General features: G+C 43.4%; 2 protein-coding genes across 2 annotated transcripts; one reads left to right on the top strand and one right to left on the bottom strand.

The window, feature by feature from the left end:
• The first annotated feature begins 10046 nt into the window (after positions 1-10046).
• LOC109784580 (large ribosomal subunit protein mL102 (rPPR5)) lies at positions 10047-12757 on the top strand. The gene has a single exon (XM_020343182.4). The coding sequence runs from the start codon at positions 10105-10107 to the stop codon at positions 12394-12396; it is 2292 nt and encodes a 763-aa protein (XP_020198771.1). The 5' UTR covers positions 10047-10104; the 3' UTR covers positions 12397-12757.
• A 7009-nt stretch (positions 12758-19766) lies between these two features.
• LOC109784582 (linolenate hydroperoxide lyase, chloroplastic) lies at positions 19767-21706 on the bottom strand. Its single transcript, XM_020343183.4, has one exon. The coding sequence runs from the start codon at positions 21428-21430 to the stop codon at positions 19985-19987; it is 1446 nt and encodes a 481-aa protein (XP_020198772.1). The 5' UTR covers positions 21431-21706; the 3' UTR covers positions 19767-19984.
• Between the last annotated feature and the right edge of the window lie 39242 nt (positions 21707-60948).

Genomic DNA, 60948 nt, shown 5'->3' with positions numbered 1-60948 from the left:
AAGCTTTATGAGTTATATGAATAAAGAGCTCGATGATATGTCTAAAGAATTTGATGGTTTGAGATCCCAAATTGCTCATCTTGAGAAGTTAATAGCTGAAATTTCAGATAAGCAGGCCACCTCAGTTAATAAGATGGCCGCTAAGCCGGAGAACTTTGAAAATAAAGATGAAGATCTAAAAGTTATTGATGTGTCCCCTATTAAATATTTGTTTTGCAATATGAATCTTGATAATGATGGGACTGAATATGATCCACCTTTACCTAGAAGGCGTTCCAGAAATTCAGAGGTTTTAGATCTTGATGCTAAAATTGATAAAAGTGGGATTGAAGAGATCAAAACATTAGATATTAATTAACCCACTATTTTGGATTTCAAGGAATTTAATTATGATAATTGCTCTTTGATAGATTGTATTTCCTTGTTGCAATCCGTGCTAAATTCTCCTCATGCTTATAGTCAAAATAAAGCCTTTACCAAACATATCGTTGATGCTTTGATGCAATCTTACGAAGAAAAACTTGAGTTGGAAGTTTCTATCCCTAGAAAACTTTATGATGAGTGGGACCTACTATTAAAATTAAAATTAAAGATCATGAATGCTATGCTTTGTGTGATTTGGGTGCTAGTGTTTCCACGATTCCAAAAACTTTATGTGATTTATTAGGTTTCCGTGAATTTGATGATTGCTCTTTAAACTTGCACCTTGCGGATTCCACTATTAAGAAACCTATGGGAAGAATTAATGATGTTCTTATTGTTGGAAATAGGAACTATGTGCCCGTAGACTTTATTGTTCTTCACATAGATTGCAATCCTTCATGTCCTATTATTCTTGGTAAACCTTTCCTTAGAACGATTGGTGCAATTATTGATATGAAGGAAGGGAATATTAGATTCCAATTTCCATTAAAGAAAGGCATGGAACACTTCCCTAGAATGAAAATAAAATTACCTTATGAATCTATTGTGAGAGCCACTTATGGATTGCTTACCAAAGATGGCAATACCTAGATCTATCCTTGCTTTTATGCCTAGCTAGGGGCGTTAAACGATAGCGCATGTTGGGAGGCAACCCAATTTTATTTTTAGTTTTTTTGCTTTTCGCTTCTGTTTAGGAATAAATATTTGATCTAGCCTCTGGTTAGATGTGTTTTTATGTTTTAATTTGTGTTTGTGCCAAGTTTAACCTATAGGATCTTCTTGGATGATAGTTATTTGATCTTGCTGGAAAAGACAAAAACTTTCTGTTCACAAAAATAATTGTTAAAAATCACCAGAACGTGATAAAATATTGACTCCAATTGCTTCTGATCAATAAACAAATTGTCTAGGTCGTCCTATTTTGGCTGAATTTTTGGAGTTCCAGAAGTTTGCGTTAGTTACAGATTACTACAGACTATTCTGTTTTTGACAGATTCTGTTTTTCGTGTGTTGTTTGCTTATTTTGATGAATCCATGGCTAGTAAAATAGTTTATAAACCATAGATAAGTTGGAATACAGTAGGTTTAACACAAATATAAATAAAGAATGAGTTCATTACAGTACCTTGAAGTGGTCTTTTGTTTTCTTTCGCTAACGGAGCTTACGAGATTTTCTGCTGAGTTTTGTGTTGTGAAGTTTTCAAGTTTTGGCTGAAAGATTTGATGGATTATGGAACAAGGAGTGGCAAGAGCCTAAGCTTGGGGATGCCCATGGCACCCCAAGATAATCTAAGGACACCTAAAAGCCAAAGCTTGGGGATGCCCCGGAAGGCATCCCCTCTTTCGTCTAGTTCCATCGGTAACTTTACTTGGAGCTATATTTTTATTCACCACATGATATGTGTTTTGCTTGGAGCGTCTTGTATTATTTGAGTCTTTATTTGTTAGTTTACCACAATCATCCTTGCTGTACACACCTTTTGAGAGAGTCACACTTGATTCGGAATTTATTAGAATACTCTATGTGTTTCACTTATATTTTTTGAGCTATATAGTTTTTGCTCTAGTGCTTCACTTATATCTTTTAGAGCACGGTGGTGGATTTGTTTTATAGAAACTATTGATCTCTCATGCTTCACTTATATTATTTTGAGAGTCTTAAAATAGCATGGTAATTTGCTTTAATTAATATCATGAGAAATTTGATGCTTGATAATTGTTTTGAGATATAAAGGTAGTAATATCATAGTTGTGCTAGTTGAGTAATTGTGGAATTGAAAAATACATGTGTTGGAGTTTGTGATTCCCGTAGCATGCACGTATGGTGAACCGTTATGTAACGAAGTCGGAGCATGAAGTATTTGTTGATTGTCTTCCTTTGTGTGGCGGTCGGGATCGCGCGATGGTTAACTCCTACCAACCCTTCCCCTAGGAGCATGCGTAGTAGTACTTTGCTTCGAGGGCTAATAAATTTTTGCAATAAGTATATGAGTTCTTTATGACTAATGTGAGTCCATGGATTATACGCACACTTACCTTTCCGCAATTTTCTAGCCTTTTCGGTACCGCGCATTGCCCTTTCTCACCTTGAGAGTTGGTGCAAACTTCGCCGGTGCATCCAAACCCCGTGATATGATATGCTCTATCACACATAAACCTCCTTATATCTTCCTCAAAACAGCCACCATACCTACCTATCATGGCATTTCCATAGCCATTCCGAGATACATTGCCATGCAACTTTCCACCGTTTCATTTATCATGACATACTCCATTATTGTCATATTGCTTTGCATGATCATGTAGTTGACATTGTATTTGTGGCAAAGCCACCGTTCATAATTCTTTCATACATGTCGCTCTTGATTCATTGCATATCCCGGTACACCGCCGCAGGCATTCATATAGAGTCATATTTTGTTCTAAATATTGAGTTGTAATTCATGAGTTGTAAGTAAATAAAAGTGTGATGATCATCATTATTAGAGCATTGCCCCAAGAGAGGAAAGGATGATGGAGACTATGATTCCCCCACAAGTCGGGATGAGACTCCGGACTAAATAAAAAAAGAGGCCATAAAAAGAAGAAGAGAAAAGGCCCAAATAAAATAAAAAAATGATGAGGGAAAAAGAGAGAAGGGACAATGTTACTATCCTTTTACCACACTTGTGCTTCAAAGTAGCACTGTGATCTTCATGATAGAGAATCTCTCATTTTGTCACTTTCATATACTAGTGGGAAATTTCATTATAGAACTTGGTTTGTATATTCCAATGATGGGCTTCCTCAAATGCCCGAGGTCTTCGTGAGCAAGCAAGTTGGATGCACACCCACTTAGTTTTTTTTTTAGCTTTCATATACTTATAGCTCTAGTGCATCCGTTGCATGGCAATCCCTACTCCTCGCATTAACATCAATTGATGGGCATCTTCATAGCCCGTTGATTAGCCTCGTTTATGTGAGACTTTCTCCTTTTTTGTCTTCCCACATAACCCCTACCATTATACCTTATTCCACCATAGTGCTATATCCATGGCTTGCGCTCATGTATTGCGTAAGAGTTGAAAAGGCTGAAGCGCGTTAAAAGTATGAACCAATTGCTTGGCCAAAACCGGGGTCGTACATGATATGAATATTTTGTGTGGGGAAGATGGAGCATAGCCTGACAATATGATTTTTTAGGGATAACTTGCTTTGGCTATGTTATTTTGATAAGACATAATTGCTTAGTTAGTATGCTTGAAGTGTTATTGTTTTTATGTCAACATTAAACTTTTATCTTGAATCATATCAAATCTGAACATTCATGCCACAATAAGAAGAATTATATTGAAATTATGCCAAGTAGCATTCCACATCAAAAATTCTGTTTTTATCATTTACCTACTCGAGGACGAGCAGGAATTAAGCTTGGGGATGCATGATACGTCTCCAACGTATCTATAATTTTTTATTGTTCCATGCTATATTATATTCTGTTTTGGACATTATTGGGCTTTATTATACACTTTTATATTGTTTTTGGGACTAACCTATTAACCGGATGCCCAGCCCAGAATTGATGTTTTTTGCCTATTTCAGAGTTTCGTGGAAAAAGAATATCAAACGGAGTCCAAACGGAATGAAACCTTCGGGAACGTGATTTTCGGAACGAACATGATCCAGAGGACTTGGACCCTACGTCAAGACATCAACCAGGAGGGCACGAGGTAGGGGGCGCGCCTACCCCCCAGGGCGCGCCCTCCACCCTCGTGGGCCCCCTGTTGCTCCACCGACGTACTCCTTCCTCCTATATATACCCACGTACCCCCAAACTATCAGATACGGAGCCAAAAACCTAATTCCACCGCCGCAACCTTCTGTACCCGTGAGATCCCATCTTGGGGCCTGCTCCGGAGCTCCACCGGAGGGGGCATCGATCACGGAGGGCTTCTACATCAACACCATAGCCTCTCCGATGATGTGTGAGTAGTTTACCTCAGACCTTCGGGTCCATAGTTATTAGCTAGATGGCTTCTTCTCTCTTTTTGGATCTCAATATAATGTTCTCCCCCTCTCTCGTGGAGATCTATTCGATGTAATATTCTTTTGCGGTGTGTTTGTTGAGACCGATGAATTGTGGGTTTATGATCAAGTTTATCTATGAACAATATTTGAATCTTCTCTGAATTCTTTTATGTATGATTGGTTATCTTTGCAAGTCTCTTCGAATTATCAGTTTGGTTTGGCCTACTAGATTGATCTTTCTTGCAATGGGAGAAGTGCTTAGCTTTGGGTTCAATCTTGCGGTGTCCTTTCCCAGTGACAGTAGGGGCAGCAAGGCACGTATTGTATTATTGCCATCGAGGATAACACGATGGGGTTTATATCATATTGCATGAGTTTATCCCTCTACATCATGTCATCTTGCTTAAAGCGTTACTCTGTTCTTATGAACTTAATACTCTAGATGCATGCTGGATAGCGGTCGATGTGTGGAGTAATAGTAGTAGATGCAGGCATGGGTCGGTCTACTTGTCTCGGACGTGATGCCTATATACATGATCATACCTAGATATTCTCATAACTATGCTCAGTTCTGTCAATTGCTCAACAGTAATTTGTTCACCCACCGTAATACTTATGTTCTTGAGAGAAGCCACTAGTGAAACCTATGGCCCCCGGGTCTATTTTCCATCATATTAATCTCCCATCAACAAGCTATTTCCGTTGCCTTTTATTTTGCTTCTATTTTACTTTGCATCTTTAACATAAAAATACCAAAAATATTATCTTATCATATCTATCAGATCTCACTCTCGTAAGTGACCGTGTAGGGATTGACAACCCCTTATCATGTTGGTTGCGAGGATTTATTTGTTTGTGTAGGTGCGAGGGACTCGTGTGTGGCCTCCTACTGGATTGATACCTTGGTTCTCAAAAACTAAGGGAAATACTTACGCTACTTTGCTGCATCACCCTTTCCTCTTCAAGGGAAAACCAACGCAGTGCTCAAGAGGTAGCAAGAAGGATTTCTGGCGCCGTTGCCCGGGAGGCTACGCAAAAGTCAACATACCAAGTACCCATCACAAACCCTTATCTCCCGCATTACATTATTTGCCATTTGCCTCTCGTTTTCCTCTCCCCCACTTCACCCTTGCCGTTTTATTCGCCCTCTCTTTTCATTTCGACTTTTTCGCTTGCTTCTTGTTTGCTTGTGTGTTGGATTGCTTGTTTGTCTCGATGGCTCTACCAAGATTTGGTGATCCCCACCTTAAAAGGCTAGAAGAGATCGAAAGCAACGTTAGGAGTTTCATGGTCTTACAATTTGAACATAACAATTTCTTTAGAAACGAGCTTAAGGAACAAAAAAGCTTTATGAGTTATATGAATAAAGAGCTCGATGATATGTCTAAAGAATTTGATGGTTTGAGATCCCAAATTGCTCATCTTGAGAAGTTAATAGCTGAAATTTCAGATAAGCAGGCCACCTTAGTTAATAAGATGGCCGCTAAGCCGGAGAACTTTGAAAATAAAGATGAAGATCTAAAAGTTATTGATGTGTCCCCTATTAAATATTTGTTTTGCAATATGAATCTTGATAATGATGGGACTGAATATGATCCACCTTTACCTAGAAGGCGTTCCAGAAATTCAGAGTTTTTAGATCTTGATGCTAAAATTGATAAAAGTGGGATTGAAGAGATCAAAACATTAGATATTAATGAACCCATTATTTTGGATTTCAAGGAATTTAATTATGATAATTGCTCTTTAATAGATTGTATTTCCTTGTTGCAATCCGTGCTAAATTCTCCTCATGCTTATAGTCAAATTAAAAGGTAGCTTTATTATTGATATGTTAAAAGTATGTTCATCATAGATTGAACTATTTGTTTATTCTTGCTTAATTTTGTCTCCTCCATACGATAAAGTACTGATAATTTGCATATTTGAGGACCAGCAACATACCCATGGAAGATGAAGTACGAGGATCTCCTTCCATGAGCAAGAACGTTGATGCTGATCCACGGGAGGGCAATTCCTATCGATGGTGATCTATAGTCATGTGATCCACGGGGCTACAATTTCCAATAGAGTAGATAGGTAGGAGAAAGGATGCAACCACGAAGAGATTTTCACGGGGATATGTTGTTACATGGGAGGTAAAAAAATGTTCTTCTGATTTCTGGAGCTTAACTGCAATTAGATACCCTATCCGTATCAAAATATAAGATACTTTTGGACACTATGATAGTGTCAAAAAAAGTTTTATATTTTGATACAGAGGGAGTAGAGAATAATTACGTGTTTTATGTGTTGGTGGCGGTGTTTTATTTCGTGTCTTTGCTGAAGGTGGTGGATTGAAGTTTGGCTTTGGGGATGAGAATCGCAAGATCAACGTTGGCTTGGACTCGTCATCATCGGTGCACATGGAGTGGTTCCTTCTTCAAGGCGTAGTCTAGGAGTTGTGTATTTTTTTTGAGTTTGTCTTTTATCATAGGTTTAGTGGTTGTCTAGTGGAGTTATTGTCGCGAGGCATGCGACCTCATTTTTTTCGGGTCGATGTTGTTCGGCTGCTGGATTTTAAATAATAAATACTAAAATTTGGCTATATGCATCACTCGATGCATAGGCCGGGAGTTATCTTTTTTTTTTGCAAAAAACTTTCGATCTATTCATCTTCAATCATGCCAGTACAATGAACACCAGAAATAATAAAAATTACATCCAGGTCCATAGACCACCTAGCGACGACTACAAGCACTGAAGTGTGCCGAAGGCGCGCCGCTGTCATCGCCCCTCCCTCACCGGAGTCGGGCACAACTTGTTATAGTAGACAGTCGGGAAGTCGTCGTGCTAAGGCCCCATAGGACCAGCCCACCAGAACAGCAACCGCCGCCGATGAAGGATAACATAGATCGAAACGATCCAATCCGACAACACACGAACATAGACGAAAAACAACCAGATCCGAGCAAATCCACCGAGGATAGATGTGCCGGAGACACACCTCCACACGCCCACCAATGATGCTAGACGCACCACTAGAACGGGGGCTAGGCGGGGAGACCTTTATTCCATCTTCAGGGAGCCGCCGCCGTCTCGTCTTCCTGAGCAGGACACAAACCCTAACGAATCTGAAAGGAATGACTAACAACGGTGCCCTCTCGCCGGCCCTTGCCAGGATCCACCTCGCCTCCATGGCCCTAGGGCCACCGGAGACGAGGCAGACCTGCGGCGGAGCCGGCGAGAGGCACAAACCCTAGCTTTTTTGGTGGTGGAGGAGGAGGCGGCTGCGTTGGCCTTGTTCTGCCCGAAATCTGACGTCCTTTTTTTTGGCCGGGAGTTATCCTTCTTTCAAAAAAAAGTTAAACCTATATAGTTTAACAAATGTATCTATATGTTTGTTTTTATAGAAAGAAAAATAAGTGTACGTCTATACATCCATGTACTCAAACAACTCGTCCATAATGCTCCACCTGAGGTTGAATGGTAGGGATTTATTTTACTGTTGGGGATGTCTGAAGCTTTGCATGTGTTTTTCGATGACAAAAGCACCACAAACTCCTCAATATGTGTCATGTCGGCCATGAGGACCGCACCAGGAACAGGGATAGAACAACAAGAATTTTATCCAAACTATGGCTATGTTGCAACGTGGATCTGTTTATATTTTTTTGGGGTAGCAACTAACCAGAGGTTACCCCTTCGGGGGACCTCGTGGGGGGGGGGGGGGGGGGGGGTCACTTTTGATGCCCTAGGAGCCTGCCAAATGGTGTGTCCAGCCACCGCCACATGCTGTGTGATGGGCGCTCTCTCCGGATTCGTTTTTATTTTGTGTATGCCCTTTTGAGTTTTAGATGAGATTTTTTCGGCTTCCGATTTTCACATGGTTATATTTTCTTTGTGAAACACACCTGCGCTTTTCGGAAAAAAATCCATACTTTCACAAGAATCACATATTTGCTTCTCATAGAAGCACGAATTTTCTTTCGCAAACTTTGTTTCTCGGGAAAAAAAGTTGTGCTTCCAAGAGTACATATTTGCTTCTCATGGAAGCATATTTTTCCCCGAGAAGCACATATTTGCTTCCATGAGAAGCACACATGTACTTCTCAGAAAGGGGAAAAGTTGTGCTTACTTGAGAAGCACCGCGAGAAAGCATAGATGTGCTTCTCGAAAAAGGGAAAAATCTGTGCTTCCACGAGAAGCATAGGTTTGTTTTTTTGGAAGCACAACTTTACTTCCTGAGAAGCATAAAAACAATGTGCTTTCTCGAGAAGCGCATATTTGCTTCCGCGAGAAGCACAACTATGCTTCTAAATAAAAGTGAAAACCACAACCATGCTTCTAGGTTTTAGTTTTTTTTCCTTTTTTGGTATTACTTATTTTTTCTTTTTTCCGCTTTCCAGCTTTTTTATTTTTTATGAGAAAATAGTCAAAACTTATTAACATGGATCTAGTTTGAAGAACTCGATGCGGGAAATCCAAATGTCAAAACGAGCCGAAATTTGGACGCATGATTCAGTGGATAAACTGTTTTGAATAAACAAAACCTATGAAAAAAACTCCCAAAATGGACAAGTAAGTGACACATACAATGCGTCATTTCTCAACCCTTAAATCTTTTTGAGGGCTTGTCAAACCTTAACTTTTTTTAGAAGTAACATCGCACTTTATTCAAACTTCAAAGTTCAAAGGAATACAGATGGTTGGGGGAGGATTACATAACCAAACATGCGGGTCAACCTCGAGTGAGGTCGCCATTCTAGCTAATTTGTGAGCCTCCTCAATACATGTGGGCTGCTCATAGCATATTTCACATGCCAAAAACTTTAACTCGTTGTCCTTGATCTCAAGAAAAATTATGCAATAATTTCCTCTGTTGTTTTCCATGTGTAGATCATTTACCAGCTCCAAGCAATCCAAAGCAAATCTAATCCTGGCAAGACCTAGGTCTTCTCTAAGAGCAAAAGCTTCTTCACAAGCATATGCTTCAATCATCAGCAGACTCATTGCCCATTCAAATACAACAGCAGAAGCGCCCAGAAATTTTCCATCTTCATCTCGGGAAACCACCCCGGCCGCTCCCCTATTCGTGGATTTGGCTAAAGCCCCATCTGCATTAAGCTTTGCTTCTCCTTGCGCTGGGGGAAACCATTTGCGAACTCCCCTTTCTGGCCGCTGTCCTGCATGCTTAGCCGGTGTTTTTGGTCCCCTAACTTCGTATAGAAACCTGCTGATAAAGAGGTGTGTGGACAATGAACTCTGATACTCGTTCTCATGAATCGCCTTGCGTCTTGCCCACCAAATCGCCCAGAGCGTCACAAGGACCTCGATAAAACTGATCTTGCTTCAGTGTACTGCACAAGTTAAACAGCCATAACTTTGGAACCGAGGCCTCGTCGCCATACATGGGGACGACCGCATCATCCTCTCGGAAGGCCCACACACACACTTTGCCATGTGTTACACTCAAGGATGACCGCATGTCAATCCTTAACATTTTTTTTTGAGAAACATGTCTGTGATTTCAGGAAGGAGGGCAACAACAAAAAGGCCATATAGCTCTCGGCCCATCGCACGGCCCGGCTAACCCAGCCCGCCATCACACATTTCCGGCCACTCCATCCCACACTTGGCTCCCATTCTAAACCCTCGTCTCCCCTCACCGCCGCTCCAAACCTCCCCGCAGCCATGGCGCGCCGCCACCTCCGCACCCCCCTCCTCCCGCTCCTCTTCCGCACCCCCCACGCCCCCACCCCCACCCCCATCCACCTCCGCCACGCCTTCTGCTCCTCAACCGCAACCGTCGACACCCCCGCCCCGGCGGTCGATGCAGCTCCGCCAGCCGCATCCGCCGTGGAGACCCCGGATGAAGCCCCGGCGGCAGCAGCGGCCACGGAGGCCGGGGATCCGGCCCCGGCCCGCGCCCCGCGGGAGGAGGAGCCCCTGCACGAGACGATCCTCCACATGATCCGGCGCCGCAAGTGGACGACCCGGATGGAGAACTCGGTGCGCCTGCTCTGCCCGGCGCTCTCGGCGCCGGTCGTGCACGGCGTGATCTCCGCCGCGGCCGCCGCGGACCGCGCCGACCTCGCGCTCCAGTTCTTCCGCTTCGCGTACCGCCGGGCCGGGTTCCGCCCGGAGCCGGCCACCTTCGCGCTCCTCGTCCCGGTCCTCGCCTCCAAGGGCATGCTCAACCACGCCCGCTGCATCCTCCTCGAGACCATGCCGTCCTTCTCCGTCGCCCCCGACGAGGCCACCGTGGCCGCCCTCGTCGCCGCCTACGGCAGGGCCGGCATCCCGCAGGAGGCCGTCAAGCTCTTCCGCCTCATGCCCGACCTCGGCATCACCCGCACCGCGCTCTCCTACAACGCCGTGCTCAAGGTCATCCTCTGCCGCGGCCGCGAGGCCATGGCCAGGCGGATCTACAACGCCATGATCGCCGACGGCGTCGCCCCCACCCTGTCCACCTACAACACGCTCATCTGGGGGTTCGGCCTGTGCAAGAAGATGGAGTCCGCCGTGAGGGTGTTTGGGGACATGAAGGGCCACGGGGTGACGCCGGATGTGACCACCTATAACACCCTGCTCAATGCCTGGGTGCGGAAAGGCGATCTGGAGAGTGCACGGAAGGTGTTTGATGAAATGCCGGGCGCTGGGTTTGAACGGAACTCGATCTCATACAATGTCATGATCAAGGGATATGTCGAGGCGAACAAGGTTGAGGAGGCAGTGGGGTTGTTCACTGAGATGGGGGAGAAGGGTCTGAGGTTGAGCGAGAAGACGTTTGCTGCGTTGATGCCAGGGCTTTGCGATGACGAGGGGAAGGCTGCGGAGGCCCGGAAGGCAGTGGCGGAGATGGCGGAGCGACGACTCACGCCAAAGGACAAATCGGTGTTTCTGAGGCTCGTGTCGACATTGTGCAAAGCTGGGGATTTGGATGGTGCGTTGGAGGTGCATAAGAAGAGCGGGCAGTTCAAGCATGTCCTGGTGGATCCGAGGCAGTATGGTGTGTTGATGGAGAGCTTGTGTGCAGGTGGTAAGTGTGATGGTGCTGTGCAGGTGCTCGATGAGCTTCTAGAGAAGGGCACACTGCTTAGCCCAAAGAGTCCAGTGCTGGAAGCACCGGCCTATAATCCAGTGATTGAGTATCTGTGCAACAATGGGAATACCAACAAGGCTGAAACGTTCTTCAGGCAGCTGATGAAGAAAGGTGTGGATGACAAGTCTGCATTCAACAGTCTTATCCGTGGGCATGCAAAGGAAGGTGCGCTGGAGGCTGCAAAGGAGATTCTTGCCATTATGACACGCCGTGGCGTCCCTACTGACCCCCATTCGCACGCACTGCTTATTGATAGCTTCCTCAAGAAGAATGAGTCAGCTGATGCAAAGACAGCATTGGACAGCATGATGGAACATGGTCACTTACCAAGGCCAGCCCTGTTCCAGTCTGTCATGGTGGCGCTTTTCAACGATGGCCGGGTTCAGACCGCAAGCAGGGTCATGAAGAGTATGATCGAGAAGGGGATTACCGAGAACATGGATATGGCAAATAAGATTGTGGAGGCTCTCTTCATGAGGGGTCATGTGGAGGAGGCGATTGGTCGCGTCAATCTGATTGTGGAAAATGGCTGTATGCCTGATCTGGATAAGCTGCTAGCTGCCCTTTGTGAGAAGGACAAAGTGATGGAGGCACAAAAGCTGGCTGATTTTGCGTTGGACCGCGACTTTGAAGTTAGCTTCTCAACCTATGACAGAGTCCTGGAAGCCCTGTACACTGAGGAGAAGACATTGCCAGCCTACTCCATGCTCTGCAAGATCAAGCACAAAGGAGGCGTTGTAGACCAGAAGGGTTGCGATGCTTTGATGGATAGCTTAAAAGCAGGAGGATACTCAAAGCAAGCTGACATTTTGTCTAGGATCTTGGCCGAGAATGGATCATCAACATCCAAGAGGGGCAAGAAGTCTGCCATGGGTGCATAGGGAGGTTTCTGGGTTCATGAAATGGTCCTATTTTCCTTTCTGAATCGAAGAAAACAGCAGTTTGTTTGTTTTATTAATGCTTGTTGGGCCATCTGTCAGATTGGGATTTCATCCTAGAAGACAAGAAGGATAGGTAAATTTACCTTTCTCATGAAATCCCTGATTTAATCATGTGCCATTTTCTTGGAAAAGAAAACATGTTCAATAATTTAGGCAGATGTACTTCTTATGAATTTAGTTGAGAAATTACATCCATAACATGCTGTTACGTCGTCATTTATAAGTGGCTCTACTGAAGAGAAGCCCAGAATTTTGTTTTGTTTTGGCATGTTACTAAAGGAAGAATTTGATCCATGTCTTTTATGCTTTTGTTCTTTCAACATGTTAATTGTGTGGATGTTTATAGCAGATGTTGTGATGTTCATAACAACCTTGTCGTTTGTTTTATGCCATTATAATTTGCTGGATTGGTGAAGTGTCAGATTAAAATTATGCAGTAATATAATATGTATTCTTTGATCCATTTCTGTTTGAAGTGATAATATCTGGTTCTTAATTGCCTCCTTTTGTTAGCATTTTGCTGTGCACTTGTTCTCCAGTCCAGTATACTTGATGCTACCCATTGTTTAGTCATTTAAACTCAGGTTGCAGCCCTATAGCATTTGCTGGATGACTTCTTTGATGCCGCAAAAATAATTATGGGACAAGCACCCTTCTGAACTATTCATGTGTACTGTACCTGCTAGCGTAAGCTAGATACGTGCTGTGCCTTTGAGCAGTGGAGAAATATTCAGTGATGTGCTATGAATACGATGCATCTTTCGTTTCCATACATCTTGGTTTTGTTTTGTTTCTTGATATTTTGCTCGGTTCGTGAATTGTCAGATAGAATTTTATGCAGAAGATAATATGTATATTTTGACCCATTTCTGTTAGAAGCGTAAATATTCTGTTCTTGATTTACCTCCAGATTACTAGTAATAATTTGGCGTATCCCTAATTGCATTTTCCGGCACACTTGTGCTCCAACCTAGCAGTTTTGATTTGACCATTAGCTTGTAGTAGTACATAATATTTGAAGTGGTGGAGAAGCTACTCATTTTTTTGCCATTTAAACTCAGGCCACCAACCCCGTTTAATCCTGTGCTGACTTCTGGGTGACTGATTTGCTGGAAAGAACAATCATTGTGACAAACCATCTCTGCTCAAAACTGTTCTTGCCCATTGTGTTTGCAAGTGTGAACTAGATCCCGTGCGTACGAGCAGCTTTGAATTTTTTTTATTTGTGCGCATGATGAGTATCCTTGATTGATGTGCTTCGAATATGATATGCATCTTCCTCGTTTCCATGCCCATCTTGTGTTGCTGTGTACCAACCCTTTCTCTGTTCGTTTCTCCTTTCCCCCCGTGAAAACTGCTGCATGTCTTCTCTGGCTATCAGTATGAGGCCATTGCGGCAGATTGGTACAAACTAGGTTATGAACCGCATGAAGACTCCATTCCAATTCGGTTTTTGATATCTTTCTTTGCTCTCCAAGCCATATTTTGCTGTTGCTTACTCTTGGTGCCCCATGAGGCCATGACCTTTCCAGTCTTTTTTTTTTCTTTCTCCTCTCATTTTTCTCTTGTATGCAGTAAAAATCCATCAATTTGTTTTCCTTTTTGCTCCACCTGTGCTGTCAACTTGCAGCATCAGCTTCAAACCTCTTGGATTCTTGCTGATCTTTCTGTCCTGTGGTTTGGTTGGATAGCATCTAGTCCCCCGCATTCACATGTGTCATGTTTTGTAGTGGATGGAGATTTCTGGACCTTGCAATTTGCATAACTCTGGTCCACCACAACATCACGAGATATTTCCACAGGAATTTCCATTAGAAGCATATACTACTATCAGTTTTTTGCTTTGGTTGAGCTCTCACCGCTGATCTGCTGTCCCCTTATGTTTGCATGCGAGCAAGCGTGTCGTGTTGTCACGAGAAATTTTGAAGTGCACTTGTGCCCCGGTCTACATATTTTGATGCGACCATTTTTTTTATACAGAGAGAACCATGCTAGTACATTCTCCCTCTGTTCCTAAATATAAGACGTTTTGGCAGTTCATTTTGAACTGCCAAAACGTCTTATATTTATAAACAGAGGTAGTAGTAGGTAGATGGGCTACCCATTGTCTGTCATTTAAACTCTGGTTGCAGCCCTATTTTAGCATTCTCCGGATGACTTCTTTGTAGCTGGGAAAATAATTGTGGGACAAGTATCCCTGCTCAAACTTTTCGTGACTGTTCTTCTGGCAAGCCTAAGCTAGATATGTGCCCCTGAGCAGTGGGGAAATTTTCAGTGATGGACTTCGAATACGATGCACCTTCATTGTCTGTCACTAGCGGTCTGCTCTTCTTTTTTGTGCATATACGCGAGCGTGCGGTGTCGTCGCTGTCGGTGCAGTGTTGCCATGTGGTGCCAATTTTCAAGAGGTGACTCGTGTTTTTTGCCCTTGAATGTGCTCGCTTTATAGGAGTATCTGCTAGACCAACGGTGCACATAATCAAGGTTCTTTGTGGCTTGAAAATATGTCTGAATTATATCTGCAGGTCATTATCAGTCAAAAAGATCATGGCTGCGTGGCCTTGTGAACATGATGCATCTTGGTTTCCAGGTTGGTAAATGCTGCCCGTCTTGTCGCTGCATGACGTGCTTCCTCTGTTCTTCTCTCGCTCACTAGCGGTCTGCTGTGCTTGCTTGAGCTTCAAATGGCAGCCTCAGATTCAGAGTGCCAACCCTTGCTTGGATCTTTGTCACTGGGCGCCATGCAGCGCTGCTACGGTATGGGTCTGATTGGATGCCAGCAGCTCGTCGTCTCCGGCGTCTCCTGTATTCGCATGTGACGTGCCTTGTGCACTTGCGGATACGCCGTCCCCATGGAAGCAAGGCGCGTGGTCCTGTCACTGTCAAATCGCCATGTCGCAACGAGACGACCACGGACATGCAACGCAACGCGATCCACGACGCCGCGCGGGCTCGTGTTTCTCGCCTCCGTCTCTCTCTCTCTTGCCAAATCTACCGCCGTTGGTTTGGTATATGGTATAGGGAAAAAAAAGGCTGCAAAAGACGCCACGTGGCACTAAATCCAAGTATCCAACTGCACCTTACCTTACCTTTCTTTCTTCTTTCTATTCTCTATATATATGCGGCACCTCAACAAAGCAACACATTCAAATTTTCTTCTTTTGATACGGTAACTAAGCTTCCCGGGCAAGATTTTGCAGAGAAATACTACTACTAATTAGTAGTGCATATATTGATCACTACGGTATCAATCAATACACAATGCCGTATATGTTGTACCAAAGATCATAGGTAAGCGGTTTCATCCCATACCAAGTAAAGTTTGGTTGGAACAGCCCCGGCGACAACACATTAGGCGGATCCTTTCTAATACATTCATTCCTCTCACTTGTGTCACCGCACTGAAAAAACATGATGAGATGCCATTCATTGGAGCGAGTGGCATATTCTATTGCCATAGCCACACTAATGTCGCAGAGACACCCATGCATTTTCATTGTCAAAATGAGGGCCTCGCAACGAGACGACGATGTACAACGCGACCGACGACGGCGGGCGGGCTCTTGTTTCCTACCTCCATCTTTTCAAATTACACTTCTGCTTCAGTAGACCCCCCTAAACACATTGACGACTCAGATTACCCTATACCCTTTCATAATAAAAGGCTCGATGGTCCTTTTCGAAAGTACACCCGTATAGAGACCTCCTGTGCCGACTGGGCCGGCCCACCGGAGGCAAGGGCACTTATACTATTTATAAAAGCGCGATATAAAAATCCTGAGAAAAATGAGAGAAAGCATGCACGAGGAATCGAACTCCTAACCCCGTCCTACTAATTATGCTTCTTACCACTCAGCTACACTGCCACTAATGATGTTAATAAGTACGAAACATATAAGACATCGATATGGTTCAGGTAGCGTTGCATCAGACCTGGCCGGGTCTTTTCACCTTCGAATCTGCATCAAGGAATTAATTGGTCCCGTTTATCTGCTTCCTAGAATTAATTGATCCCAAAAAATCACGGTTAGTTGGAATGGAGCGTGGGTCTAGCTTGCTTTCCTTGTCATTCTGTTTCTCAAACTAATCAGACCCACAAATCAAGCTACGACATATTCTCTTATTTTGTACTGGATAGACTTTTCTTTCTTTCCTTCTAAAGTTTGCACCCCGTACATGTTAAATTTGCTTCCATTGAATAAAGTTTTATGTCCAATGTAACTATTTGTTCATTATTATTTGTTCAGAAACAAAATGTTGTATCAATTTTCTACTCCCTCGGTCCCTCCGTTTCAAAATAAGTGACTCAAGTTTGTACTAGCTTTACTTGAGTCACTTATTTTGGGACGGAGGGAGTATTATTTTCCATCAAGAAGCATATTTTACTTTTGGTGTTACTTGGCCTTGTTACTTCTGACGCCACTGAACTTTACTTCGATCTAAAGTGAGTCAATTTGATAGAAAATATGCTTCCCTAATATACATAATCTTTGCTTTAGTCACACTGCTTTCATATATGCTTATGATATTTGCTCCATGTTCATATAATGCGAAACAACGAAAATTTCTGTTTTTTCGTTTATTCATGTCTCTTTCTTTTTTGAACTTTAATATTTCTTTTTTAAACATGTTTAAAATTTTGAAATATTGTTTGAAAACCAAAAAAGTTCCTTTTTCCAAATATTGTTTACAACTTTAAAAAATATTCTAGATTGTCATTTGATGGATGTCGGAAACCAACGTGCTTTCAAATGCTTACCCGAACACCATCCATTGCATATGATCTATTTTTTGGACATCCTTCAAATGACCCTAACTTTTGCAAGCAGGTGGACATGCCCATGATAGGAATCCATGCCCGGTTTGAACAGAGTTCTACATCATATGCAAGTTGCGACATGCCCGGCCATTTATCGGCTTTTATAAGGAGAAAAATCTAGAAAATGCAAAACTTGTCGAATACGTAAACAATTTGGCATGCTGCTTTGAATTGGCCATACAAGGCCATGAAAAAAAATTGAGGCCATTTAAAGGATGTCGAGAAATGAGGTGCTCCAAAACGGACCCTTCTCACCTACCTGATCAACATTCGTGGAAGTCGTGGCAAAAAAAAAGTACTTCAAAATGTTTTATAAAACTAGCATTTCTGTAGCATTGATTTTGTTTGTTTTTTGTCACGGTTTCCACGAATGTTATTTTGTGCTGAACTATGGCAAGCATATAGAGCATTTCTCAGAGTTTACAAAGAAAAATCATAACTTTTTTAGTATTTTTTCGATTTGCTGTTCATCAGGGTGCATTTGAGCTTAGGAGCAGCTACTCCACGTCCCTCGAATAATAATTATTCTCTTATATTTGTATGTGTGAAGCAAATCACAACTTACTAGATTTTTTTATAATAAAGGAAATTTGGCGTGATTTATGGGAAGCAATTTCCGGCTAATGGTCAAGTACTATAAATCTTTTTTTTTTCAAGTACTATAAATCTACCATATGTTGATGCGTACGTTCAATCAGGAAGCACTAAATTAGAAAGCAACGAGAGGGTGCACATGTAGCGGACGTGTTTAGCGGAAGATTAACTAGAGCAATGAATTAAGGATCGAGGATCCAAACCAACAAACCATGTGCGGGCCATATTAAAATATTGGACCTCTATAGTCTGATGGGCAGCCCTGTTTTTAACTAAGAGCAGTGTGTCATATCATAATGATCACAAGAGTTAAGGTGGTATGTTGGTTACCACTTTTCATACGATGGCTAGAGGTTTCGAGTTCGGAAGCAGGTGCTTGCGTATTTTTTGAACTTTAATAGAAGAGAACAAAAGGGTGTTAGTGGGCCGGCCCAGGCCGGAAGGGTACTTGCATGACGTATGTATGGACGGGTTACCCATCATGCATACGAAACTAGATACGATTTGACAAAGGTCTATATTACCCTTTATACGTTTTGTGAGGGGGTCTACCAAAGCGGGGCTCCTCAAATTAATGGGAATAGGGTTAAATTTATCATTAAGGTGTAATGTATATCAAAAAATATACAATATAGCTTTAATTACAAACATGGTTCAAATTTAGCATAGTTCAATCACATTTTAAAGATAGACATGGAAACTTTAGCCTATACTTATCAGTAATGTTTAGTGACATTATTATGCTTCCTCTGTTTTTCTCTCCCTCATTGACCAAACTGTCGTCTGTTCTTCCCTGGCCTTGGGGAATTTTGAAGACTTCAAAATTACAATGGCGTTACGGAGTTATGATAAAAAAAACCATGAGCAGACGACATGCTCTCAATTTAGAAGACTCCATTCTCATAATTTTTTCTTCATGTTCTTGCTGTCATCTCTCTTTTTTTGTGAAAAGATCAGATATATTATAAAGATTCACCGGAAGTAGGAAAAACCTCAAACATAATAAAAATTACGTCGAGGTCCATGGACCACCGAACGACCATTGCCGCCGCCAGAACTAGCCGCCAACGCGCCGCTCTCGCCGCTCCCATACGGAGAGCCGGCCTGACCTTGTCGATGACAGCTGAGAAGTCTTCGTGCGCGTGCCCCTAAAGACCAACGCCCGGAGCTGCAATCGTCGTCGTTGAATCCTTGAATCGATTTGAAGAATTTGACATCAAATATCACCGTTGCGTACGCACGGCGAGAAGCCCTAACCTCGCCGCCCGAGGAGCCGGCAGGAATCTACGTCGGAGCTACGTCTAATCCGTCCCACTGGACGGACTTGAGGAGGATCAGGGCCCGGAAAACTGACTTGAAGAAGAAGCACCGCCATCCGTCCAAGCATTGCCCCTGCGAGAACTAAAACCCTACCTATCTACTAGCCGAAGACAAGGCGCCAGAAATCCTCAGCCCCGCCACTGGCCGCCGGAGCGGCTGACGGACGGGAGGCGAATCCACGGGCTCGCCGGTGAAGATCGAGGGGAGGAAGACTTTTCCTAGTCGCCTTGCGAGTGAGGAAAGAAAAGCTCTTGCTGTCATCTCTGAGTGAGATTATTCCAGCATCATCACAAGATAGTTTGTACAGGAAATGACTGTTCCATTAGTAGTCCCCGTCGGAACTCATGTCCCCGTGTGCATGCAGGCGCGTGCTGTTGTCACTGTAGTGCCAGTGGCCAGCCGCAACGGGACGACGAAGCGCAACGCGATCGACGGGCTCGTGTTTCTCGCCGCTCCCGTCTCATTCAACTTCCAATCCATACACATGCAAATCTACTACTAGTACTGTACACGTTAGAAGAAGATAATCTGAAAATACAGGCGTACTTGGCCGGTACAGTACGTGACGAACAGCCACTGGTACAGCACAAGATATCCTCTGCGATTTTATTTAATTACCACCACGAAATTCTTACAAAGTAACAGTAGAGCAAGAGAACTTGTTTTTCTTTTTTTTCTATTTACCAGCTCATCTGACACTTGAGATCGATCATCAACAGAAGCAGAGCGAGTGAAAAAAAATGGTTGCTAATTAATTAATTTCCTAAATGTACGCACGTACGTACGCGGTGATTTTCAGCTGGGCTGCCGCTTCTGGAGGCTGGTGAAGGAGGTGCCGTCGCACTCGAAGTCGTCGTAGCGGCGGAAGAGCTCGGCGACGAGCATGCAGGCGGTGGCGACGACCACGTCCTTGGCGGCGCACTGCTTGTTGCCCTTCGTCGGCTCCCCGGTCTCCGGCCCGTTGGACCAGTACACGTACCGCAGCAGCGCCTCGCCCTCCGCCCCGACGAACCTGTCCGCCACGAACTCGTCCGGCCGGTCGAACACCGCCGGGTCGCGCATCGCCAGCGGCTGGTACCCGCACAGCATCTCCCCGGCGGCGACGGAGAAGCCCTCCCCGCCGTGGGAGCGCAGCACGAAGTCCCGGCGCGCGCGCCCGAACTGCAGCGGCACGGGCGGGTTCATCCGGAGCACCTCGTACACCGTGGAGCGCACCAGCGGCATCGCCCGCACGGACGCGAACCCGACCTCGCCGGCGTGCCGCTCCAGGGCGGCGCGCACCTCGTCGCGGAGCTTGGCGCGGAGCGCGGCGTCCTTGCCGGCCTGCAGGATGAGGAAGGGGAGGAAGACCGAGAAGCCCCCGAAGGCGTTGAAGCCGAGCAGGAAGAGGATGTTGTTGATGGCGTCCTTGTCGGACATGCCGTGGTCCTTGACGCCGACGGCCACGGACGCGGCGCCGTGCTTCTCCACGAAGCGGTACAGCAGGTCGTACCCCGGCTTGACGAGGATGGAGGGGAAGGGGAAGGAGTGGAGGAGGAGCTCCTCCAGCGGCTGCGGGATGGCGCCGATCTTCTGCGTCGGCACCAGCTGCAGCCCCAGCCAGACGTCCAGGATGAAGAGCCCGTACCGGTCGACGAGGTCCTCGGCGGCCGGGTCGGCGCTGGCCACCGCCCTGCACAGGAACCGGAAGATGCACTTCTGCAGCGGCACCAGGAAGCTGGCGCCGCCCTCCTTGCCGGCGGCGAGGTCGGACTCGATGGCGGCGAGCATGTCGTCGACGCCCTCGAGGAACTCGGGCGCCCACACGCGGGAGCTGCGGCGGAGGAGGTCCATGGCGAAGGCCTTGGTGCGCTCGTGCTCCGGCTCCTCCGTGTCCAGGTACACGCCCACGCGGGTGCCGCCCGTGAAGGAGTCGCTGGGGTTGTACGGCCCGATGAGGCAGTCGCGCTTGTCCACCAGCTCCGGGTCGAACAGCGCCGTGAAGGCGGCGGTGTCCACGATGGCGACCACGCGAGGGTTCACGCCGACGAAGAAGGGGAACGTGGGCGGGATGTTTGCGCGGAACACCGTGCTCCGGTACTGCGCGGCGCGCCGCCGGAAGAACTCCTCGGGGCCCTGGAACCAGAAGTAGTCCAGCCGGTCCCGGAGCGGTCCCAGCACGGGCGCGCCGTAGCCGCCCGGGATCGGCTTCGGCGGCGGCGTCGCCACCGCAGTGGCCGCCGGTGAGAAAGACGGCAGCATGGCCGAGACGTACGGACGCGCGCTCGGTGTGGTGGTGGCTACCGCGAGCTGGATATCCCCAGCCCGTGTGTGGTCTTAAGCTCACTGGACCAGCTGCTCAGCCGCAGCAGCTCGGTGGAGTAGAGTGAACTGAGCTAGTGTGGTTCACGCGGAGGAAGGGCGAGAGGTTGGCGATGCCGCGATGGAGACGCCAGTAGAGGGAGAGGATCACGTGGGTCCCTATTGACAGCGCGCGCTCTGTCACGCAGAAAATCCACTTCTACATTGACCGGATCCCCCAATCAGATGGGAGGGGTGGGAGGTGTTACTTCCGGCCCGTCTTTGATCGGTGATGGTGGCGATGGCGCTCGTGGGCGTCGTTCCCCTCCTTGGAGGCGTCACTGAGGTGTGTCGGCATCTCTCCCCTTGCTCGGGTTGTGTCTCTGGGCAAAGCCTAGGTCTGTGCCGGATTGGCGATGGCGGCATCTTTGATGTCGTTACTCTGTTGGGAGCATCACGTGTCGAGAGTCGGCTTGGAGTATATGTGTGGTGGTTCTCCGGTGCTCGTCGCTGGCCCGAGTTGATCTTCATGGGCGCTATGTATGCAACTTCCGGTGAGTCCAAGACGATGGCTTTTGCGTTGTGTTTGTAATAGTTGTGGTGACTAATCTTTTGATTAGTTTGTGTGTGGAGTTCAAGCTACACTTGTTGTTCGCATTAAGTTGTAGTCTCTTATAGTTATCTTCTATCTTCTATAAAAATATGATACGTTATTGGCGTATTTTCGAAAATAAACATTAACCAGCCATTTGTCTCGATTGAAGAGAGTTTTCTTAATTTTCTTAAAAACAATACAATCGCGCATCGCGGATACTCACATATACACACGAACGTCTCCTCCAGTAAGAACATCTGAAATAAGTCTAAAAACATATGAGCGTTAGTACCAAATTTAGAACTTGCACCTATGGGGCTTTCACCACAAATGAACTCCGGTAAAGAAATGTTTTCCAGGCCGTTTATTCTTCAAACAGATGCTAAAATCTGATAAAAAAAACTAATGAAGGATCGGGGCAGGATAAATCAAGGCTTGGCCAGCTAGTGTCAGAGCTGAGCTCATGTTGAAGAGCGGGAGTTGTTCATCATGAAACTAGAAGAACCTAGACTAGTGTTGCAGATTTTCTAGCCAAATTGTCATGCTCAGAGCATTGTACCGATCAGGATGCACCTGGGAATCTCCAGTCTCTTGGCTATGAATTATAAAACTGTTCACTAAGCAATAAAGCTCTCAAATTTCTCGCAAAAAAACATGCACAAGCGTCTGGCTAACCAATCTGGATTAAATCTCCGTTGAGCATCTCCAATATCCCTCTACAGATAATGAAAATTAACCAGAGGCCAATAAGGTCCCCTCATTAAATATCTACACCTAGTGATTAACCAGATATGATTTGGCTGACCTGAAAATTAATTTTATTTCTACAGATAATGAAAGTTAACAAAGTTTGGTTTTGACCAAATCTTATATGCAGACTAAAAAGAAACGGAGGAAATACCTTCCATAGCCTAGATCAATCAAAGTCCATGGAGAAAAACAATTAAAAAAACAAGGGCAGAAAATATTCACTATCACACTAGGCTATTAGGCTAGATAGAACAGGCATAGGAGGGATGAGATGTGGCAATATTAATTACCTCAATTTTTGGACTACAATTGCCGGCTTGCCGCCGTTGATCCACGGCGATTTGCTTAACCTTGGTGTCCGCCAACCAAGCAAGCTATACAAAAACATACGAGATGGGGCGTACGAGGCGCGCGGCTGTCGTGCCTAGACAACAGACTAATCAACAGACTAATCAAGACAACAGACTAATCAACACCAGGTGAACCCGGAGGTCGGTGGGGGCACATACAGGGCTCCCTCTGTGGATGCTGCTTGCCCGAAGCCTTCCAATGGAGGATCCGTGGCTGCTAGCCGCAGCAACCCGCGACTGCAGACGCTGACTCTATGGAACCAGATGAAAACAGCGGGTACAGGGTCGCTGGACGGGCAGCAAACCCAGCTTGGTGGTGGAACGGGAGACCAGGACATGCACGAGGTGTCCAGCACTTTGGAGGCAGTCGGCCCCGGGGCCGCCGCCGAACTGACGGGGCCGGTGAAGCCCCGTCAGGAGCAATGAATATCCTAAGTTGGAACTGCCGAGGGGGTGGGAACCCTCGGACAGTTCGAGATCTTGTGAGTCTAGTGCAGGCTCATTCCCCTAGTATCGTCTTTCTTTGTGAAACTAGGCAGACTAAGAATAAAATGCAGAGGTACCATAATCGGTTAGGTTTGAGAGGTTTTGATGCTTTTGATGTGCGGGTCGCAGTGGTGGTCTCGCTTTGTATTGGCATGAGTCCCTGAGTCTTGATGTAAAAGAAATTAATGAACGATATATTGATGCGTATGTGACTGTTGTGGCGGGTGAGCCACCCTGGAGGCTTACCTGCGTCTACGGCGAGCCTCGGACGGAGGACCGTCATTGCATGTGGTCTCTCCTCCGGAATCTTCACCAACAGGTCGACATGCCATGGGTCGTGGTGGGAGATTCCAATGAGGCGATGTGGAGTTTCGAGCACTTCTCCGACACACCACATTTGGCAGGTCAGATGATTGATTTTCGTGATGTTCTTGAAGTATGTGGCCTGGGCGATCTTGGTTTTGCAGGCCTCCTATACACCTTTGATAACCGTCGTGGAGGTCGGGCGAATGTTAAGGTGTGCCTTGACCGGGCAGTCGCGAACAATGCCTGGCGTGACATCTTTGCTCACGCTAAGGTAGATCACCTGGTGTTGCCCAGTTCCGATCACCTGGCTATATTGCTCCGTTGCGAGCGGGAGGAGCCGCGTCCAATGCAGGGGAGGAGATGCAGGCAGTACGAGGTCATGTGGGAGAGGGAACCATCTCTCCCGAAGGTAATTATGAATGCATGGACTGAGCTGGGTTCTATGGTCCATCTTGGGGATATTACCTCAGGTTTGAGTACCTTGATGCACAAATTGCACGAGTGGAGCCAGAAAAAATTTGGTAACGTTATTAAGGAAATTAATAAATCTCGCTCTTGCCTCGTGGAGCTTATGTCTATGAATGCAGATAGTAAGGAAATTCGGGAGGCAGCAGACCGGATGAACGAATTGCTTTATAGAGAGGAGATGATGTGGATGCAGAGATCCCGTATTGCTTGGCTGAAAGAGGGTGACCGTAATACTCAGTTTTTCCACCGGAAAGCGGTATGGCGTGCTCGTAAGAACCACATTAAATCCCTCATTGATGATACTGGGGTTGTGCACAAGGACCACCAGTCCATGGCGGCCATGGCTACGGTTTATTTTTCTCGTTTGTTTACTGCTGATACAACTCTATGTGCGGATCCAGTGATTAATCTTATTAGACCTCGTGTGACTGACAACATGAATGATGGCCTATGTGCAGATTTTTCAGACTAGGAGATAGCTGATGCTCTATTTCAGATTGGGCCACTCAAGGCGCCTGGTCCGGATGGTTTCCCCGCCCGTTTCTTCCAAAGGAATTGGGCGGTTATGAGGGAGCAGGTAATTGCAGGAGTGAAGGAGTTCTTCCGCACAGGGGTCATGCCTGAGGGAGTGAATAACACCTCCATTGTTCTCATCCCGAAGGTGGATAACCCGGAGAGGCTCACGGAGTTCCGGCCCATAAGTTTATGCAATGTCATTTATAAGGTGGTGGCAAAGTGCTTGGTGAATCGATTGAGGCCAATTCTGGATGAGATTATATCTCCAGAACAGAGTGCCTTTGTGCCTGGACGGTTAATTACAGACAATGCATTAATTGCTTTTGAGTGCATTCATTTTATTCAGCAGGAGAAAGACCCTAACAAAAGTTTTTGTGCGTACAAGCTTGACTTATCTAAAGCTTATGACAGAGTGGACTGGATCTTCTTGGAGCGAATGATGCAAAAGTTGGGCTTCGCTCGCCGATGGGTGAACTGGATTATGGCGTGCGTCACCTCGGTGAGATATACAGTGAAATTTAATGGAACCCTCTTGGACTCGTTTGCACCGTCGTGTGGACTTCGGCAAGGTGATCCACTGTTCCTGTTATTGTTCTTATTTGTGGCTGATGGTCTTTCTGCTCTGTTGAAAGATGGCGAGGAAAAATGTGATTATACACAGCTGAAAATATGCCGTCGAGCTCCAGGTGTTTCGCATTTATTGTTCGCGGACGATACGCTGTTGTTCTTTAAGGCGGAGGAGGAACAAGCGAGGAAAGTCCAGAACGTGTTGAATACATATGAAAATGCCATGGGACAATGCATCAATCCGGCGAAGTGTAGTGCCCTTTTTGGTAATGCATGCACTATGGATAAACAGGATGTGGTTAGATCAATTCTTTGCATTGGTACAGTAACCTTTGAGGAGAAGTACCTAGGGCTGCCAACGCCCGAGGGTCGCATGACGCGAGGTAAATTTCAGAATCTGCAATCACGGCTCTTGAAGAGAATTATAGCTTGGGGTGATACCCTCTCTCTGGCCGGTAAGGAGATCATGATTAAGGCGGTTGCTCAGGCTATCCCTACCTATATTATGGGTGTCTTCAAGCTCCCTATGTCAGTGTGTGATGACCTGAACAGAATGGTACGGAACTTCTGGTGGGGCTCAGTGGATGGTAAAAGGAAAACACACTGGTTGGCATGGCCAAAAATACAGGCTCATAAATCAAAGGGTGGCCTGGGATTCAGAGACTTCCGCATCTTCAACCAAGCCCTCCTCGCGAGACAGGCTTGGCGCTTGCTAACTAAGCCTAACAGTTTATGTGCACAGGTGCTCAAGGCCCGTTATTATCCTGACGGACGACTTGAGGATACAGTCTTCTCGGGGAACGCCTCGCCGACTTGGCAGGTTGTCCAATACGGCCTCGAGCTCCTGAAAAAAGGCATCATCTAGCGTGTCGGCGACGGGCAAAACATCCGCATATGGCGCGACCGGTGGATCCCGCGAGAGCCATCCTGCCAACCCATCACACAACAGGGTACCTGCCGCATCAGAAGGGTGGCGGAGCTCCTAGATGAGAGGGGCTCCTGGCGGATGGGTCTCCTTCGGCGCTACTTCCTCCCGGTGGACGTTGATGCGATTACTAGCATCCGGACATCACCACGCGTCACGGACGATATCATCGCCTGGGCACCGGAGAAGAACGACATCTTCACCGTTCGCTCCGCATACCGCCTTGCCATGGACGAGCGCGAGCGTCCATTGGCTACCGCCACGAGCAGGGCACCGGATGGTCGTCGCGTCATCTGGAAGATCATATGGGGGTGCCCTGCTCCCCCTAATGTACGCGTCTTCGCATGGAGAGTTGTGACTAATTCACTTGCTACATGGGCCAGCAAATTTTCACGCCACCTCGAGCTTACTGACTTATGTCCCCTCTGTGGCATGGAACGAGAGGACGGATTCCACGCATTCTGCAGGTGCCCACTAGCTAGCGAGCTATGGCGTGCCATGGCGGTGGACTGGAACATCCCCAAGCTGGAGTCCATCAGTAACCCCGGACCGGAGTGGCTCTTCACACTATTGGAACCCCTAGATGACACGACGAGGATGGTGGTGCTCATGACCATGTGGCGGAGTTGGCATGTGCGCAACGAGATTACACATGACAAAATGCCTCCTCCGACTAAAGCCTCCCGACGCTTCCTCCACGGGTATATTACTTCGCTCCTGTGTATTAATCAACACCCTTCGGGAGACCATGTGAATGTTGGGGATCGTAGCAGAATTTTAAAATTTTCTACGCATCACCAAGATCAATATATGGAGTTATCTAGCAACGAGAGAGAGGAGTGCATCTACATACCCTTGTAGGTCGCAAGCGGAAGCGTTCAAGTGAACAGGGTTGATGGAGTCGTACTCGTCGTGATCCAAATCACCGATGACCGAGCGCCGAACGGACGGCACCTCCGCGTTCAACACACGTACGGATCAGCGATGTCTCCTCCTTCTTGATCCAGCAAGGGGGAAGGAGAGGTTGATGGAGATCCAGCAGCACGACGGCGTGGTGGTGGAAGTAGCGGGATCCCGGCAGGGCTTCGCCAAGCGCAAGCGGGAGGGAGAGGTGTCACGGGTGGGAGAGGGAGGCGCCAGGGGCTGTGGTACGGCTGCCCTCCCTCCCCCCACTATATATAGGGACCCTGGGGGGGCGCCAGCCCTGGGAGATGCAATCTCCAGGGGGGGCGGCGGCCAAGGGGGGTGGCTTGCCCCCAAGCCAAGTGGGGCGCCCCCCACCCATAGGGTTTCCAACCCTAGGCGCAGGGGGAGGCCCAAGGGGGGCGCACCAGCCCACCAGGGGCTGGTTCCCCTCCCACTTCAGCCCATGGGGCCCTCCGGGATAGGTGGCCCCACCTCGTGGACCCCCGGGACCCTTCCGGTGGTCCCGGTACAATACCGGTGACCCCCGAAACTTTTCCGGTGGCCGAAACTGGACTTCCTATATATAATTCTTCACCTCCGGACCATTCCGGAACTCCTCGTGACGTCCGGGATCTCATCCGGGACTCCGAACAACTTTCGGGTTACCGCATACTAATATCTCTACAACCCTAGCGTCACCGAACCTTAAGTGTGTAGATCCTACGGGTTCGGGAGACATGCAGACATGACCGAGACGACTCTCCGGTCAATAACCAACAGCGGGATCTGGATACCCATGTTTGCTCCCACATGTTCCACGATGATCTCATCGGATGAACCACGATGTCGAGGATCCAATCAATCCCGTATACAATTCCCTTTGTCAATCGGTACGTTACTTGCCCGAGATTCGATCGTCGGTATCCCAATACCTCGTTCAATCTCGTTACCGGCAAGTCACTTTACTCGTACCGTAATGCATGATCCTATGACCAACCACTTGGTCACTTTGAGCTCATTATGATGATGCATTACCGAGTGGGCCCAGAGATACCTCTCCGTCATACGGAGTGACAAATCCCAGTCTCGATCCGTGTCAACCCAACAGACACTTTCAGAGATACCTGTAGTGTACCTTTATAGTCACCCAGTTACGTTGTGACGTTTGGTGCACCCAAAGCACTCCTACGGCATCCGGGAGTTACATGATCTCATGGTCTAAGGAAATGATACTTGACATTGGAAAAGCTCTAGCAAACGAACTACACGATCTTTGTGCTATGCTTAGGATTGGGTCTTGTCCATCACATCATTCTCCTAATGATGTGATCCCATTATCAATGACATCCAATGTCCATAGTCAGGAAACCATGACTATCTGTTGATCAACGAGCTAGTCAACTAGAGGCTCACTAGGGACATGTTGTGGTCTATGTATTCACACATGTATTATGATTTCCGGATAACAAAATTATAGCATGAACAATAGACAATTATCATGAACAAGGAAATATAATAATAACCATTTTATTATTGCCTCTAGGGCATATTTCCAACAGTCTCCCACTTGCACTAGAGTCAATAATCTAGTTACATTGTGATGAATCGAACACCCATAGAGTTCTGGTGTTGATCATGTTTTTCTCTAGGGAGAGGTTTAGTCAATGGATCTGCTACATTCAGGTCCGTATGTACTTTACAAATATCTATGTCTCCATTTTGAACATTTTCACGAATGGAGTTGAAGCGACGCTTGATATGCCTGGTCTTCCTGTGAAACCTGGGCTCCTTAGCAAGGGCAATAGCTCCAGTGTTGTCACAGAAGAGAGTCATCGGGCCCGACGCATTGGGAATCACCCCTAGGTCGGTAATGAACTCCTTTATCCAGATTGCTTCTTGTGCTGCCTCTGAGGCCGTCATGTACTCCGCTTCACATGTAGATCCTGCCACGACGCTTTGCTTGCAACTGCACCAGCTTACTGCCCCACCATTCAAAATATACATGTATCCGGTTTGTGACTTAGAGTCATCCAGATCTGTGTCAAAGCTAGCATCGACGTAACCCTTTACGACGAGCTCTTCGTCACCTCCATATACGAGAAACATATCCTTAGTACTTTTCAGGTACTTCAGGATATTCTTGACCGCTGTCCAGTGTTCCATGCCGGGATTACTTTGGTACCTTCCTACCAAACTTACGGCAAGGTTTACATCAGGTCTGGTACACAGCATGGCATACATAATAGACCCTATGGCCGAGGCATAGGGGACGACACTCATCTTTTCTCTATCTTCTGCCGTGGTCGGGCATTGAGCCGTGCTCAATTGCACACCTTGCAATACAGGCAAGAACCCCTTCTTGGACTGATCCATATTGAACTTCTTCAATATCTTGTCAAGGTACGTACTTTGTGAAAGACCAATGAGGCGTCTTGATCTATCTCTATAGATCTTGATGCCTAATATATAAGCAGCTTCTCCAAGGTCCTTCATTGAAAAACACTTATTCAAATAGGCCTTTATACTTTTCAAGAATTCTATATCATTTCCCATCAATAGTATGTCATCCACATATAATATGAGAAATGCTACAGAGCTCCCACTCACTTTCTTGTAAACACAGGCTTCTCCATAAGTCTGTGTAAACCCAAACGCTTTGATCATCTCATCAAATCGAATGTTCCAACTCCGAGATGCTTGCACCAGCCCATAGATGGAGCGCTGGAGCTTGCATACCTTGTTAGCATTCTTAGGATCGACAAAACCTTCCGGCTGTATCATATACAGTTCTTCCTTAAGATGGCCGTTAAGGAATGCCGTTTTGACGTCCATTTGCCATATCTCATAATCATAGTATGCGGCAATTGCTAACATGATTCGGACGGACTTCAGCTTTGCTACGGGTGAGAAAGTCTCATCGTAGTCAACCCCTTGAACTTGTCGATAACCCTTAGCGACAAGTCGAGCCTTATAGATGGTCACATTACCATCCGCGTCTGTCTTCTTAAAGATCCATTTATTTTCTATGGCTCGCCGATCATCGGGCAAGTCTGTCAAAGTCCATACTTCGTTTTCATACATGGATCCTATCTCGGATTTCATGGCTTCTAGCCATTTGTCGGAATCTGGGCCCGCCATTGCTTCTTCATAGTTCGAAGGTTCACCGTTGTCTAACAACATGATTTCCAAGACAGGGTTGCCGTACCACTCTGGCGCGGAACGTGTCCTTGTGGACCTACGAAGTTCAGTAGGAGCTTGATCCGAAGTACCTTGATCATCATCATCATTAACTTCCTCTCTAGTCGGTGCATGCACCACAGGAACATTTTCCTGAGCTGCGCTACTTTCCGCTTCAAGAGGTAGTACTTCATCAAGTTCCACTTTCCTCCCACTTATTTCTTTCGAGAGAAACTCTTTCTCCATAAAGGACCCGTTCTTGGCAACAAAGATCTTGCCTTCGGATCTGAGGTAGAAGGTATACCCAATGGTTTCCTTAGGGTATCCTATGAAGACGCATTTCTCCGACTTGGGTTCGAGCTTTTCAGGTTGAAGTTTCTTGACATAAGCATCGCATCCCCAAAATTTTAGAAACGACAGCTTTGGTTTCTTCCCAAACCATAATTCATACGGTGTCGTCTCAACGGATTTCGACGGAGCCCTATTTAAAGTGAATGCGGCAGTCTCTAAAGCATAGCCCCAGAATGATAGCGGTAGATCGGTAAGAGACATCATAGATCGCACCATATCCAATATGGTGCGATTACGACGTTTGGACGCACCATTACGCTGAGGTGTTCGAGGCGGCATGAGTTGTGAAACAATTCCACATTTCCTTAAGTGTGTGCCAAATTCGTGACTCAAATATTCCCCTCCACGATCTGATCGCAAGAACTTAATTTTTCTGTCACGTTGATTCTCAACCTCACTCTGAAATTCCTTTAACTTTTTAAAGGTCTCAGACTTGTGTTTCATTAGGTAGACATACCCATATCTACTCAAGTCATCAGTGAGAGTGAGAACATAACGATAGCCTCCGCGAGCCTCAACACTCATTGGACCGCACACATCGGTATGTATGATTTCCAATAAGTTGGTTGCTCGCTCCATTGTTCCGGAGAACGGAGTCTTGGTCATCTTACCCATGAGGCATGGTTCGCACGTGTCAAATGATTCGTAATCAAGAGACTCCAAAAGTCCATCTGCATGGAGCTTCTTTATGCGCTTGATACCAATGTGACCAAGGCGGCAGTGCCACAAGTATGTGGGACTATCGTTATCAACTTTACATCTTTTGGTATTCACACTATGAATATGTGTAACATCACGTTCGAGATTCATTAAGAATAAACCATTAACCAGCGGGGCATGACCATAAAACATATCTCTCATATAAATAGAACAACCATTATTCTCGGATTTAAATGAGTAGCCATCTCGCATTAAACAAGATCCTGATACAATGTTCATGCTCAAAGCTGGCACTAAATAACAATTATTGAGGTTTAAAACTAATCCCGTAGGTAAATGTAGAGGTAGCATGCCGACGGCGATCACATCGACCTTGGAACCAATCCCGACGCGCATCGTCACCTCGTCCTTCGCCAGTCTCCGCTTATTCCGCAGCTCCTGTTTTGAGTTACAAATATGAGCAACCGCACCGGTATCAAATACCCAGGAGCTACTACGAGTACTGGTAAGGTACACATCAATTACATGTATATCACATATACCTTTGGTGTTGCCGGCCTTCTTGTCCGCTAAGTATTTGGGGCAGTTCCGCTTCCAGTGACCACTTCCCTCGCAATAAAAGCACTCAGTCTCAGGCTTGGGTCCATTCTTTGGCTTCTTCCCGGCAACTGGCTTACCGGGCGCGGCAACTCCCTTGCCGTCCTTCTTGAAGTTCTTCTTACCCTTGCCTTTCTTGAACTTAGTGGTTTTATTCACCATCAACACTTGATGTTCCTTTCTGATCTCCACCTCCGCTGATTTCAGCATTGAATATACCTCAGGAATGGTCTTTTCCATCCCCTGCATATTGAAGTTCATCACAAAGCTCTTGTAGCTCGGTGGAAGCGACTGAAGGATTCTGTCAATGACCGCGTCATCCGGGAGATTATCTCCCAGCTGAGTCAAGCGGTTGTGCAACCCAGACATTTTGAGTATGTGCTCACTGACATAACTGTTTTCCTCCATCTTACAACTGAAGAACTTGTCGGAGACTTCATATCTCTCGACCCGGGCATGAGCTTGGAAAACCATTTTCAGCTCTTCGAACATCTCATATGCTCCGTGTTGCTCAAAACGCTTTTGGAGCCCCGGTTCTAAGCTGTAAAGCATGCCGCACTGAACGAGGGAGTAATCATCAGCACGTGACTGCCAAGCGTTCATAACGTCTTGGTTCTCTGGGATTGGTGCATCACCTAGCGGTGCTTCTAGGACATAATCTTTCTTGGCAGCTATGAGGATGATCCTCAGTTTCCGGACCCAGTCCGTATAGTTGCTGCCATCATCTTTCAGCTTGGTTTTCTCTAGGAACGCGTTGAAGTTGAGGGCAACGTGGGCCATTTGATCTACAATATATATTGTAAAGATTTTAGACTAAGTTCATGATAATTAAGTTCATCTAATCAAATTATTCAATGAACTCCCACTCAGACAGACATCCCTCCAGTCATCTAAGTGAAACATGATCCGAGTTAACTAGGCCGTGTCCGATCATCACGTGAGACGGACTAGTCAACATCGGTGAACATCTTCATGTTGATCGTATCTTCTATACGACTCATGCTTGACCTTTCGGTCTTCCGTGTTCCGAGGCCATGTCTTGAAATTATTATAAGGGATCATCTTACTTACTACCGTCGTACTAAGCAAATAAGAAGCAAAACATGATAAACATCACATGCAATCAAATAGTGACATGATATGGCCAATATCATTTTGCTCCTTTTGATCTCCATCTTCGGGGCGCCATGATCATCTTCGTCACCGGCATGACACCATGATCTCCATCATCATGATCTCAATCATCGTGTCTTCATGAAGTTGTCACGCCAACGATTACTTCTACTTCTACGGCTAACGTGTTTAGCAATAAAGTAAAGTAATTTACATGGCGTTATTCAATGACACGCAGGTCATACAAAAAATAAAGACAACTCCTATGGCTCCTGCCGGTTGTCATACTCATCGACATGCAAGTCGTGATTCCTATTACAAGAACATGATCAATCTCATACATCACATATATCAATCATCACATCTTCTGGCCATATCACATCACAAGACACTTGCTGCAAAAACAAGTTAGACGTCCTCTAATTGTTGTTGCATGTTTTTACGTGGCTTCTATAGGTTTCTAGCAAGAACGTTTCTTACCTACGTAAAACCACAACGTGATATGCCAATTACTATTTACCCTTCATAAGGACCCTTTTCATCGAATCCGATCCGACTAAAGTGGGAGAGACAGACACCCGCTAGCCACCTTATGCAACTAGTGCATGTCAGTCGGTGGAACCTGTCTCACGTAAGCGTACGTGTAAGGTCGGTCCGGGCCGCTTCATCCCACGATGCCGCCGAATCAAGATAAGACTAGTAGCGGCAAGTAAATTGACATGATCTACGCCCACAACTGCTTTGTGTTCTACTCGTGCATAGTAACTACGCATAGACCTAGCTCATGATGCCACTGTTGGGGATCGTAGCAGAATTTTAAAATTTTCTACGCATCACCAAGATCAATCTATGGAGTTATCTAGCAACGAGAGAGAGGAGTGCATCTACATACCCTTGTAGATCGCGAGCGGAAGCGTTCAAGTGAACGGGGTTGATGGAGTCGTACTCGTCGTGATCCAAATCACCGATGACCGAGCGCCGAACGGACGACACCTCCGCGTTCAACACACGTACGGAGCAGCGACGTCTCCTCCTTCTTGATCCAGCAAGGGGGAAGGAGAGGTTGATGGAGATCCAGCAGCACGACGGCGTGGTGGTGGAAGTAGCGGGATCCCGGCAGGGCTTCGCCAAGCGCAAGCGGGAGGGAGAGGTGTCACGGGAGGGAGAGGGAGGCGCCAGGGGCTGTGGTACGGCTGCCCTCCCTCCCCCCCACTATATATAGGGACCCTGGGGGGCGGCGGCCCTGGGAGATGCAATCTCCAGGGGGGGCGGCGGCCAAGGGGGGTGGCTTGCCCCCCAAGCCAAGTGGGGCGCCTCCCACCCCTAGGGTTTCCAACCCTAGGCGCAGGGGGAGGCCCAGGGGGGCGCACCAGCCCACCAGGGGCTGGTTCCCCTCCCACTTCAGCCCATGGGGCCCTCCGGGATAGGTGGCCCCACCCGATGGACCCCCGGGACCCTTCCGGTGGTCCCGGTACAATACCGGTGACCCCCGAAACTTTCCCGGTGGCCGAAACTGGACTTCCTATATATAATTCTTCACCTCCGGACCATTCCGGAGCTCCTCGTGACGTCCGGGATCTCATCCGGGACTCCGAACAACTTTCGGGTTACCGCATACTAATATCTCTACAACCCTAGCGTCACCGAACCTTAAGTGTGTAGATCCTACGGGTTCGGGAGACATGCAGACATGACCGAGACGACTCTCCGGTCAATAACCAACAGCGGGATCTAGATACCCATGTTGGCTCCCACATGTTCCACGATGATCTCATCGGATGAACCATGATGTCGAGGATTCAATCAATCCCGTATACAATTCCCTTTGTCAATCGGTACGTTACTTGCCCGAGATTCGATCGTCGGTATCCCAATACCTCGTTCAATCTCGTTACCGGCAATTCACTTTACTCGTACCGTAATGCATGATCCCATGACCAACCACTTGGTCACTTTGAGCTCATTATGATGATGCATTACCGAGTGGGCCCAGAGATACCTCTCCGTCATACGGAGTGACAAATCCCAGTCTCGATCCGTGTCAACCCAACAGACACTTTCAGAGATACCTGTAGTGTACCTTTATAGTCACCCAGTTACGTTGTGACGTTTGGTGCACCCAAAGCACTCCTACGGCATCCGGGAGTTACACGATCTCATGGTCTAAGGAAATGATACTTGACATTGGAAAAGCTCTAGCAAACGAACTACACGATCTTTGTGCTATGCTTAGGATTGGGTCTTGTCCATCACATCATTCTCCTAATGATGTGATGCTGTTATCAATGACATCCAATGTCCATAGTCAGGAAACCATGACTATCTGTTGATCAACGAGCTAGTCAACTAGAGGCTCACTAGGGACATGTTGTGGTCTATGTATTCACACATGTATTACGATTTCCGGATAACACAATTATAGCATGAACAATAGACAATTATCATGAACAAGGAAATATAATAATAACCATTTGATTATTGCCTCTAGGGCATATTTCCAACAGTGAAAGGGAAGATGGTGGTCGTTGCTTCATCACCAGCAGCTCGGGTCATCTCTAGCCCCAAGATGCAGCCGAGATGGGTCCCCCCTGACACGGGCTGGACCAAGCTAAACACGGATGGCAGCTTTATTACTTCTACGGGTGCGACTGGAGGAGGTATGATTCTCCGAGATGATAGAGGTGAGATCATCTATAGTGCATGTAGAGAACTCCATGCATGTGAGAGTGCCTTGGAGGCGGAGCTAGCAGCGTTTCGAGAAGGACTGGAGTTGGCCTTGCACCGGACGAACCTTCCAATTATAGTTGAGCTAGACAGTGCGGAGGCGGTGACGTTGCTCACAACACGCACGAGAGATAGATCGAGGCACCACATTCTCATAGAGGAGATCCGAAGCTTAGCTGATACCGATGATAGAGAGATTTTATTTGCTCGCTGTAGCTGCTCACAGAATAATATTAGTCATGAGTTGGCCGCTTACGGTCGTCGCACCCCTCGTACTGCGGTGTGGCTTTCTGCTGGGTTGGACTCTGTTGTAAACTTGGCTATGGCTGAGCAGCCCCCTTGAGTTATGAGATATTCTTTTCCCCGCAAAAAAAAGTCACGGTTTAGGCATGTTTTTTTTTGAGAACTCGGTTTAGGCATGTGCCTAGAGTCATTTGATTGTGGGCTTTTGGGCCTTTTGTTTAGTTGTCCACGTCACATTATTTGATGATGTTTTCCTAGACTTTTTATTGGATTCAAGTCAAGTAAATACATACCTATATGTTGGTGGCCCACAAAATCCGTTGGGTTCGCTTGAACCCAAAGTTTCTATGTTGGCTCCGCCGCTGTAACACTCAATTCGCCGTTTTGATTAAAGAGTTAAAATATATCACTCATACCAACCATTGCATGATTTCCTGATACCATGTTTCAAACATCAAAATTTAGTGTTTCAAAAATTCCTTTCTTTAATGTTTAGAAGGCAGGTATACACGGAGAAAAATAATTATGGTATCTAAGCACATGGAGAAAACAAATTCAGTATGAATAGTGTCATAAAAAGACAAATAGCAAAGATGATACTATTCACAATGAATTTTAGTTTTGTTTCTCCATGCATATTCGCTTTGGACTATGGATTCAAAAAAATTAGGGATAGTAGACATATGTCGACCGCACATTCACCAAAATTTTCTAATCACATAAATATTGTGGCATTGTATTATGTGTGACATGGTATCACACGATATTTTTCCCTTGACTCACCATCGCTTGTTTTTTGGGGGGTTTTGCTAATCTGAATCCATTTGGAAATTTATATTTTCAACAAATACAACTCCAAGCTCAGTGAAAGGTGCAACAATCAAAGTAGCTTGATCATGGCAAACTAGCTTAGTAGATAATCTCATCAACCATGAAGCTCCAAGACTTTAGTCTTTGGTAGGCGTTGTTTGTGCGCGTCGCTATGTCATGATTTATATTTAGAAAACAATTGGGGTGCACAACTGACTTTACTAACAACACATTGATAGGGCAGACGTGAAATGTTGAGGTTAGGGGGGGGGGGGGGCAAGAAGACAATCTATGCTTAATCTTTTAGCAATTTTGTGGTATTTAAGCACCTCCTGGAACCTAAATTACACATATAATTTTTACAAACACAAGAATGGAAATTTGCCACTTTGAATAAAAATTTCAAAGCCTAAAATTACAAACAATTGTTTCGGCAATAGATCCAAAGAATTGCACCTGAACAACTGTACAGTATAAATACTAAAAGTAAGGAACACACTTTTTTCTTTAGAAAATTCAGGTTTAGAGATGTGAAAATGAGTAGTTGCACACTCTAAAACTTTGAAATTCCCCATAATACATTTGCAAAAAAATTCTTTAGTATTTGTGCAAGTCCATAGAATAAATATGGGAGAGAACAAAACTACATGGTCAAACAACAGTTAAAATACTAAACGCAGCTCTAGCAGCTCCACTTTCCCAAGTAAGTTTCCCATATGTAGGGGTGTTTGAACTAATAAACACACTCCATCGGTTTCCCTTTCCCCAAAAAATATTGGTGATCACTGGAAAAACACACAAATCCCCCTATATGAAGGGAAAAGTTGGACCTACCCCAAAGATTTCCTGATACGCTTGCAGGCACGAACCGCCTGATTATTCAGCTACATGCCCATCGGCACCTGCTCACCACAACTGCCTCCATCACACATCACCCCATCATCCTCACTATTGACCCCATGAAGGGACTCCACCGCCTACTAGAGTCGTTGCGGCGCCCGACACCATCGCTCGCCTCCATCTTGCCCACCCAGGCTCCCGCCGTCGAACTACCTGCCTCTGCCTAGCCCTCCCACGTTGCATCGCCCGACCTCATGTGGATCGAATTCATCGAACAATCCGTCAGAGCTCCGCTGAGCCATAAAGCCACATCATGCGCACCGCCCGGGCCCATGCTCCGCCATGCCGCTTAAGCTCCATCGACGACCCCGAGGGAGATTGAGAAGAAAGTAGAGGGAATGGAAGAAAACATTGTTTTTTGACCCACCCACATGTCAGCCCCGCTTGTCAATGCATATTGGGGATGGGGACGCGCACCCAAATTCCCCCACCCCATCCCCCCCCCTCCACCAATTTATTGGGATAACCTCAATAACCCCTTACTGGGGAACTACTAGAGATGCTCTACCTGAAGTTTACTTTTTGACCGTTCTCTAGCTACCTCAAGTAAGGACCAAGCAAAGGATTTCGCAAAGCAAGCCATAATCTTACAAGCGGGGGGCTACTATTAATCAGGTGGATCCTATTCGCCGCTAGCAGGTAGCAACTAAGCCATTCCAATTTTTATTCTCGATGTTTCTGTTCGCTGCTTTGCTGCAATTCTTTTGTTGATTTACTATTATGGTTTTTTATTTTGATTTTTATTTCCTTTTATTTTATTTTATTTTTTATTTTTATTTAATACTGTATGGTGAACAATTATTTAATGCACAATGAACAATTCTTCAATATTCGATGAACATTTTTTAATACACACTAAACATTTATTGTACTATATGTTGAACTTTTTTTGGTATATGATGAACTTTTTTAGTTATAAAATGAAGTTTCTTGAATACACACTAATAATTTTTTAAATATATGTTGATCTTTTTTCAGTATATTTTTTATTTTGACTTTAATATGGTGAACGTTTCTTGATATACAGTGACCATATTTTCAAACATATGTTGAATTATTTATAAAATATATTTCTTTTTTAATAAATTATTTGACATAAACCAAAAAAAAAAAGACAACATCCCACCCATGCCAGAGTGTGCCGAAGTCCATGAGCTCATAAGAAGGAGTTCTTCACGTGAGAAAGTCCACTGCTTAGCTTAATTCAATAAAAAAGAAAGTATCCAATCGACTTTAGGAGCGCCATATGTTTCTATCTGAAACGGTAAAGCGAGGCTCGCTATAAGGGTCATAGCTTGTTCAGGATTGGTAGGAAAGTAATACAAATGGACCATTTTGCCTGGGCGGAGCCTAACTATTTTATGCCAACAGGCATCCAATAGGAGGTCTATATAAATCACTCAAGTTGTCCTATCCCGTGCCAAGGGCGCTGACAGTTGGGAGAACGCGCAACCAATTTTCATTGGTTTTCTACTATTTCACCGAGTTTGAAGCAAACTTGTTATTCAAGATAGCAAAATTCAGATCATTGCTAATGGTTTTTTTGAAAAATATTCATGTATTTTAAAAATATTTAAAGTTTCAAAAAATGTTCATGATTTTCCCTTTCAAAAACAAATGTTCGTGATTTTCAAAATATTAGAAACCAAAAACATTTCACGAATTCTATAAAATTTCTGCGAATTTTAAAAAGAGTTTACTTTTTTTGGAATGTCAATTGATATTTATATTTATATTTATATTTGTGACATATTGGATATTTCATAGAAAAGAAATCACAAAATTTGATACAAATGTTCACGGATTTGATCTAATTTTTATTGTATTGAATTAACTACATTTTTTGGAAATATTTTGAAATTATCATAAAATACAGAGAATGGAAACACTAAAACAGGTGGAAAAGGAAACCAAAAAACCAGACAAAAGAAATGAAAGTACAAAATGTAAACTGAGAATCAAATGAAAAAAATATTAAAAGAATAAAAACTAAAAGGAAAAATCTAGCCAAACTATGCCGGCTCCATTTTGTTACAGGAAGAACAACGCAGATAATCGTAGAAAACAATCAAAAGGAGTGATACCAAAGATATTCAAGAAAATGTGTTTATGGGATGGTCCATCAATTTATAGTGGGGGTGCGAGTTAGCATGACACCGTAGATAGATGTCTTGTTAACGTGTCTATTGGAAGTTTTTGGGCCGTTTTATATTCATTTTTGCCTTTCTTCCATTTTGACTTGGTTTTAGTTCTGCGTTTTTGTTTTAATTTTTTAAATTCTTGGACTTTTTTCAAAGTGGTGAAATTTTCCAAATTCAAAAATATTAAATAAATTGCATTAATTTTTCAGAAATTTGAGAATTATTTGCAAATACTGGAGCATTTTGAACTTTTCTCAAATTTGTATATTTTTTCTTTAATTTGTGAACTGTTGTCAATTTCACAAATTTTTTCATATTCGTGAATTTTTTAAACTCATGAAACTTTTTCAAATTCATATTTTTTTCATTCTTGAACATGCTAAAATTCATGATTTTTTTAAATAGGTGAATTTTTCAAATGTACACAATTGCTTCCAATCGTTGACCTTATTTCATATTCGTGAATGTATTTCATTTATGTGATCTTTTTATGACTTTATGAAAAAAAATCAAACCCGTAACTTTTTATAAAATACGAGAATTTTTTTTGAAAATGTACGAATTTTATATTATGAAAAAGTGATAGTTGTTATTTTCTCTTTGAACCCGTAGATAGATGCCTCGTTGTTTCACTGTAGTAACAAATAAAAAAAGGAGCTAGCTAGCGAGTAAGAAGGAACGAGCGAGCTTGTTACATGGCCGACAGGTTAGCTCTTCCGTCTCGCTGATGTGGCTCCTTTGAGGCGCTGTAGTGACTAACCGACGCGTTACGTCTTCCGTCTCGGTGATGAAACAAAAATGCTTAGAGTGATTCCTCCTTCTGTCAGCATTAGGTTTTCAGGCATTGTAGTGACTAACCGACGCATGAATCGCCTAAAAAGACGATATCGATCGTTCACTCGCTTTATCAGTTTATGGCCGGTTTTTATCTGGTTTTCTTATGTTTTTTTCTTGGTTTTCTTTGTTTCTTTATGGATTTCTCCAGTTTTTCTGTTTTTCTGATTTTTTCTTTGTCTTTTTGGGTTTCCTTTGTTATCCTCACTAGTTTCTTTGGTTTTCGGTTTCCTTTAGTTTTTAGCCATTTTCTGGGTTTGTTTCACTGTTTTATTTTTTTCTTGATCTTTCTACGTTTTTGTCTTACCTTTGTTTATTTTTTATTTTTTAAACTATTTTTCTCTGGTTTTTCCCTTCTTCTATTTGTATTCTTTTGTTTCATTATTTGTTTTTTCTTTGTTTTGTCAACACATATCTACATTTTTGTTACACATTTTTCATATATGTCAAGAATATTTCTAGTACACATTTAGTATTTCTCAAATACATAATTAATACTTTTTCAGATAAATATTTAAATATTTATTATTTTCATACACTTTGTACATTTGTGTTGTTCATCTAAAACATATTTTCATACAGGTTTAAAATGTTTCATTTGTATGATTGATATTTTTTAAAATATATGTCTTGATGTCTAATTTTTGTATACGTCATACATTTTTATTATACATCCAATACATATTTTCCTAGCTGTATAACAGCGGCAGTATGCAGGGATGCTCAAGGTAACTATCTCGGATCTTCAACAATCGTTCTTCCTAGAATGAATCCCCCGACCACTCTTGAAGCTACAACATGCCGTGAGGCGTTGGCTCTAGCTGCCGATTTGTCTCTCGAGCGCTTGATGATTGCTTGCGGCTGCAAGACAGTTGTGGATGACATAAATAATGGGCTTGGAGGCACTCATAGCACAATTGTGACCGAGATAGAGAAAAGAAGAGCCAATTTTGAGGGCTATGATTTTATGTTCAAGGCCAAGCTTCGAACCAACAGTCACACAACCTTATAATTTTTTTTGTATCGCTTCCTCAGGGTCGCCACATGTGGTTGTTAACTCCTGATGACCCCCTTTGTATCCCTATGAAATTTTCTTCGAATTAATAAAGTGTGGGGATCCTTCAACAATAACAACAACAACAATAACAACAATAATAATGGTAATAATAATACTACTAGTAGTAGTAGTAGTAGTAGTTGTAGTAGTAGTAGTAGTAGTAATAATAATAATAATAATAATAATAATAATAATAATAATAATAATGCCATCTATTAAATAAATAATTTCGTCTCTTTATTTAAAAATGCCATCTCTTGAATAAAAATGCCATCTCTTAATAAAATTAAATGACATCTTTTAAATACATAAAAAAGTTCTTCTCGCAAAAAGATACATAAAACTGTGACCTTTTAATATAAAAATTACATATCTTAATATAAAAAATGTCATCTCTTAATAATTACAAATGCCAACTCTTAATAAAAAAATCCATATCTTAATAATATTAAATACATCTCCTAATAAATGAAAAATGTCGTCTCTTAATAAATAAAATATGCCATCTCTAAATTTAAAAAATTCCATGTGACAAAGGAAAACTAAAAAAAGGGGGAAACTGGTTAAAATTCCATGTGACATAGTTCAAGTTTTTATAAACTACCATGTTAAACTTTCTAGCTGCCGATTTGTCTCTCGAGCGCTTTATAATTGCTTGCGACTGCAAGACAGTTGTGGATGACATAAATAGTGGGCTGGGAGGCACTCAAATCACAATTGTCAAGGAGATAGAGAAAAGAAGAGCCAATTTTGAGAGCTGTGATTTTATGTTCGAGGGCCAAGCTTCAAACCAAGAGTCACACAACCTTGTAAAATTTTCTGTATCGGTTCCTTAGGTTTGTCACATGTGGTTGTTAACTCCTCATTACCCCTTTTGTATCCCTCTGAATTTTGCTTCGAGTTAATAAAGTGTGGGGATCCCTCAATAATAATAATAATAATAATAATAATAATAATAATAATAATAATAATAATAATAATAATAATAATAATAATAATAATAATAATGCCATCTATCAAGTAAATAATTTTGTCTCATAATGAAAACATGCCATATATACTAAATAAAAATGCAATCTCTTAAAGAGATGACATTTAAAAATCACACAAAAATGGGATCTCTTCAAAATAAAATACCATCTCTTAATAAAATAAAATGCCAAGTTTTAAATACATAAAAGAGGTCTTATTATGCAGAAAAATGTCACCTTTTAATATAAAACTGCCATCTCTTAATATAATTTTTTTATCTCTTAATATAAAAATACCATATCTTAATAGTAGAAAATGGATCTCTTAATAAATGAAAAATGCCGTTTCTTAATAAATAAAAAATGCCATGTACAAAAGCAAAACTAAAAAAGGGGGAAACTGATTAAAATGCCATGCGGCATAGTTCAAATTTTTATAAACTGCCATGTTGAACTTTCTAGAAAAATTGCCATCTGGTGAAAAATGGGGCACCCTGGTAATCTAACCCTGGTCTCTTAGGTGCGACTGTGCGAGGTTGCATCGCCAGCCACTGCGCTACCACCGCCGTGTTTCGATTTGTTGCATGTCCGCTGGCATTTATCATAAAACGAAGTACTATAAAAAAAAATCTGACATGGCACCAATCATGCGCCAAGATTCGTGCAACCGAATCTGACCAGAGAGAAGGCGTTCGCTGGCAACTGCCTTACATCTAACAGTTGCCAATTGTGATTTTTTTTTAAATTTATGTGAAGTATTTTTTGTAAAAGAAAGAAAACATGTTTTAAATAGAGCACAAAAATGAAAAAAATCGGGGCAGTGGCCTGTCGCGCACTGCTCCGGCCCATTTAGGCAGACGCCTGGTTGCATGCGTGCTGGTTCAACCGGCTTGAAGCGAGACATAGTCACGCCGTGAATAAGGAGGATAGGCAAACCACTTGTAGGAACAAGTAAATAGTCCCTATAGCACTCAACTATATGGGTTGACCGAATAGCCTAAAAATTTATTTACTCAAAACAATATTATTTGAAAAGCTCATTACTTTTTTTTAGTTAATAGATTTTTAGAAAAATTCATTAAGTCAGTTTATATATTATGAAAATATTTATCTCAATGATAAAAAGTATTTATGTGTATAGGAAAAATGTCATATACTTGAAAAATAGCTTGAGTATTTTGAAAAAGAGATCATGTATTCGAAAAAGTATTTATTACAAAATATCTCTTGATAAAAAATAGAATATAAAAATAATAAAGCAAAACTTTAACAAAAATAGAAAAAGTAGAAAGGAACAAGAAAGGAAAAACACAAAGAATGAAAAACAAAAAAGCAATGGTGCATGGCCGGTGCTTTTAGCAGGCGTTGTGGGTATTACAACATGCAGGCTATTTCTTGCATATTGATAGAGCTACGGTAGTGCCACCTTTGGTGCGGGGGCTCACTCCTTTTTGGTGGGCTGGCCCGTTAAATAGGTTTTTGGAAGGTTTTGTAGACAGTTTGGACTGCTTTTAGAACCTTCGAGCATTTTTCTGTATCTGTTTCTGAGATTTTCTTCTGGTTGTTGCTTTTCATTTTGGGAAAAGGTTACCATCACCCAGCGGATTGCAGCGGCAACGTCCGCCACCTCCCCTGCATGACACGTGCCTAGTGAGGGCTCGCAAACCGTCCTTCGTCGAACGCACTTCTGCAACAGGGTCTATGTTTCTAAAACATATGCGGTGTTGCAATGGTCTACGACGGCTCTATGTTTTACAACAAAACCTCTGTGTGGAAATTTTCTGCGGCCAGACCTCAGTTGCAGTTTTTTTTGCAACAAAACCTCAGTTGCAACTTTTTTTTGCAACAAAACAGCTGTTACAAAAAATTTCTGCAACCGTCCTTCGTCTAACGCACTTCCACAACAGGGGCTATATTCCTGAAACATATGCGGTGTTGCAATGGTCTACGACGGGTCTATGTTTTAAAACAAAACCTTTGCCGTGGTAATTTTCTGCAACCAGACCTCAGTTGCAATTTTTTTGAAAGAAAACCTAACTTGTAATTTTTTTTGCAACAAATCAATTGTTACAAAAAAATTCTGCAACAAGACCTATGTTCCAGAAATAGTTCCGAAACAAGACCCGTATTGCAGTGGCGGAGACACGCTTGGCTCGCTTGATGCGACAAATTTGGCGGCTCGCGACCCGACTGATCTTTTAAGAAGATCAGCCGGCGGACGCATAGCACGCCCCTTTCATTTTTCCCTTCTATTCTTTTGGTTTTCTTTTATTTTTTGTGTCGGCTTTGTGTGTTTTTCTATGTTGATTTGGAGGTTTTTCTTTTGGGTTTTGCTTACATTACTGGGTTTCCTTTTTTCTTCTTTTTTTGTTTTTAACACATTCCCATTTTTCTCATACACCTTGGCATGTTTCATATACACCAGAACTATTTTTTATAAACATTACATATTTTTGCTGAATACATGATTGAGATTCTTTTAATACAGATTGTATGTTCCTTGTATACATCATGATCATTTTTATACACGTTTAATTTTTTGCAAATAAACAATTAACATTTTTCACATATATAGGTTTTTGATTTTTTTAATATGTGTTAAGTCTTTTTAGAATACACAATTATTTTTTGAATGATACAATTTTTTTTTAAAAATTACGTGATTATATTTTATATTTTATAATTTTTTTAGGAAAAATGTCACCAACACATTTTTCTGAAACGCATGAGAATTTTTTTAAATGCCATGTACATTTTTAAGAATCGTAAGAAACCACCTTTTGATTATGCAAACAGTTTTTATATTGTGTAAGAATTTTTATTCAAATGTCTTGTACATGTTTTGTTGAAATGTGGGAACATTTTCTAAATGTCACTAAAATTATTTTAGAATTTTTCAATAATTTTGGATGTTGCGGCATCATTTTCTTAACACTGTTAAATTTGTTCCAGGTGCGATGAATTATTTTATAAAATTGAAGTAATATTTTTTCTACTTTAGAAATACAAGCCCAGCGAGTGCTTCGTCTTGCTATAAGAGAGACAGAGCCCCTCCCACTATAGCAAAATACATTGCTGGGAGATAAATGCGTTGGCCATTTTTTCATATAACACCCACAACATCTACTAAATGGGCTGGGCATGCCAACCAACATGTGGTTGGATGGTTTGGCACACTGGTATCCTCAGCCCACTAGAGTTCAAGTCGTAGCCTTGACATTGTTGCTCCCTTTTTTCTGAATTTGTTTCAGGCCTTCCGGCAATGCGCGTTCAGTGGGAGAAGATGTTCCTATTAGTTACGAAGGCGTCTGTGATGACTTCTTCAATCTCAAGATAATGTGCCGGCTCAGTTTAACGAAGGTGCTCATAGGGCTATGATGGACATGCATGCGTTTATAGGGGTGAGTGTATGTGTATATGTATGAGCGTCTACGTCTGCACTGTGCTTTTTAAAAAAATGGGCAGGGCATGTACTTTTCTTCTTTTTAGAAAAAAATGAAACAAAAACATAATGAAACCTTCTCGCTACCATCACTGACCGGGGGTGGAAGGTTATCTAGAACATAGTTTGCAGCTACAAGTGAAAGCAATAAGAAAATTGAGGCAGTAACTATACACTGATGCAACTTCATTATTTACATGCAAGAAAGAAAAGACTTGGGCCAGCCTATCCACTCCACCTGGGTTGCTTCCTGTTGAAATATATTCCACGTCTCTCTTCATCAGTTCGGAATTTTGGATGAGTTGGCTGGTATATGAATTCAATGTGGTATCCGAGCCAAGAGGTCTTGAGTTCAAGACCCTGCCAACGCAATATTAAATAAAAATGATTCTGCGACCTATATCAATCCCACGTCTAATGACTAAAATAGTATAGATGTGAGGGGGAGTGTTGAGATATACTGCACGCCTCTCTTCATCAGTTCAGACTTTTAGATGAGTTGACTAGTGCATGAAATCAATACTTCCTATTCCTGGCAGTACTGGAAAATCATATGTTGTTTCAAAGTAGTATTCTTAATCATAAATCAAAGAGCATATTGATGTAAAATTAAATTATCTAAAGCTAGCGCAGACCATGTTTAATGGTGCAATTAAGGTAATTCCACCATGCTTCATATTCTTCTTCCGTCACATCAACATGAAAGTAACATGACCCATACACTATCCGTTTACCTAAAACTGAAACTGATTACCATGTTCTTACATGTGATCTCCTTTTGTAACTGAAAATGCACCAATTCATCTCAGGAACCTCTCCTGAACATCTGAAATATTCTTAAATACCTAGAAAACACATGCATATATATACATACTCTGGAGTAAGACTCTAAGCTAGGGCAGCACAATTGCACAACACTGAATCGTGCATGTACAATTAATAAATTACCAAATACCATGTTTTGCCGTCTGATGCAAGAGAACACCAGGCAATTGAGCATGTGTAGCTCAAAATCACGTGTAACGAAAAATTCCCTTTTTTAAAATCATGGACACCAGAAAATTGAGCATGTTCAGCTCAAAAGCACGAACACCAGACAATTGAGCATGTCTAGCTCTAAATCATGTGTAACATAAAATTCACCAGAATACCATGTGTGACATGAAGTTCACTTTGTTTCTACATCCAGTCGACCATGGTCCTCTAACGCAAGGCACACAAGAAATTGAGCATGTGTAGATCAAAATCAAGTCGCTTATCTAAAATAAATTGCACATCTTTTTTCGAAAAAGAGGATTACCCCCTGCCTGTGCATCAGCATGATTCACACAACCATCTGTATTAATTATTCACCATAGCCTGCCAAAATGATCACAGGGATTAACTCGAAGCCACTACTAGGCGAACAGAGTCGCTACACCTACAAATATACAGATGTACCCTGTCCACATAACAGACACAATCTAATCCAGAAGCCTTAAAACCATCCAGTCTAGGTGTCCCATAACGCGCACCGCTTGCGCACGCTCTAGGTTCTGTTGTTGTCATCTTCCACCATCCTGTCTTCAGGAGGGATCACTGCAAAGATCCTGCCAGTCTCATCTGCCATCAACGTCACCACGACACCAGACAGCGCCACCAGCCTGCGCGCGTCGATCAAACCACGTCAACACTGAGACTCCACTGCTTCACGCCGCCGAGACCCACCGTCTTCAATGAGGTCGATGTAACACCGCTCCACCTGTTGGCCTCTCCAGCGAACTGCTGCTCCAAGACGATGCCCCCAGGAGGGAGAATGACACCAAAGTCTCCGTTATCATCCGATCCGGGAGACCCAGATCTAGGGTTTCTCCCAGAACAACTATCACCTGAAAGAAGAGGGGCGCACCATCTGCAAGTGTCGATGTATCCAAGTGGTGTCCACCGCCACATAGCTCTCACAATGACGCCTTGAAAAAGGACACGTCGCCAAGAGCGCCGTCGACGCCCTAGGGTTTTCACCCGAGAGACCGTGAGGTGGGAAAACGCAGGGCGGACCCGAACGACGTCTCCAGGAAGAAAAATGGAACCCTCGGGCGTCGTTGCCGTCGCGGCCAGCAGGAGCCGACCAGGGAATTATCCCAATCTGGAACCCCATCTCCCGCTCCACCCATCCCGGTGACCGGCTAGCAGCGCGGCCATGTCCTGTAAGACGGAGTGCATGTCGCAGGGAATGGAGGAAGAAGCAGCTCGGCGACGTTGGCCGCCGCTGCACCAAGCCATGGCACCAACCCGCCGGTGGATCGCCGGCCACCCGATCCGATCCCCGGCAGCCCACCTGCCTCGCCGCGCCATTGGGTAGGGAGGCCATCCCAGGGGCCGCCGCCCCGGATCTGAGGCCCTCCGCCCCAAATCTGGCGGATCAGTGCCCTGGAGCTTCATGTTAGTTAACTATGAGAACACCAATTAACAGCTTCATGTTAGTTGAACCAGCCTGGAGCTTGTCGTTGAGCATGAAGGCGATGCGACTGAGGAGCCCGGCCGACCACACAATTTTCATGTCGGTTCCCCTACTCTATTGTCGCTCTCTTTATTGTGCAATCCAGGTTCCAAACTTCCGATTGCAGTCGTGTCCTCCTGATCTATCGAGTAGTACGCTCTCCATAGTTGAGAATACGGCGTAGTAGTTTCGATGGACGCAGGTATATAGGTCACCACGAACCATGGTTGTTCTAGTGCTGGTCTCCGCTCCGTCATTTTTTCTTTCTTGAAACGACCTACGCTCCTTCGTGGCCTTACTAAGCATCCAACCCTAAGGGCATCTCTAGCCGATCTCCTAAATTTTAGAGGAGTACATGGTCGAGTAAATTTTAGAAGTGCACATTTGCTCCTCTAAAGAAATGTCATTTCTAGCCGAACCGCTAAATTTGAGGAGTAGAAAAATTTAAGAGGCACATGAAAGCAAATTAAGTGCTAAACTAGGTTCAAATAGTACACAAAGCATAATTAAATGACACTCGGTGCAAATTCTAAATATTTGACGTTGAACATAAAACGAAATTCAAAATTTTAACTAGAAATTTAAACCTAGTCGGATTCTTCCTTGATCGCGTTCACTCGTCCCTGCTCAAACTGCCGATCATTGGGTCCCTGCTGTCGTCGCCACCTTCATCGCTTGCTAGATCGATGACTTTGGTCCTACCCGCCGCCATGTAGGCCTTGCCGGCTTGCTCCTCCGCAGGATGCTCGCAGGCTTCTCGGTCCTCCCACCGCTCCCATGCAGTGGCAACTCAGTAGTCCACGGCGGCACCGGTGGCTACAAATGTCCACCGGGGGGGGGGGGGGGGGGGGTTACAGTGGCCTCTGACGCTGTACAAGTGCACTGACTTGATGTCGAATGCATGCGCCGCCACCTCCGTCGAGTGGAAGGAGCCCAACCGGTGAGTTAAAATAAAGGCTAGATGTTTCTGATTAATGTGGCCGTTTCTAACTAATTTCCCTATTTTTGTCCCCCGCAAAAAAATCCCTATTTTTGTGACCCGTATTGTGCTTTTAGTACACAATAGATAGATGAGTAGAGACTGGATCTACCTATAAAACTTTGACACAACATTAGCATTCATTTTGTTATTCTTATTGGAAGTACTAGACAGGTAACATAGTTGAGGAGATAGAAAACATAAAACTTCACGCCAACTGTGAGACGGCAGCAATAGAATTATGAGATTAGTCATGCATATGGAGTTAAGTTTCTCATTTACCTCACTATTAGTGTCAGATCTCAACTGAAAGATAGTTTGAAATTTCGGACCTCACAATTCATACAACTTTTATCTTGAAAATTTCGCACCACGATGGTCCAACTCCCACCGGCCACTCTTGTTTTTGCGAGATTAAAGTTGACCGAACAGAGCGATATCAGCCTTGCAGTCAGGATCTGACAGCTCTATAAGCCTAATCGTTTCGCCAAATACGTACACTTGGCATTTAATAAAAGAGAGTTATGGAGTTAGGTTTCTCATTCGCCTCACTATTAGTGTGAGACCTCAGCTGAAAATTAATTCAAAATTTTGCACCTCACCATTTGTGTAACTATTATCTTAAAAAAATTCTCGTATTGGCTAGACAAGCAAGAATTTGTTTTGTTATTTAAGAAAAATAATAAAAGACTTCATTCTATCAAGAGAAGTTTGGCATAACATTAGCATTGGTTTTGTTATTCTTATCGGAACAATTATGCAGTTAACACACTTGAGAAGAGCATTTCTTCTTCTTCACACCAATGGTGAGATAGCAGCACGGGAACTATGGGGTAGGTCATGCTACTAATGTTTAGGTTGCATGCAAAGCGATGCCATCAATTGTGAAATTTCATGCTTTGGACTCCCCATTACAAACTCTCAACACTCCTAAAGAATGACATACCCGTCTTAATTGGTATGCAACTATCTCCTTCTATATATACATCCACTTTTTCTCATGAATATCATATGCATGGTCTCAACATGATATCTTGTCAACTTCACTTAGCCAAGTGAGATATTGGAGGAAACTAAATACACACATAGGATGTAAAATTGCGCACCCACTTAGGTACCTTGTCTCAGAGTATTGCCGGCCACAGAAAATCTATCAAGATACCAGGAGTGGTCAAGTGTTGGTATGGTAGTAGTTTGGTGCTGGTGGCACAAATCTTCTCACGCTACGATCCTCCATCGATGGAACTTCGCTTCAACTATGACGCCCTCGCCAGGGGAAATGGCCACAAAAAGCTTGTACACGTACCTCTAGGTAAGGAATTGTTCATGCGAGCAGTGGACAGGACACCAGATTTTGGCACGACCAAGAACTAAATTAAGATGGCTTCAAATGAAGAAGTGCTCAAAGTAATAAAGTTCCGTATCGTCAAAAGGAGAAACTTTGATGTTTGGGCCATCGCCATCCGATCTCATCTCGAAGGCCGAAGTTGTGTTCGAAATACCGAGATTTTGTATTCAGAACACTATTCGGCTGATTACGCCCCCAAGACTGCCTCGTATGAAAAAAATTATCTACACAGTTTGTCTTCGTCTCGTCGAAACGATCAATTTTGATATAAAAATCGTTCCAATCCGAGTTCGTATGCAAAAGTTAGAGCAATCGGGGTGCAGCCCTGTCATGAGGCGAGATGTGGCGCGCCCTACCAGACACATGTCTGATGGGCAGCGCGAGGGAACAAATGTTTTGCGCGAGCGATTTGACCCTCAAGATGGCCTCTGATCAAAAAATGTTCAACATGAAAGTTGTTTGCCTCGTCGAAACGGTCAAGATTACTTTTGGGCTCATTTTCATCTGCGGTCGTTTACTGCCACAAAAAAACCCGCAAGGTGCAGCCAGTTTAAACCGAACAATTTTGGAAAGTTCGGACAAAACCAATCCGAATTTGACTAGGGTTTTGGGCGTGAATCCAAATCTTTTCCTTGCACGGAAAGTCCAGTCGCCTCTTATATACCTAAGGGGTGACGGCCGATTGAACAACAACACACAATCGCAAAACCCATCTACTTTTGCCCTAGTTTTACATCTCTCCCTTGTTCTTTCTCTCTCGTTCTTCGTTCGTTCTTCGTATTGAAGGGCAGCGATCCTCGAGGCTCTAGGGGCGGGCGGGCACCTAGGGCAACCCATAGCCGCCGTGCGTCCAGACGGGGTCCCTCCCGGGCGCGTGGGGTTTCGGGTGCTCAAAAGCGCCCGCCGGATTGCTTGCGTACCGCGCTTCCGGACGGGTCTCCTTCGACGTGAGCTGCGGTGCATCACCCTCGGCGTTAAAGGTACACGGTGACGTGTTCGTGTGCGAACACACTTTTTGGGGACTCCGCTGGGGAAGAAAGATCGAGAATCATCATCAACCATGTCTAATCTCCCCAAGCCCTCAGAAGTTGACGCCGATAACATCATTAAGCCCGGCCTTGATGAACTATCAGATGAACATCGCCAAGCCTACAAAGCGCGCAAGAAGCAACGTGAAGAGGCTTTTGAGGCGCTCAAGAAGAAGCGCGAGGAGGAGGTTTTGGAAGCGTTTCTTTCAAGTTTCAAGAAGGACTGTCAAGGCAACATCACTCCGGTTGGAAACGTCAATCTTCCTCTCCTCATCGACGAACAAGATGTAATCACTGTGAGTAAAGTTTTTTCTCCAGAGCAAGTGGCTGTGATTGTAAGTCTTGTTAGTAAGGGTAATGTGATGGCATACAATTCTTTTGTGGCTAGTGCTAATGCTCAGAAAAATATGCCTCCATCATCTAGTGGTACTGTTGGTATATCTGAAAACCCTACTTCAATTTTACCTATTTCATCGGCACCACCTATGCAACCACAATATAATATGCCGTTGAATTTTTACCGTACTCAAACCAACCAGCTTGTGTCTGCACCTACATACCCTAATCCTATTATGAGTGTGCCCAATTCGGCGTCTACGCCGAATCACTTTGTCACACCACCCATAGGCGCAAGCATGTTTGGTCTTCCGCTGAATTATGGTTCGGCACCCATCCCACAAGTTGCACCAATAGCTAGTACTCAGGTTGCTCCTATCTCATTGCCACAAACATCTTCATCTACCTCGGATCCAATTTTAGCTAAATTAAGGGAGGATTTACATAAGATGTTTCTAGAAACTTTCGAAAACGACCCGAAAGTAAAGAGTCGTGTGTACCAATAGCCTTATCCTGAACACTTCGATGCAGTTTCTTACCCTCAAGGTTATAAGGTTCCTGATTTTGTTAAATTTAGTGGTGAGGGTACGAAAACAACTTGGGAGCATGTTAGTCAGTATCTAGCGCAGTTGGGTGAAGCAGGTTCCATAGAAGAATTGAAAGTGCGTTTATTTCCATTATCTTTAACTGGTACCGCATTTTCATGGTTTGCTGCTTTACCACATGGCTCAATTCTCTTATGGTCGCAATTAGAGCAAAAGTTTCATGGTCACTTTTATAGCGGCGATAATGAGCTAAAGTTGTCACATCTTACATCGGTTAGGCAGAAACATGATGAATCGGTCACCGATTACGTCAAGAGATTTAGAGATATAAAGAACCGATGTTATAGCTTAGTGATAACTGAGAGAGACTTGGCAGATCTTGTTCTTAATGGTTTGAAAACTCACATTAAAGAGAGGTTAGAAAGTTATGAGTTTTTGAGCATTAATCAAGTCTTACAAAAAGCTTTGGCCCAAGAGAGTCGAAGTAAAGAGGTTCATAGGTCTACAACCGATCGTCCTAGAATGCATATGGTTGAACAAAATGATGATAATTCGGACGATGAGGTTGATGTCTATACTACTGAATTTGTTTGGTCCTCAAAGGCCAAATCCTATATGTGCAATGCTCTTAAGCCGATTCGCAAGAATCGTGATGAGGAGGCGAGGTTTACTTTTGATATATCAAAGTGTGATAAAATATTTGATGCTCTCTTGCAAGATAAGATGATTAGAATATCACACACCATACCGCCGTTTGAGGAGCTGAAACGGCGTGCTTATTGCAAGTACCATAATTCATTTTCTCATGCTACTAATGATTGCAATGTTTTCAGACGACAGATACAATCGGCCATTAATGATGGACGATTGAATTTTGCTGAGATGCAAGTTGATAAACAGCCCTTCCCGATAAACACCATGGACTTGGAGGGAAAGAAAATGTTGATTCGGCCTAGCATTGCCGAATCTCCTAATAAAGATAATGTTCTTATTGGTGAACCCAGGAAAGGCAAGGAGGGCGACAAAGTCTTGGGACGAGAGGTTGTGCTTGATAAGCAACCCGATGGCAAGGAAGTATTGAAGATCACCATAAAAAATCCTGCACTCGGGGGGCAACCACAAGTACAAGAAGATACTCATGTTAAATTTATCAAGCCCAAGAATTCAGAAGTTGGCAAGTGGGGAAAGAGTGAAGCTAAGAGCAAGCGAATCAGGCTAACTTTTGATATGTTGCTATACAAATATGCAAGTCAAGCGGCCGGTTCTATTTCTAATCGGCCATCACATTCAAAACGTTCAAGATTGCCTCCGGAGCAAGAGTTCCGACGCTATGCAAGGCCATATGGGTCATCGGCACTGACACCATGGATGTCACAACCCTCCTATGCGCCATATTACATGAGAGGCTCCAGTGGAGGATGGGGGCAGCCCCCAATGGCTCCTTATGCTTTTCATATGGGGCGGGCAGCACCTAGAAGGCCTGCTCGCGCAAGGCTTTATTATCCCACACAAGGCCGTTTGAGCTATGGTGCTAATCGGCCAACAAATATTTCTCCAAGCAAGGCCAAAAAAAAGTGTGGCGTGTTCAGTCACCTAATGCAGAAATTGCAGAATGCGACAAGCAAAAGGAGATTGTGTGAAACAAAAGCTATAAAACATGATTACTACAGTAGCATAATCATGTGAACACACAAAAAAAGTAAAGGTAAATATTGGGTTGTCTCCCAACAAGCGCTTTTCTTTATTGCCTTTTTTAGCTAGGCATGATGATGACAATGATGCTCACATAAAAGATAAGAATTGAAACATAAAAAGAGCATCATGAAACACATGGCGAGCACATTTAAGTCTAACCCACTTCCTATGCATAGGGATTTTGTGAGCAAACAACTTATGGGAACAATAATCAACTAGCATAGGAAGGCAAAACAAGCATAACTTTAAAACTTTAAGCACATAGAGAGGAAACTTGATATTATTGCAATTACTACAAGCATATGTTCCTCCCTCATAATAATTTTCAGTAGCAGCATGAATGAATTCAACAATATAACCATCACATAAAGAATTATTTTCATGATGCACAAGAATGGAAATTTTACTACTCTCCACATAAGCAAAATTCTTCTCATTCGGAATAGTGGGAGCAAACTCAACAAAATAACTATCATGTGAAGCATAATCCAATTGGAAATTAAAATCATGATGACAAGTTTCATGGTTATCTTTATTCTTTATAGCACACGTGTCATCACAATAATCATCATAAATAGGAGGCATGCTTTCATCATAATATATTTTCTCATCAAAACTTGGGGAACTAAAAATATCATCTTCATTAAACATAGCATCCCCAAGCTTGTGGCTTTGCATATCGTTAGCATCATGGGTATTCAAAGAATTCATACTAACAACATTGCAATCATGCTCATCATTCAAAGATTTCGTGCTAAACATTTTAATGCATTCTTCCTCTAGCAATTGAGCACAATTATTGGAATCCTTATTTTCAGGGAAGACATTAAAAAGATGAAGCATATGAGGCACCCTCAATTCCATTTTTTTTGTAATTTTCTTTTATAGACTAAACTAGTGATAAAACAAGAAACAAAAATATTCGATTCTAAGATCTAAAGATATACCTTCAAGCACTCACCTCCCCGGCAACGGCGCCAGAAAAGAGCTTGATGTCTACTACGCAACCTTCTCCTTGTAGACGTTGTTGGGCCTCCAAGTGCAGAGGTTTGTATGACAGTAGCAAATTTCCCTCAAGTGGATGACCTAAGGTTTATCAATCCGTGGGAGGTGTAGGATGAAGATGGTCTCTCTCAAACAACCCTGCAACCAAATAACAAAGAGTCTCTTGTGTCCCCAACACAACCAATACAATGGTAAATTGTATAGGTGCACTAGTTCGGTGAAGAGATGGTGATACAAGTGCAATATGGATGATAGATATAGGTTTTTGTAATCTGAAAATATAAAAACAGCAAGGTAACAAGTGGTAAAAGTGAGCGTAAACGGTATTGCAATGCTAGAAACAAGGCCTAAGGTTCATACTTTCACTAGTGCAAGTTCTCTCAACAATAATAACATAACTGGATCATATAACTATCCATCAACATGCAACAAAGAGTCACTCCAAAGTCACTAATAGCGGAGAACAAACGAAGAGATTATTGTGGGGTACGAAACCACCTCAAAGTTATTCTTTCTGATCGATCTATTCAAGAGTCCGTAGTAAAATAGCACGAAGCTATTCTTTCCGTTCGATCTATCATAGAGTTCGTACTAGAATAACACCTTAAGACACAAATCAACCAAAACCCTAATGTCACCTAGATACTCCAATGTCACCTCAAGTACCCGTGGGTATGATTATACAATATGCATCACACAATCTCAGATTCATCTATTCAACCAACACAAAGAACTTCAAAGAGTGCCCCAAAGTTTCTACCGGAGAGTCAAGACGAAAACGTGTGCCAACCCCTATGCATAGGTTCATGGGCGGAACCCGCAAGTTGATCACCAAAACATACATCAAGTGGATCACGTGATATCCCATTGTCACCACAGATAAGCACGGCAAGACATACATCAAGTGTTCTCAAATCCTTAAAGACTCAATCCGATAAGATAACTTCAAAGGGAAAACTCAATCCATTACAAGATAGTAGAGGGGGAGAAACATCATAAGATCCAACTATAATAGCAAAGCTCGCGATACATCAAGATCATATCACCTCAAGAACACAAGAGAGAGAGAGAGATCAAACACATAGCTACTGGTACATACCCTCAGCCCCGAGGGTGAACTACTCCCTCCTCATCATGGAGAGCGCCGGGATGATGAAGATGGCAGTACTTATAGGGTGCCGGAACAGGGTCCCGATTGGTTTTTCGTGGCTCTGGAGGTTTGCGGAGGCGGAACTCCCGATCTAGGTTATTTTCTGGAGATTTCAGTATTTATAGGAATTTTTGGCGTAGGTCTCACGTCAAGGAGGTTCCCGAGTCGTCCACGAGGCAGGGGCCCACGCCCAGGGGGGGTGGGCGCGCCCTCCACCCTCGTGGACAGCTCGAGACTCTTCTGGCCCAACTCTTTTACTCCGGGGGCTTCTTTTGGTCCATAAAAAATCATCAAAAATTGGCACGTCAATTGGACTCCGTTTTGTATTCCTTTTCTGTAGAACTCAAAAACAAGGAAAAAAACAGAAACTGGCACTGGGCTCTAGGTTAATAGGTTAGTCCCAAAAATCATATAAATGCATATAAAACATCCAAGATGGATAATATAATAGCATGAATACTTCATAAATTATAGGTACGTTGGAGACGTATCAGCATCCCCAAGCTTAATTCCTGCTCGTCCTCGAGTAGGTAAATGATAAAAGAAATAATTTATGAAGTGTGAATGCTAACAGGTGCACAAGTTTGATCAATGACAATTTTAATCACCTTTTCTAGCATCATTATATGTCATAACAGTAGCTCATCTCATAAAACTTCTCATGATCAAGTAACAAGCTATTCACATGTTAAAGCATAGACCATAAACTTCTTGAAAACTAACAAACTATGTTATCAGAAATCACACAATTGCAATTCATCTTATTTTCAGGAAGGGTCTATGTAAGAGCTTTGATTTAGCAAATCCCACATACTCAACTATCATATAGTCTTCCATGATTGCTACCACTCAAAGCATATTTTTAGAACAAATGGCATCCATTGAACACAGAGAAAGATAGGGGCTTAATGTTTCGCCTGCCAACTTATTTATCATATAGATAATTGTCAACAATAATAATTCATGATCAAATATATTTGAATGGCCATATATGCTTAGATCTTCCATCACATGATGCTTGCCAACTAAAGAGTAGGTTGGAATGGGAAGGAATACTACTAACTCTTGCATAAAAGTAAAAGATAGGCCCTTCGCAGAGGGAAGCAGGGGTTTGCAGAGGTGCCAGAGCTCGAAGCAAAAACAGAGATGAAAATAATTTTGAGAGGTATGCTTTCATTGTCAACATAACGACCAAGAGTTCCCAATATCTTCCATACTACATACATTATAGGCGGTTACAGAAAGGTAAAGATTTTACTCCCCCTCCACCAACAATCACACTCCACGGCTTGTCCGAAACAACGGGTGCCGTCCAACTTATCAACAATCCTGGGGGAGTTTTGTTTAAATTATTTGCGATTTTGTTTTTGATCCTTAGATCATAGGACTGGGCATCCCAGTTACCAGCCATTTTCTCGTGAATGATGAGCGGAGTCCACTCATCATGAGAATAACCCACCTAGCATGGAAGATACTGACAGCCCCTAGTCGCTACATGAGCGATTCAGGCATACAAAACAGATTATTATTTGAAGGTTTAGAGTTTGGCACATGCAAATTTACTTGGAACGGCAGGTAAATACCGCATATAGGTAGATATGGTGGACACTCATGGAAGAAACATGGTTCATGGATTTTGGATGCACAAGCAGTATTCCCGCGTAGTACATAAATTTAGGCTAGCAAAAGATTCTAAATAGCAAGCACCACCTGTTAGAGGATCCATAACAATATAACTTCTATACAAATATACCCAAGCATAACTCATTATGTTGTCTTCCTTGTCCAACTTCAACTAATTTGCTCAGGTTTGAAAATAATTAATGGGGCTCACAATCATAGAAGATGTCCAAGATAGTATACTTATATGTGAAATCTCTCTTCCTTCAATATTCTTTCATGAATTGTTCAAGTGACCAATACAATGTTTGCTAACCTTCAAATTTTTTTACCACCTCCACTTCTTATATGTGAAGGTATTACTCCCCATGGGAAAGGCATATGAAACATATATAATTTTAGATTTATGACATTCAAATCATTCAACCATTTACTCATAGGATATAAGTGAAGCACACGAGTAAATGACAAACTACTCCAAATAGATATAAGTGAAGATCAATGAGTAGTTAAATAATTATGTAGCTATGTGAAGACTCTATCTCCTTAAGAATTTCAGATCTTGGGATATTATTCAAACATCAAGCAAAACAAAATAAAATGACATTTCAAGGATAGCACTCATCATGTGAAGAAGCAAAAACTTAGGCTCAACCGATACTAACGATAATTGTTGAAGAAGAAAGGTGGGATGCCTACCGGGGCATCCCTAAGCTTAGATGCTTGAGACTTCTTGAAATATTATCTTGGGGTGCCTTGGGCATCCCCAAGCTTGAGCTTTTATGTCTCCTTAATTCCTTTTATATCTCGGTTTCCCTAAATCTCAAATACTTCATCCACACAAAACTCAACAATAACTCGTGAGATAAGTTAGTATAAACCAATGCTAAAACCTTAATATTCTCTACTGTAGCAAATAACAAAAATTATTATTCAACATTGCATACTAAATGTCTCTGCATATTTAATACTCCTATCTTCAAATAGAATCATTAAACAAGCAAACATATGCAAACAATTGAAACATAACAGCAATCTGCCAAAACAGTACAGTCTGTAAAGAATGCAAGAGTATCAATACTTCCCTAACTCCAAACATTATGAAATTCCACCACACTGTAGCAAATTTATCAGAGCTCAATATTCAAAAAGTTTCAACATTTATCATTTTCTGACTTTTCTAGGGAATTTTTGCAACAGCGATAAACTTTCTGTTTTGAAACAGCAACATGTATGCTTGCAAAATAAGTATGGCAAAGGCTATCATTGACATTTTTATTGAAAATAGAGATGCAAAACATTATTCTAAATAACAGCAAGCAAATACTAACAAAAGAAAATGATGCTCCAAGCAAAACACATATCATGTGGTGAATACAAATATAGCTCCAAGTAAAGTTACCGATGAACGAAGACGAAAGAGGGGATGCCTTCCGGGGCATCCCCAAGCTTAGGCTCTTGGTTGTCCTTAAATATTACCTTGGGGTGCCTTGGGCATCCCCAAGCTTAGGCTCTTGCCACTCCTTATTCCATAGTCCATCGAAACTTCACCCAAAACTTGAAAACTTCACAACACAAAACTCAATAGAAAACTCGTAAGCTCCGTTAGTATAAGAAAATAAATCACCACTTAGGTACTGTTGTGAACTCATTCTAAATTCATATTGGTTTAATATCTACTGTATTCCAACTTCTCTATGATTCATACCCTCCGATACTACTCATAGATCCATCAAAATAAGCAAACAACACAAAGAAAACAGAATATGTCAAAAACAGAATAGTCTATAGTAATCTGTATCAAACGTATACATCTGGAACTCCATTTCTTTTACCAAATTAGGAAAACCTGAGCAATTTGTGTACCAATCCAGGGCAAAATGAATCAGATCAATTGCACGTTTCTGTGATTTATGAAAACTAATTTACTGGGCGCAAAAGTTTCTGATTTTCAGCAGGATCAACACAACTATCACCGTAGGCTATCCTAAAGGTCTTACTTGGCACTTTATTAACAAAAGCTATAAAACATGATTACTACAGTAGCATAATCATGTGAACACACAAAAACAGTAAAGGTAAATATTGGGTTTTCTCCCAACAAGCACTTTTCTTTATTGCTTTTTTAGCTAGGCATGATGATGACAATGATGCTCACAAAAAAGATAAGAATTGAAACATAAAAAGAGCATCATGAAACACATGGCGAGCACATTTAAGTCTAACCCACTTCCTATGCATAGGGATTTTGTGAGCAAACAATTTATGGGAACAATAATCAACTAGCATAGGAAGGCAAAACAAGCATAACTTTAAAACTTTAAGCACATAGAGAGGAAACTTGATATTATTGCAATTCCTACAAGCATATGTTCCTCCCTCATAATAATTTTCAGTAGCAGCAT

The sequence above is a fragment of the Aegilops tauschii genome, chromosome 6, assembly GCF_002575655.3.
Source record: "Aegilops tauschii subsp. strangulata cultivar AL8/78 chromosome 6, Aet v6.0, whole genome shotgun sequence".
Taxonomy (NCBI): Eukaryota; Viridiplantae; Streptophyta; class Magnoliopsida; order Poales; family Poaceae; genus Aegilops; species Aegilops tauschii.
The sequence above is the reverse complement of the archived record's forward strand: the minus strand, read 5'-3'. Positions and strand labels throughout refer to the sequence as shown.

Coding starts and splice junctions, on each gene's coding strand:
- LOC109784582 (XM_020343183.4), bottom strand. CDS start 21,430: ATGCTGCCGTCTTTCTCACCGGCGGCCACTGCGGTGGCGACGCCGCCG.
- LOC109784580 (XM_020343182.4), top strand. CDS start 10,105: ATGGCGCGCCGCCACCTCCGCACCCCCCTCCTCCCGCTCCTCTTCCGC.